This window comes from Salmo salar, chromosome 02 (genome assembly GCF_965601325.2).
Source record: "Salmo salar chromosome 02, fSalSal1, whole genome shotgun sequence".
Taxonomy (NCBI): Eukaryota; Metazoa; Chordata; class Actinopteri; order Salmoniformes; family Salmonidae; genus Salmo; species Salmo salar.
The window spans coordinates 88,680,611-88,752,699 of record NC_138292.1 but is presented as its reverse complement, the minus strand read 5'-3'; the positions used below and the strand labels follow the sequence as shown (position 1 = coordinate 88,752,699).

The window sequence follows — 72,089 nt, the reverse complement described above, 5'->3', positions numbered from 1 at the left end:
TACGTTACAGCCTTATTCTACAATGGATTAAATAAATAAAAATCCTCATCAATCTACACACAATACCCCATAATGACAAAGCAAAAATAGGTTTTTAGAAAAAAAAGTCACATTTTATTAATAACAAAAAACAGAAATACCTTGAAGTTGAGCTCAGGTGCATCCAGTTTCCATTGATAATCGTTGAGATGTTTCTACAACTTGATTGGAGTCCACCTGTGGTAAATTTAAATTGATTGGACATGATTTGGAAAGACACACACCTGTCTGGCTGCCACAGCCTTCTGAAGCGATACGCCATCACATCTAGTTTGTGCTTAGTGGGACTATCATTTGTTTTTCAAGTGGACAATGACCCAACACACCTCCAGGCTGTGTAAGGGCTATTTGACCAAAAAGGAGAGCGATGGAGTGCTGCATCAGATGACCTGGCCTCCACAATCACCCGATCTCAACCCAATTGAGATGAGTTGGACCGCAGAGTGAAGGAAAAGCAGCCAACAATTGCTCAGCATATGTGGGAACTCCTTCAAGACTGTTGGAAAAGCATTCCAGGTGAAGCTGGTTGAGAGAATGCCAAGAGTAACTTTTGGAATTTAGGGGTAGACTAAGAACTAGCTAAGAACTAAATGACTATCGCCCCGTTGCACTCACTTCTGTCATCATGAAGTGCTTTGAGAGACTAGGCAAGGAGCATATTACCTCCACCTACCCGATACCCTAGACCCACTCCTATTTTCTTACCGCCCCAATAGGTCCACTGACGATGCAATCGCCATCGCACTGCCCTCTCTCATCTGGACAAGAGGGACACCTATATAAGAATGCTGTTCATTGACTACAGCTCAGAATTTAAACAGCATAGTACCCTCCAAACTCATCATTAAGCTTGAGACCCTGGGTCTCGACCCCGCCCTGTGCAACTGGGTCCTAGACTTTCTGACCGGCCGCCCCAGGTGGCAAAGGTAGGAAACAATATCTCCACCCCGCTGATCCTCAAAACTGGGGCCCCGCAAGGGTGCGTTCTCAGCCCTCTCCTGTATTCCCTGTTCACCCATGACTGCGTGGCCATGCACGCTTCCAACTGCAGGCAACACTACAGTAGTCGGCTTGATTACCAACAACGACGAGACGGCCTACTGGGAGGAGGTGAGGGCCCTCGGAGTGTGGTGTAAGGAAAATAACATCTCACTCAACGTCAACAAAACAAAGGAGATGATCGTGGACTTCAGGAAACAGCAGAGGGAGCAGCCCCCTATCCAGATCGACGGGATAGTAGTGGAGAAGGTGGAAAGTTTTAAGTTCCTCTGCGTACACATCACAGACAAACTGAAATGGTCCACCCACACAGACTGTGTGGTGAAGAAGGCGCAACAGTGCCTCTTCAACCTCAGGAGGCTGAAGAAATGTGGCTTGTCACCTAAAACACTCACAAACTTCTACAGATGCACAATCGAGAGCATCCTGTCGGGCTGTATCACCGCCTGGTATGGCAACTGCACCGCCCTCAACCGCAAGGCTCTCCAGAGGGTGGTCCGGTCTGCACAACGCATCACCGGGGCAAACTACCTGCCCTCCAGGACACCTACACCACCCGATGTCACAGGAAGGCCAAAAAGATTATCAACGACAACAACCACCTGAGCCACTGCCTGTTCACCCCACTATCATCCAGAAGGCGAGGTCAGTACAGGTGCATCAAAGCGGGGACCGAGAGACTGAAAAACAGCTTCTATCTAGCCTTCCCTGTGGCTCACTTTGTAGAGAGAGCATGGTGTTTGCAATGCCAGCATGGTGTGTGCAACGCCAGGGTTGTGGGTTCGATTCCCACGGGGGGCCAGTACAAAAAAAAAAATGCATGAAATGAAATGTATGCATTCACTACTGTAAGTTGCTCTGGATAAGAGCGTCTGCTAAATGACTAAAAAATAATCTCAAGGCAATCAGACTGTTAAACAGCCATCACTAACATAGAGAGGCTGCTGCCAAAATTGAGTCTGTATCTCTGGCCACTTTAATAAATGGACTTAATAAAAGGTGGCACTTTAAATAACGCCACTTTAATAATGTTCACATATCATACATTACTCATCTTATATGTATTGTGGCAAACCTCTTCAAAGTTAGGAGCATTTGTCACAAATTAAGTGGGAAACTGTCACTAAAGTCAGCCCAGAATGAAAGTTATTTCGAACATGACAGTACCTGTGTGTTTGTTTCGCTGTCCTGGTCCACCCAGGCCACAGGTAAGGTCAAGGATAGCAGGGTTCGGTACACAAATCTGGTTCTCGGTAGGTCCAGATCTAAACGCCAACAGGTAAGTCCAAAACAGTCCAGCTCGTACACGGTAAATCCAGCCAATGTAGATTGTCTCTTTCTCTATGGTTCATAGATCCTTCCCGCCCTCTCTCTCTCTTCCTGGTTTTTCTTGACTCTTTATCTGTGGGTCGGATCCACCTTCTGAGGGTTCCCCTTGCGTCTGGGAATTGTAGTTTTGGCAGTCGGACATTTTGTAATCTGTAGTACTGATCAGGGTGGCCATTTTAGTGATCGGGCAGAGCCCGTTTATTAGTTCTGCCCTCACATATCTGCCATTTATCACTCGACCCCCTTCTTTGCCACAGTATATACTGTATTCTATACCATTTCTGCATCTTGCCTATGACGCACGGCCATTGCTCATCCATATATTTATATGTACATGTTCTTATTCATTACTTACATTTGTATGTATAAGGTAGTTGTTGTGAAATTGTTAGGTTATATTACTCGTTACATATTACTGCATTGTCGGAACTAGAAGCACAAGCATTTCGCTACACTCGCATTAACATCTGCTAACCATGTGTATGTGACCAATAAAATTTTATCTGACCCGGCAAGATTCGTCATATTTCCAGCTCTCGCCCTTTCGATAACCAATCGGCATTGAAAGGGGAAAATGTATTGCTCTGATCCAGTGGAAATGTTATAAAATATCTGATACTTCTTCTTCTTCGCACAAATAGCCGACAGCTGTGTCTGTCCCGAACTCACTGGCACGGGAAACTCTGAGGGATCAGAATATTTTATACAATGTTGCAAGGTTCCTGAACCAGTTGATAGTTGATACAATGTTTCAAGTTTGTTGTAGACAGGCCATGTGCAGCCAATGTGATTTCTAGGATTTTTATTTTTATCAGGATATTTTCTACCTGCAGAATGCAATGTTTTTATATGTTGGCTTTATGTAGGCTATTTTTACATAGTTGGCAATGGCAATAAAAGTTACTTTTAGATTTGTATAATTTTTGTGTAGATTTAGATAGAATGTAGATTAATCACAGACAATGATTTTGAGATAATATTATAAATTAAATGAAACTGGTTCCATGAAAATGTGCGGATGAAAATCCTAACTGGCACGCAGATTGGTAGAAATGGTCAGATAAATTGGCACTCCAAATGGAAAAGATTGCCGACTGCTGGTGGAGTCTATTACTGAAAACTTCAGGAGCATAACGACAGAACTTACGAAGTCCAGCCACGGGAGGAGGAGAGTGAGGTTTCCTTCTAGTCAGGTTATGTTGACGACTGGCTCCCTCTGGTTATGACTTCCAGTCATTTGTGTGTCTTAATTATTTAATCAAACAGCATGCTTAAAGCATCAAATCAAATTTGTTTATAAAGCCCTAATTACATCAGCTGATATCTCAAAGTTCTGTACAGAAACCCAGCCTAAAACCCCAAACAACGCAGGTGTAGAAGCACGGTGGCTAGGAAAAACTCCCTAGAAAGGCCAGACCTAGGAAGAAACCTAGAGAGGAACCAGGCTGTGAGGGGTGGCCAGTCCTCTTCTGGCTGTGCCGGGTGAAGATTATAACAGAACATGGCCAAGATGTTCAAATGTTCACAGGTCAAATAATAATAATCACAGTGGTTTTCGAGGTAGCAACAGGTCAGCATCTAAGGAGTAAATGTCAGTTGGCTTTTCAGAGCAAGTTAGGACAAGTTAAGTACATATAATTGATTTTATAAAAACAAATGGGGCGATTGGTAGAAAGAACAGATGACTCTTGGTTGATCAAGATGTATTTTAGTTGGGGACAGCACTAGAACATGATTTTGGGGCTCCTGAGTGGCACAGCATCTCAGTGCTTGAGGAGTCACTACAGACACCCTGGTTCAAATCCAGGCTGTATCACAACCGGCCGTGATTGGGAGTCCCATAGGGCGGCGCACAATTGGCCCAGCGTCATCCGGGGTAGTCAGTCATTGTAAATAACAATTTGTTCTTAACTGACTTGCCTAGCTAAATAAAGGTAACATTTAAATAAATAAAAAAATTGTGTTTTATGACAAAGCATTTTTAGCAAATCCATCAAGGCACCAACTTTGAGAAGGGTTTAAAACAAAGGTTTCAAACCAATTCATAAATGTAATTGAATCTAGGTATGTCTTGTCTTTAATGTAACGGAATGAAAAAAAATTGGCTGAATATTATACAATGACTTATCAACAGCTCTAATAATTTGACCCCCCACAGGAAATCTACACTGGCAATTCTAGAATATACAATATATCCTACAAACCTGGTTAACATCATGGATGGCCAGTCCTTATATTCATAGTGTATTGAATTCAGGGGGGTAGCCCTGAGCTGAACTCAAACCTGGGTCCAGCGACTGTCAAGTCAACACCTTATAACTGTTATGCCAAGAAGTCTGAAATTCTTGACGAGGTCGCTAGGTGTTGGGTTGCGGTTGCTACAATAGCTTTCTCTATGAATTTGAGAGTGGTTACATTTCTCCTTCCCCCATCTGTTTACCAAACCAAGTCTCTGGTCAATCATTTTGTTGCTGTTTAAAAACTAGGTTGCCCCTTTAAAAACCAACACATCAATCAACCAACCAATCTGCAGTTCAAACATTGTCTTGGTAATAAGATGATGATGATGGGGTTGGAGAAATGTAACTACTTTCAAATTCATAGACAGACCTATGGATGCAAGGACTGACCATCCATGATATCAACATTATAGTTTTAACCATGTTGAGGCTATACAGTGTTGATTTACATTGTTTTTAAACATTGGGAGTAAAAAAAAAGCTTATTTGGGGTTCTGATTTGGTACAACAGTTGAACTAAGTTCATGAGGCATGTGTTATATTATTCAAGAATCAATGGCTATAAATAAATAATTTAAGGTCCAAATATAGATGTAGCAATTGCAGATTTCCCCTTTAACACCAAACATCAGTTCAACAACTGCAGAGTTTGTGCCTCTGTATTTAAGACAGTACTTCAGGGAACGGTTTCTCAAAACCAACTTATGGCTAAGTTCATCGTTGGAGGATGAGTTTGAGAAACCGCGCCCAGAAATCCAGTTTCCTCCTTTTTGGATGTGACAGTCATCTCCCCATCCTCCTCTTCCTTTTCTTTTACAGTAACATCCTCCTCCTCTTCCACTCTGAACGCGTCTTCCTCTTGTTTAACTGAAACATCTTTCTCTTCTTCTTTCACTGTAACAGCTTCACCCTTTACTTGTTTTTGTATTGTGACATCCTCTTCCTCCTCTTTCACGACAACGTTCAGCCACAGACCCTCTTTCTCCGTCCAGCAGTTTAGTGAGCTCGTGGTCGGAGATGTTAGCTAGCTAGGCTAATGCTAACTTAACCAGCCCGCTAGCTGACTAATAACAACACCGTTAATATGAAATTAAATCGGATAACTAACTAGACGACAGAAGTGGGTTTAAAACACAGTGGCTAATATACACTAAAGCGTCTAAAGAGCTTTATTGGTTCGGCTATTTTGTCTTGCAAGCTACCGAGGAGGCAAATTAACTGTTGCTGCTGTTGAAAGAAGCGTTCCGTCCAGTACATTATACGTCACACCAACAGCAATACCTTAAATTCCCAGACTGCCATCTGCTGACTGGAGTGGGTAACGCAGTTCAGTAAAATGTTTATTTTATTGTCAGACAAAAAGTTAAAGGGTAGGAATCATTGATTAGCCCCTCCTAATTATTCATTAGCCCCTCCTAATTAAATCAATATCAGTGAATATATTTTTTTCTGTGATTTCTTTTTTTCGTCAACCGTTCCATCGCATCTTAAACTTCTTGCACAAATCTTTATTTAACTTGCTGTAAATAACAGTAACATGCAAAACATAAACATAACATAACAGCCAGAGGGAATCCAAAGAAATTAGAGAAAAAAAAAAAAAACGATTATATCAAATCAAATACAGACATATATCGAATACATTTTTTTGACATATTGTTTTGTATACGTTTTAAAGATTCTACATACTGTTCCAAATCAGATAAAAAAATTAAGAAAAGGGGCTTTTTCTTCATAAATTTTGATTTATGGATAAAAGATTTTCCTAATAAAATAAAGAGATTTATGACATACTCACGTTCAATTGTGGAATCAGTGTAGTAAAATAATATGTCAAACTTAGTAATATCAATGGTTGTATGCAATTTGCGGCTAAGATATAGTTTTACATCAGTCCAAAACACTTCACTATATAAACAATTACAGAATAAGTGTTCAATAGATTCAGTTTCTAGTTCACAAAAACTGCATTCACTGGTAACTTCAAATATATATTTAGAAATCAAGCTATTACACGGATAGCATCTATGGATTATCTTAAAGGAGATCTCCTTTACTTTATTGGTCACCATAAGTCTGTGTGGAGTGAGCCAAGCACGGCGCCAGGGGATGCTGCTGCACTAGTGACTGTTAGACTTTCTTCAGCAAAGATGGCGGACAGAAATACTAGGAGAGAGGGGTACCCCTACACAGAACTGAACTGGATTAAAGATGGCGGACAGAAATACTAGGAGAGAGGGGTACCCCTACACAGAACTGAACTGGATCAAAGATGGCGGACAGAAATACTAGGAGAGAGGGGTACCCCTACACAGATCTGAACTGTATCAAAGATGGCGGACTGAAATACTAGGAGAGAGGGGTACCCCTACACATAACTGAACTGGATCAAAGATGGCGAACAGAAATACTAGGAGAGAGGGGTACCCCTACACAGAACTGAACTGGATCAAAGATGGAGGACAGAAATACTAGGAGCGAGGGGTACCCCTACACAGAACTGAACTGGATCAAAGATGGCGGACAGAATTACTAGGAGAGAGGGGTACCCCTACACAGAACTGAACTGGATCAAAGATGGCAAACTGAAATACTAGGAGAGAGGGGTACCCCGACACAGAACTGAACTGGATCAAAGATGGTGGACAGAAATACTAGGAGAGACGGGTACCCCTACACAGAACTGAACTGGATCAAAGATGGCGGACAGAAATACTAGGAGAGAGGGGTACCCCTACACAGAACTGAACTGGATTAAAGATGGCGGACAGAAATACTAGGAGAGAGGGGTACCCCTACACAGAACTGAACTGGATCAAAGATGGCGGACAGAAATACTAGGAGAGAGGGGTACCCCTACACAGATCTGAACTGTATCAAAGATGGCGGACTGAAATACTAGGAGAGAGGGGTACCCCTACACATAACTGAACTGGATCAAAGATGGCGAACAGAAATACTAGGAGAGAGGGGTACCCCTACACAGAACTGAACTGGATCAAAGATGGAGGACAGAAATACTAGGAGCGAGGGGTACCCCTACACAGAACTGAACTGGATCAAAGATGGCGGACAGAATTACTAGGAGAGAGGGGTACCCCTACACAGAACTGAACTGGATCAAAGATGGCGAACTGAAATACTAGGAGAGAGGGGTACCCCGACACAGAACTGAACTGGATCAAAGATGGTGGACAGAAATACTAGGAGAGACGGGTACCCCTACACAGAACTGAACTGGATCAAAGATGGCGGACAGAAATACTAGGAGAGAGGGGTACCCCTACACAGAACTGAACTGGATAAAAGATGGCGGACCAAAATGCTAGGATGGAAGCAAATGTAAGGGATTATAACGTCATAACGAATCATGCAAAAAAAATATGTACAGTTGACAGGAATGTTAGTTAATGTAGAGACAAACGATTATGCATTTTTTTATCATAACGTTAATTTACGAAAATCGCGATTTAGCTAACGTTAGCCAGCTAGCTGACTAGCTAACATTAACCAGCTAGCTGACTTGCTAACATTAGCCAGCTAGCTGACTAGCTAACATTAGCCAGCTAGCTGACTAGCTAACATTAACAAGCTTGCTGTCTAGCTAACATTAGCCAGCTAGCTGACTTGCTAAAATTAGCCAGCTAGCTGACTAGCTAACATAAACCAGCTAGCTGACTAGCTAACATTAACCAACTAGCTGACTAGCTAACATTAGCCAGCTAGCTTACTAGCTAACATTAGCCTGCTAGCTGACTAGCTAACAATAGCCAGCTAGCTGACTAGCTAGCATGAACCAGCTAGCTGACTAGCTAACATTAGCCAGCTAGCTGACTAGCTAACATTAGCCAGCTAGCTTTATGGCTGTTGTGACATGAGTATGAAATTGTCATTCAGGTCGTTTTAGGCACTCCTGAAATAACCAGCAAACCAGGCTGTCGTTTTGTGAAACAGTGGATGTATAGAATCTAGCCAGCTAAAGAATTTACTGCAAATTGAATGTACAATTGTGTAAGCTTGCCTTGCTGATATTTGCCATGCAGATAGATGAAATAACGTAGCTAGCTAAACAAATGGAAAATGAAAAGTGGAACGGCGGTGGCTACAAGGCCGGTGACGTCGACCGCCGAACGCCGCCCGAACAAGGAGAGGGACCGACTTCGGCGGAAGTCGTGACAATAGCTCACCAGCTGTGAGGTAAACACAAAAGTATTCAGTGGATACATTATTAAACATGATAAAAGTATTCATTAAGAAAACTTGAAACAATTGAACAAAATTAAATTTGTTCCACTCATTAATTGTATTAAAAGTTTGATATAGTAAGACTACAATATTCAACAAGTTGGCCTACTTACTTAAAACCTCTACTGTTGATTCTAAGACAAAATAGCCAAGTTTTCAGCCACCGTCTGAAAACCTGAGCCATACTACTATATTTTGATAAAGGTTATAATCTATGAAACTATGACATTTAGATAAATCACTCAGCCGTTTGGATTTGATAGTAAGCTATTTTGTCATATGCACAGGTGAGTGTAAACGATGCATTATTAATCCCAATGTGAAATTAAATGATGTTTTATGTTGAACACTAGTAGATCTGACGTCACAAAAACGTTTTGTCAACTACAAATGAACACAACAACATCGAATTGACACGAGATTTGCTATTAAAACGCTGATCTCTGAGGAAGATTGGGTGTAAACGACTCAACTCGGCCTTGTGTCATAACGGTTTCAAATTGCTATAAGACGATATAATAAATATTATAGTGATGGTGGTAGATAAGACAATGGGTTGATAGTTTTAGACCAATTAATAACGGAACAATCCACAGATAAAGTGTTCTTGTAAGTCTCGCCTTCAACAACAAAATCAATGGCCTTTTTCAGAATTTTTTTTTTTTCCCTCCTTGGTCAAGCCCACGGGACAGCCACCATTGCTTTTGTAATTGACAAAGATACTATCGGTTGCAGGATTCATTCTTCTGAAAACATCCATTTTCCAAATTAAATCAATCAACTGTGTTCAAATAATCTGCAACGTTGTGACATTTCTGCCAGTTGTGTAATTTGGATAACCTTGCCTAATGTCAGTCATCAATGAAGCTTTTTGTTGTTGTTTTACTGAAAGGTCAAATGAGAAGTATGGCGTAGTGTAGGTAGGCCTGACGTCTTCCATGATATAGTGATACTTCAAAAAATAAAAATACTCTACAGTATAAAAGCCATTAACAGTAAAACGAAGCACTCTTTCACAAAAAAAGAGGCTTCAACAACCCACAGAAAGACGCCCACGTTTATATATTGTTTTGAAAAACACATGGTGACGTGTAAATACAAACTTATCATTACAATCTTTATCATCTGTGATGCTGATAATATGCAGTATGTTTTCCTGTCATGTCCTGACCAGCAGAGGGCGTAATTGTGTTAGTCTTGGTCAGGATGTGGCAGGGGGTTTGTGTTTGTTAAATGTTGTGTGGGTGATTGGACTCCCAATTGAAGGCAGGTGTGTTGAGTTGCCTTTGATTGGGAGTCCTATATAGGAGTGTGTGTTTTTCTTTGGGGTTGTGGGTAGTTGTCCTTGCACTGCGTTGTATGTGCCTGTAAGACTGTTGCGGTCGTCTTTATTGTTTTCGTCCAGTGGATACTTTACTCCTTTTTTTTAAATTAAAAAACATGAGTATCCACATACCTGCTGTGCCTTGGTCCATTTCTGAAGACAGCTGTGACATTTCCATAGCAGTGGAGCCATATCACCTTATAGTCAGAAGAACATGGTTAAAACTATAATGTTTATCATGGATGGTCAGTCCTTGCATCCATAGGTCCGTCTATGAATTTGAGAGTAGTTACATTTCTCCAGCCCCATCATCTTATAACCAAACTAGTGGTGGAATGACAGATTTGTTATTGTATGAACTGCAGATTGGTTGATAGATGTGTGGCTATTTTATATGGGTAACCTAGGATATAAATAGGAAAAATTGTCAGCCCTGAGACTTGGTTTGGTAAACAGCTGAGGGATGGGGTCTGGAGAAATGTAACCACTCTCACATTCATAGAGAAAGCTATTGTAGCAACCGTAACCCAAAACCTAGCGACCTCGTCAAGAAGTTCAGACATCTTGGCGTTACAGTTATAAGGTGTTGGCTTGACAGTTGCTGGACCCAGGTTTGAGTTCAGCTCAGGACAACCCCCTGAATTCACTACACTATGAATACAAGGACTGGCCATCCATAAGGTCAAAATGATGGTTTTAACCATATGTCGGGGCTATACAGTGCTTGTTTACAAACAGTGGCGTTATACGAGCTTATGTTTTGGTTTCTGGTGGGGTAATACAGTTTAAACATTTGAGGCATTTATAAGTTATATTCTTCAAGAATCAATGGTTATATAGTAAATGGGTCTTTCTATAACTGCCTGTGTAGATTTCCTGTGGGGGTCAAATTGTTAGAGCTGTTGATAAGTCATTAGCTGTGTTAGAATACTCATACTAACCGTACTTTTGTTATGTTAATTGAGTATATAGTATGCTTATTGGTCATAGTATGATATAGTTCGTATGCCAAAAGTTCCCGGATGTCGTACTAAATTCACCAAAATATGACGTAAACACGCAGTACGTTAGGGCCCAGAATGCAGTTCTTCAGGGAATGGGCGTGGCTTCACAGTGTTTTCAGATTTGAAGAAAATGGGGGAAAATATGCAACGAGAGCCGATACAAATTCATTGTTTTAACTAATTATGACAAATGTTAAGAAAATGTTCAGCAATGTAATAAAGTAATGACTTTTCAAATAAGTTACTTTACACGATATTTTGGCTGACAATTTGTTAGCATGTTATTACAGCAGTAGGTTCCGGTATGTTAACTAGCTACCTAACGTTAGTTGGCTACTTATACATCAAACTTGCCAGTATATTAACTATATTCTATCTAACTCACTACCCAACGTTTATTGACTTGATTATTCCCGTCATTCTTAGCTAAACGATATAGTCGTTGTGCTTTCTCAATGGACATTCGGGTGCTTTCATAAATTCACTCTGGCTATCTACTCCGATTTCAGAGCACTCTCGTCTGAGTACCAGAGAGCCGAATAATGAATTTAGTAGCGCTCAACACCCGTTGAATATGTCCCGGTGTCAGTAAACCTAGGCAGAAAAAGTGTCATTTAAATGTTTACTAGCAACACAGTTACAGTCACTCTGGATAACATGAAAACGGCCTAACCAGGGGCGAGTAGGGCGAGTAAAATGGTCAGAGTGGTCTCATTTGTGTCTGGAAGTAGCTAGCAAGCTAAGGTCAGAACGGTCAAATCAACCCAACTCCTCGGCCGGAGCGTCCAGTGGCTCCGAGAGCGAAACGGTCTGAATTTACAAAGGGACAATCTGACAAAGGTCTGAATTTATGAAGCACTCTGGTATTCAAGATTGAATTTAAAAACACACCCGAAGTCCTAAAATGTCTAACTAGTAATGTGTTATGCTAACTAGCTAGCAAGAGTATAAACTTCCGGTAGACAGGAGAAGAGCGCTCAACTGAAAGGATACGGTTCGGTTACAGTTTACTACAATTAACTAATAGTATGTAGTATATACTCATTAAGTATGTAGTTTCAGTATACTACAATTAAGTAATAGTATGTAGTATATATTCATTAAGTATGTAGTTACAGTATACTACAATTAACTAATAGTATGTAGTATATACACATTAAGTATGTAGTTACAGTATACTACAATTAACTAATAGTATGTAGTGTATATACTCATTAAGTATGTAGTATACAGTATGTTAGTATGGGTATTCAAACACAGCTATTCGCCTTTTTTCAATTTATTTTCAATGCCATTACATTAAAGGCGAAACATACCTACATTCAGTAACATTTATGAATTGTTTGAAACCTTTGTTTTAAACCCTTCTCAAAGTTGGTACCTTCCCGGATTTGTAATTTCTTTAAATCATAAAACACTACTTGACTTTCCTTGTATTTATAGCATAGCAGTGTAGTTCCTTAAGGGTCAGTCAACTTTGGTACAACACACTATGAGGAGTCGCGAGTGTTCTACTCCGCTAGCCAGCACCTCTCCAAAACAGGTGTTCTACTCTGAAGGAGGGAAACGAGGTACAAAACAAGGTACCCCGCTGTCATCTAGAAGGTGAGGTCAGGACCGAGAGACTGAAATCAGCTTCTATCTCAAACTACTACATCCAATAGGAGACTGATCATCATGTGAATATTCATTATTCTTTTTAAAATCCTTCCTGTTCTGTCAAGTTGGTTGTTGATCATTGCCAGAAAGCCATTTTCAAGTCTTGCCATAGACTTTCAAGACGATTTAAGTCCAAACTGTAACTAGGCCACTCAGGAACATTCAATGTCATCTTGGTAAGCTCCTCCAGTGTAGATTTGGCCTTGTGATTTAGGTTATTTTCCTGTTCCTACAGTTTTTTTGTATTCAGATCTCTGAAATGCTCTCTAACTACGTAACATTTAGTGTCTCCTTATGTTACGCAGGGAAAACAGTTTTCATGGGCACAGAAATCCTAAATCATTTCAGAGTTTGCTAAATCCAATGATTCTAACAGAGAGTCACCTTAACTTTATTGACAACACCCAAATGGATACTGTCATTAACGCGGTTCATCAATAATTACACATAATACTTAATACTGTAGCTGTTTAGTTACAGTCACATGTTCAACTATCATCAGCTGATCCAGGAAATCATTTTCTGAATGACAGTCACATGACAAACATCACGACATGCAACAACAACCAAAGTGCTTCTTCATTCATTACACAGGTAAAAACAGTTATGCCGTGCTCCACTTTCCAGTATGTCTGTAGTTATTGTGGTTCGGTGAAGTTATGGGTTCTACAGTAGGTCTATGTTATTGTTAAGTGAAGTTATGGACCAATTTGTTAAACACTTAGTGTACAAACCCTCAGTTTCAGGCTGATGGCAAAGCTAGCCAAAGAGCATTTTTGTAGTTGAAGTATTTAAGTATAAAGCAGTTGATTTGCGACAATAACACAAACATATTAACCAGGACATTCAAGCGAGCCTTACAATTATAATAGAAAGTAATGTGAAATGCACTCACAAGCAACCTGTAAATGGAGGCTATTTTTGCTGTCAGCCTATGAGAACCCGGAGTTTTCCCTCACGGTGGTGAATTAGTAAATAGCGACACAGAACTTAATGTGAGTTTCCTTCAGTAGCACTCCCAATCTTGCGCTAATAGTGAGCTGTAATATTCAGAATACATTGTGGAAAACTAAAATCTTAGCTCACCATTTTTGCTCCAGACAGATATACTACATCCATAACTAGCTGTTTCCTCATTAGCAGGGAGGTGTTTCTGCAATCAAATTGTATGTGCATTGCCCTCGTGCTGCAATTTTAGCAAACACAGAAAGGGGCCTATATTGGAGACCAAAAGTCATCTCACACACTGCTTAGGATGTCAACAACTTTAATAACTTATTTCTAGTTACCACTAATGTGAAAACAAGACTAAATATGACTTGTCGCTAACTTGACTGTCTTAATTGTCAAATAATTTAAACAACTTCTTAGGGATATGGGGCAGTATTTTCACGTCTGGATTAAAAGCGTGCCCAAAGTAAACTGCCTGCTACTCAGGCCCAGAAGCTGGTATATGCATATTATTAGGAGATTTGGATAGAAAACACTCTGAAGTTTCTAAAACTGTTTGAATAATGTCTGTGAGTGTAACAGAACTGATTTTGCAGGTAAAACCCCGAGCACAATCCATCCAGGGAAATTATTTTTTGAGGTCAATCTGTTTTCCATTAGATTTCCATGGTATGCCCTTTTTAATAGGAATCTGGTTGCAGTTCCTATGGCTTCCACTAGATGTCAACAGTCTTTAGAAATTGGTTGATGTTTTTCTTTTGAGAAATTAAGAAGTAGCCTTGTTCTTTCCATGTGTCACTCCAGGTGGACTCTAGTCTTTTGGTGCGTGCGACCTGGAACGCGCTTCACTTTTGTTTTCGTCTGGTATTGAACACAGTTTATCCCGTCTTAAATTGTATCTATTATTTACGTTTTACGATACTTAAGTTTGGATTAGGAACGTTGTTTGAAATGTTTGGACCAAGTTTACAGGTAACTTATTAGATACTTTGTAGTCATGTTGGGCGAGTTGGAACCGGTGTATTTTCTGATTCAAACGTGCCAAATAAATTGACATTTTGGGGATATAAAGAAGGAATTTATCAAACAAAAGGACCATTTGTGATGTTTCTGGTACATTTTGGAGTGGCAACAGAAGAAGATCTTCAAAGGTAAGGCATGAATTATATCGTTATTTCTGAGTGTTGTGTCACACCTGGCTGGTTGAAATATGATTTTCATGTGTTTGTATGCGGGGTGCTGTCCTCAGATAATCGCATGGTCTGTTTTCACCGTAAAGCCTTTTTGAAATCGGACACTGGCTTGGTTAACATGAAGTTAAGCTTTATTTTGATGTAGTATACATGTATGTTTTGTGAATTTGAATTATGAGTTTTTCTGTTTTTGAATTTGGCACGCTGCAGTTTCACTGGATGTTGTCAAATCAATCCCGTCACCGGGATCTGAGCGGATCACTAAGAAGTTATCAGATGTCAATTGTTGTAGAACTTCATGGGTATGCTCTGGGCATCACCTTTTACCTCAAATATACAGTGGATTTCTGATGTTTTGGGTTAACCATCTGTCTGACTTTGTTGTTCACACAGGAGAGAGACAGGAATATCGTGGATCCTCTGGGGAGCCTCAACAACATCATGATGCTGACGAGGCAAAGAAGAGTCTCTCCATATCAGAACTCCTCAAGAAACACCAGCAGAGACCCACAGGGAAGAAATCTAACTGCTGCTCTGACTGTGGGATACGTTGCAAATATTCATCAGACCTTAAAATACACCAGAGAATACACACAGGAGAGAAATCTTATAGCTGTGATCAATGTGGGAAGAGTTTTACTACATCTAGCCAGCTGATATTACACCAGAGAACACACACAGGAGATAAATCTTATAGCTGTGATCAGTGTGGGAAGAGTTTTACTCCGCTACAAACCCTGAAATCACACCAGAGAATACACACGGGAGAGAAACCTTATAGCTGTAATCAATGTGGGAAGAGTTTTACTCAGCGAAACGGCCTGATAGTACACCAGAGAACACACACAGGAGAGAAACCTTGTAGCTGTAATCAATGTGGGAAAAGTTTTACTCACCTAACCAACCTGATAGTACATCAGCGGACACACACAGGAGAGAAACCTTATAGCTGTGATCAGTGTGGGAAGAGTTTTGGTACGTTTAGCAAGCTGATTTTACACCAGAGAACACACACAGGAGAGAAATCTTATAGCTGTGATCAGTGTGGGAAGAGTTTTACTTGGCTAAACAGCCTGGTATCACACCAGAGAACACACACAGGAGAGAAATCTTATAGCTGTGATCAATGTGGGAAGAGATACTCTGATTAAACATCAGAAAATACATGAACGAGTTTCATGATATCAATGAAATAATGTCACAATGTAGAATGTTTTTAATATTGTGGAAGTTTTTAACCTCTCTGGGACATGTGGGACGCTAGCTATACTATTATATCCCATTTTAAAGATAATCTTCTCATTAATCCAACCACATTGTCCGATTTCAAAAAGGATTTACGGCAAAAGCATAACATTAGACTATGTTAGGACAGCGCCTAAACAAGAAAAACCACACAGCCATTTTCCAAGCAAGGAGAGGCGTCACAAAAACCAGAAATACAGCTCAAATTAATCACTAACCTTTGACGATCTTCATCAGATGACACTCCCAGGACTCAATGTTACACAATACATGTATGTTTTGTTCGATAAAGTTCATATTTATATCCAAAAACCCCATTTTACATTGGCGTGTGATGTTCAGAAAATGTATTGCCTCCAAAACTCCCGGTGAATCAGCACATCAATTTACAAAAATACTCATCATAAACATTGATAAAATTTACAACAGTTATTGAAAGAATTATAGATACACTTCTCCTTAAAACCTGTTATGGACAGGAGTTCCGATAGCGGGACCCCTAGCCAACAGCCAATGGAAAAGCAGGGCGTGAAATTCAAAACAACAAAAATATCATAATTCAATTTTCTCAAACAATCAACTATTTTACACCATTTTAAAGGTAAGCTTCTCGTTAATCCAACCACATTGTCCGATTTCAAAAAGGCTTTACGGCGAAAGCAAAACATTAGATTATGTTAGGACATCAACTTGACAAGAAAACCACACAGCCATTTTCCAAGCAAGGAGAGGCATCACAAAAACCAGAAATACAGCTCAAATTAATCACTAACCTTTGACGATCTTCATCAGATGACACTACCAGGACTCAATGTTACACAATACATGTATGTTTTGTTCAATAAAGTTTATATCCAAAAACTCCATTTTACATTGGCGCGTGATGTTCAGAAAATGTATTGCCTCCCAAAACTTCCGGTGAATGAGCACATAAATTTACAGAAATACTCATCATAAACGTTGATAAACTTTACAACAGTTAATGAAAGAATTATAGATACACTTCTCCTTAGTGCAACCGCTGTGTCAGATTTCAAAATAGCTTTACGGCGAAGCACATATTTCAATATTCTGAGTACAGAGCTCAGCCATCAAAGCAAGCTATACAGTTACCCGCCAAGTTCTGGAGTCAACAAAACTCAGAAAAAGTATTATAAATCTTCACTTACCTTTGCTGATCTTCGTCAGAATGCACTCCCAGGACTCCCACTTCCACAAGAAATGTTATTTTTGTTCGATATTTATGTCCAAATACCTCCTTTTGTTCGCGCGTTCAAATCACTATCCAAAGGCAAAATGCGCGAGCGCAAAACCAGAGACGAAAAGTCAAAATGTTCCATTACCATTCGTAGACACACGTCAAACGATGTTTACAATCAACCTTAGGGTCTTTTTAACATAAATATTCGATAATATTCAAACCGGACAATAGCGTATTCATTACAGAGGAAAAAGAAGGAGCGGCAGGCCTGCGTGCCTGCGCAGTAAACAACTCCTTGGTCTCAGGCAGTCCGCTGATTGACTGGGCTCTTATTCTCTGCCCAGTAACAGTAGAAGCATGAAACAAGGTTCTAAAGACTGTTGACATCTAGTGGAAGCCTTAGGAAGTGCAATATGACCCCACAGACACTGTAGATTGAATAGGGATTAGAAAGAGAAACTACAACCCTCAGATTTCCCACTTCCTGGTTGGATTTTTTTCAGTTTTTTGCCTGCCATATGAGTTCTGTTATACTCACAGACATCATACAAACAGTTTCAGAAACTTCAGAGTGTTTTCTATCCAAATCTACTAATAATATGCAAATATTTGACTCTGGGCCCGAGTAGCAGGCAGTTTACTCTGGGCACGCTTTTCATCCGAACGTGAAAATACTGCCTCCTATCCAGAACAGGTTATGGGGGAAGGTGTTACAGGCTTTGGTTTTTCCATATGTGTTTTGAGGTTGGACTTTAGCACGTATAGCTCGTTAGCACGTATAGCTCGTTAGCACGTCTAGCTCGTTAGCATGTAGGACGCACTGATTGGTGTCACCTCGTTAGTCAGTATGTGTTACACCTCTGCTGGCTTGTCTATCTCGTTAGTGGGAAGGTGTTTCACCTGAGCTGATCCAGGTTCTATTTAAGAGTGTCTGGCCCAGTGCTCCAGTTGTCTTGATAGATGTGAAGAGTCAACACCTTTAGTTGCGCCACCTTTTTGGTTTGCTTCGCTTCCTGTCTTTAAGTTTGGTGTGGGTATTTCTTTTGTTTGCCTCTTCTTGAGCAGATTTAGTGGGTCTCATGGTGGGTGTCTTTTAGGTCCCAGTTGTTGTTACTAGTCAACTTTCAGTAGACACCCCCATAGTGTCTTTCAGAGCCCCTCCTAAAACCCCACCTGTTTAGTTGTGGTTGTTGTCAGTGACTCTTTGTTTGTTCCCCTCTTCTATTTTAGGGATATTTGCTGGGGAACTTAGCAACAAACAATGGATTAAAACAAGCTTATATTTTGGGTTGGATATTGCATCCAATTCTTAGTATTTTAATCAATGTCTTTTCATCAGAATGCTCATTAGTCTTTCAGTTATTATTCTGTTTGTTTTGTTGTGTACTAAATATTTGTTTATTTGTTTTTTTCCTGTGAAACCATTGTGTTGCATCCATGTCTGAAATGTGTTGTATAAGTAAAGCTTGATTTGATTTGAACATATTGTAAAACAAATGAACCCAATGACTGACCAATCAACAGTCTCTTGCTAAACCAATGAACAAATATGTGCAAAAGCAACACATATATTGGTCCATCTTAGTATAAATTCAGTATATCTTCCACTGCCAAAATAGTGCATGGTATGTACATTTAGTATCACTTTTCAACCAACACAGTGCATTTGTTGAAATCAACAATACGTCAAAGGATTCAACTACTGAAAACTGAAACAAACAAACGGATCAACCAGATCAATCCCACTTTTCCAGCCTGTTGAAGGCGTGGTGGAGTTGTAAACACCACCCCCGGCTCTACCAGGGGCTTGAGGTGGTCTCCCACAGCTCTGCTTATGTCATGTTCTGTGGCCTTGCTGTTCCATTTCTTGACTGCCCCTGCAACACAAAGAAACGCATTAAGTCATATTATATAAAACACTCAAAGTAATGGATATGGAGCATCTATGGCCTCAGTTACACCTGGCACTTAAATGTGACTTCTGTCATCTGATCACTCCAAGCTGCATTAGGTTCAGATCTACCAGGATGGGCCTTTAACATAGTCTGGACGCAGTCAGGCCACTGAATAAAAATTACCAACGTAAAGAGATGGGGTGAATGAGTGGGGAAAGTACATTTTACACATGACTTTCATAATAAATGAAATCAAATGTTATTTGTCACATACGGGTGTTGAGCAGATATTATTGCGGGTGTGGTGAAATGCTTGTGTTCCTAGCTCCAGCAGTCCAGTAATATCTAACAATTTCACAGCAAATACCTAATACACACAAATCTAAGTAATGGAATAAGAATATATAAATATATGGACGAGCAATGTCAGAGTGGCATAGACAGATACAGTAGATAGTATAGAATACAGTATATTCATATGAGATGAGTAATACATAGACTAAGATACAGTAGAGTAGGATAGAATACAGTATATACATATGAGATGAGTAATACATAGACAGATATAGTAGAAAAGGATAGAATACAGTATATACATATGAGATGAGTAATACATAGACAGATACTGTAGAATAGGATAGAATACAGTATATACATATGAGATGAGTAATGCAAAATATGTAAACATTATTAAAGTGACTAGTGTTCCATTTTTAAAGTGGCCAGTGATTCCAAGTCTATGTATATAGGGCAGCAACCTCTAATGTGCTGGTGATGGCTATTTAACAGTATTTAACAGTCTAATGGCCTTGAGATAGAAGCTGTTTTTCAGTCTCTCTGTCCCAGCTTTGATGTACCTGTACTGACCTTGCCTTCTGGATGATAACGGGGTGAACAGGCAGTGGCTCAGGTGGTTGTTGTCCTTGAGGATCTTTTTGGCCTTCCTGTGACTTTGGGTGCTGTAGGTCCTGGAGGGCAGGTAGTTTGCTCCCGGTGATGTCTTGGGCAGACTGCATCACTGGGTTGCAGTTGTGGGCGTTGCAGTTGCTGTACCAGGCGATGATACAGCCTGACAGGATGCTCTCAATTGTGCACCTGTAAAAGTTTGTGAGGGTTTTAGATGCCAAGACACATTTTTTCAGCCTCCTGAGGTTGAAGAGTCGCTGTTGCGCCTTCTACATCACCACGCTGTCTGTGTGGGTGTACCATTTCAATTTGTCGGTGATGTGTACGCCGAGGAACCTGAAGTTTTCCACCTTCTCCACTGCGGTCCCATCGATGTGGATGGGGGGGGGGGGGGGGGGGGGGGGTGCTCCCTCTGCAGTTTCCTTGAAGTCCACGATCATCTCCTTTGTTTTGTTGACGTTGGGCGAGAGGTTATTTTCCTGGCACCACACTCCCAGGGTCCTCACTTCCACCCTGTAGGCTGTCTCATCATTGCTGGTAATCAGGCCTACTACTGTTGTCGTCTGCAAACTTGATGATTGAGGCGTGCGTGGCCACGCAGTCATGGGTGAACAGGAAGTACAGGAGGGGGCTGAGCACCCATGCTTGTGGGTATCAGTGAAGTGGAGGTGTTTTCTCCTATCTTCACCACCTGGGGGCGGCTCGTCAGGAAGTCCAGGACCCAGTTACACGGGGCGGGGTTCAGACCCAGGGCCTCAAGCTTAATGAAGAGCTTGTAGGGTACTATGGTGTTGAATGCTGAGCTATAGTCAATGAACAGCATTCTTACATAGGTATTCCTCTTGCCCAGATGGGATAGGGCAGTGTGCAGTGTGATTGCGTTATCTGTGGATCTATTGAGGCGGTAAGCAAATTGAAGTGGGTCTAGAGTATCAGGTAAGGTAGAGGTGATGTGATCCTTGACTAGTCTCTCAAAGCACTTCATGATGACGGAAGTGAGTGCTACGGGGCGATAGTCATTTAGTTCAGTTACCTTTGCTTTCTGGGCTCCCGAGTGGCGCAAAGGTTTAAGGCACTGCATCTCAGTGCAAGATTCATCACTACAGTCCCTGGTTTGAATCCAGGCTGAATCACATCCGGCTATGATTGGGAGTCACTGCGTTGTCCGGGTTTGGCCTGGGTAGGCCATCATTGTAAATAAAGAATTTGTTCTTAACTGACTAGTGCCTAGTTAAATAAAATATATATATATATTGGGTACAGGAACAATGGTGGACATCTTGAAGCATGTGGGGACAGCAGACTGGGATAGGGAGAGATTGAATATGTCTGTAATATGTCTCATAGCAAAGGGTCGGAATACTTATGTAAATAAGGTATTTCTGTTTTGAATTTGTAATAAATTTCCGATAATTTCTAAAAACTTGCTTTTGCTTTGTCATTATGGGGTATTGTGATGTCATTATGGGGTATTGTGATGTCATTGTGGGGTATTGTGATGTCATTATGGGGTATTGTGATGTCATTATGGGGTATTGTGTGTAGACTGATGAGGAACATTTTCTATTAAATCCATTTTAGAATAAAGCGTAAAAAAAAATGGAAAAAGTAAAGGGTCTGAATACTTTCCGAATGCGCTATAAACTAAAGTTTAAAAAACTGAATTAAATCCATTTAAAATTAACTTTGTCTGAAAATAAAATCTGATCCTCAACTGCGTTTCCCTCCAGTCAGCAGACGGCGATGTGCGTCTTTCAGGCGATGCTGCCAGCGTGACGTATAATCTAGTGGACGGTTCTTCATAAACAGCTCGTCAACCACCTCGGTAGCTTGCTAGCCAACATAGCCGAAAGATTCAAGCTATTTATACACTTTCGGTCTATATTAGCTACTGTGTTTTAGACACACTTCTGTCGTATCTACTTGTTAACCTATTTAATTTAATATAACGTTATTTTTTATTAGTCAGCTATAGTAGCTGGCTGGTTATATTAGCACTAGCCTAGTCGCTAATGATAGCTAGCTAGCTAACATCCCCGAACATGAGCTCCCTAAAACTACTACCCTCCTGTTAAAGAAGTGGAGGTCTGCTGGACGGAGAAAGAAGCTCTGGGACTTAACATTGTCGTGAAAGAGGAGAAGGAAGAGGCGGATGTTACAGTAAAACAAGAAGTAGAGGGTGAGGCTGTTACAGTGAAAGAAGAAGAGAAAGACGTTTCAGTGAAAGAAGAGGAAGACACGTTCAGAGTGAAATAGGAGGAGGATGTAGTTTTTGGAGTGAAGAAGGAAGGGGAGATTACTGTCACATTGAAAGATGAAGAGGAGGAGATAGGAGATCTGAGTAACACCAGTAAGTACCGCCTTCAATTTGTTTTGAGTTGGCTCGTCAATACCTCTTCAACAGAGGGCCCTAGGATGATGACTGTTAAGAAAAAAATCAAATCACATTTATTTGTGGTTAGCAGGTGTTAATGCAAGTGTAGCGAAATGCTTGTGCTTCTAGTTCCGACCATGCAGTAATATCTAACAAGTAATATAACCTAACAATTTCACAACAACTACCATTCGAGACGTGTGGTCCACTTGTCAGTCCAATCTCCTTTGCATTAGCGTAGCCTCTTCTGTAGCTTGTCTACTATGTGTCTGTCTATCCCTGTTCTCTCCCCTCTGCACAGGCCATACAAACGCTCCACACCGCGTGGCCGCTGCCACTCTAACCTGGTGGTCCCAGCGCGCACGACCCACGTGGAGTTCCAGGTCTCCGGCAGCCTCTGGAACTGCCGGTCTGTGGCCAACAAGGCTGAGTTCATCTCAGCCTATGCTACCCTCCAGTCCCTAGACTTCCTGGCGCTGACGGAAACATGGATTACCACAGATAACACTGCTACTCCTACTGCTCTCTCCTCGTCTGACTACGTGTTCTCGCATACCCCTAGAGCATCGAGCCAGCGGGGTGGTGGCACTGGAATCCTCATCTCTCCCAAGTGGACATTCTCTCTTTCTCCCCTGACCCATCTGTCTATCTCCTCATTTGAATTCCATGCTGTCACAGTTACCAGCCCTTTCAAGCTTAACATCCTTATCATTTATCGCCCTCCAGGTTCCCTTGGAGAGTTCATCAATGAGCTTGACGCCTTGATAAGTTCCTTTCCTGAGGATGGCTCACCTCTCACAGTTCTGGGTGACTTTAACCTCCCCACGTCTACCTTTGACTCATTCCTCTCTGCCTCCTTCTTTCCACTCCTCTCCTCTTTTGACCTCACCCTCTCACCTTCCCCCCCTACTCACAAGGCAGGCAATACGCTTGACCTCATCTTTACTAGATGCTGTTCTTCCACTAATCTCATTGCAACTCCCCTCCAAGTCTCCGACCACTACCTTGTATCCTTTTCCCTCTCGCTCTCATCCAACACTTCTCACTCTGCCCCTACTCGGATGGTATTGCGCCGTCCCAACCTTCGCTCTCTCTCTCCCGCTACTCTCTCCTCTTCCATCCTATCATCTCTTCCCTCTGCTCAAACCTTCTCCAACCTATCTCCTGATTCTGCCTCCTCAACCCTCCTCTCCTCCCTTTCTGCATCCTTTGATTTCCTCTGTCCCCTATCCTCCAGGCCTGCTCGGTCCTCCCCTCCTGCTCCGTGGCTCGACGACTCACTGCGAGCTCACAGAACAGGGCTCCGGGCAGCCGAGCGGAAATGGAGGAAAACTCGCCTCCCTGCGGACCTGGCATCCTTTCACTCCCTCCTCTCTACATTTTCCTCTTCTGTCTCTGCTGCTAAAGCCACTTTCTACCACTCTAAACTCCAAGCATCTGCCTCTAACCCTAGGAAGCTCTTTGCTACCTTCTCCTCCCTCCTGAATCCTCCTCCCCCTCCCCCCCCCCCTCCTCCCTCTCTGCGGATGACTTCATCAACCATTTTGAAAAGAAGGTTGACAACATCCGATCCTCGTTTGCTAAGTCAAACGACACCGCTGGTCCTGCTCACACTGCCCTACCCTGTGCTTTGACCTCTTTCTCCCCTCTCTCTCCAGATGAAATCTCGCGTCTTGTGACGGCCAGCCGCCCAACAACCTGCCCACTTGACCCTATCCCCTCCTCTCTTCTCCAGACCATTTCCGGAGACCTTCTCCCCTACCTCACCTCGCTCATCAACTCATCCTTGACCGCTGGCTACGTCCCTTCCGTCTTCAAGAGAGCGAGAGTTGCTCCCCTTCTGAAAAAACCTACACTCGATCCCTCCGATGTCAACAACTACAGACCAGTATCCCTTCTTTCCTTTCTCTCCAAAACTCTTGAACGTGCCGTCCTTGGCCAGCTCTCTTGCTATCTCTCTCAGAATGACCTTCTTGATCCTAATCAGTCAGGTTTCAAGACTGGGCATTCAACTGAGACTGCTCTTCTCTGTGTCACGGAGGCTCTCCGCACTGCTAAAGCTAACTCTCTCTCCTCTGCTCTCATCCTTCTAGACCTATCTGCTGCCTTTGATACCGTGAACCATCAGATCCTCCTCTCCACCCTCTCCGAGCTGGGCATCTCCGGCGCGGCCCACGCTTGGATTGCGTCCTACCTGACAGGTCGCTCCTACCAGGTGGCGTGGCGAGAATCTGTCTCCGCACCACGTGCTCTCACATATCAGTGTGGATGACGGATCACCACCTCAAGCTGAACCTCGGCAAGACGGAGCTGCTCTTCCTCCCGGGGAAGGACTGCCCGTTCCATGATCTCGCCATCACGGTTGACAACTCCCTTGTGTCCTCCTCCCAGAGTGCTAAGAGCCTCGGCGTGACCCTGGACAACACCCTGTCGTTCTCCACTAACATCAAGGCGGTGACCCGATCCTGTAGGTTCATGCTCTACAACATTCGCAGAGTACGACCCTGCCTCACACAGGAAGCGGCGCAGGTCCTAATCCAGGCACTTGTCATCTCCCGTCTGGATTACTGCAACTCGTTGTTGGCTGGGCTCCCTGCTTGTGCCATTAAACCCCTACAACTCATCCAGAACACCGCAGCCCGTCTGGTGTTCAACCTTCCCAAGTTCTCTCACGTCACCCCGCTCCTCCGCTCTCTCCACTGGCTTCCAGTCAAAGCTCGCATCCGCTACAAGACCATGGTGCTTGCCTACGGAGCTGTGAGGGGAACGGCACCTCCGTACCTTCAGGCTCTGATCAGGCCCTACACTCAAACAAGGGCACTGCGTTCATCCACCTCTGGCCTGCTCGCCTCCCTACCTCTGAGGAAGCACAGTTCCCGCTCAGCCCAGTCAAAACTGTTCGCTGCTCTGGCACCCCAATGGTGGAACAAGCTCCCTCACGACGCCAGGACAGCGGAGTCAATCACCACCTTCCGGAGACACCTGAAACCCCACCTCTTTAAGGAATACCTAGGATAGGATAAAGTAATCCTTCTAACCCCCCCCCCGCCCCCTTAAAAGATTTAGATGCACTATTGTAAAGTGGTTGTTCCACTGGATATTATAAGGTGAATGCACCAATTTGTAAGTCGCTCTGGATAAGAGCGTCTGCTAAATGACTTAAATGTAAATGTAAATGTTATACACACAAGTGTAAAGGAATGAATACAAATATGTACATACAAATATATATGTGAGTGATGGCTGAGCGGCATAGGCAAGATGCAGTAGATGGTATAGAGTACATTATATACATATGAGATGAGTAATGTAGGGTATGAAAACATATAAAGCAGCATTGTTTAAAGTGGCTAGTGATACATTTAATTACATCAAGATGGCAAGATGCAGTAGATGGTATAGTGTACAGTATATACATATGACATGAGTAATTTAGGGTAAGTAAACATTATAATATAAAGTGGCTAGTGATAAATTAATTACATACATTTTTCCATTATTAAAGTGGCTGGAGTTGAGTCAGTATGTTGGCAGCAGCCACTCAATGTTAGTGATGGCTGTTTAACAGTCTGATGGCCTTGAGATAGAAGCTGTTTTTCAGTCTCTCGGTCCCAGCTTTGATGCACCTGTACTGACCTCACCTTCTGGATGATAACGGGGTGAACAGGCAGTGGCTCGGGTGGTTATATTGTCCTTGATGATCTTTTTAGCCTTCCTGTGACATCGGGTGGTGTACATTTTACATTTTACATTTTTTTAGGTGTAGGTGTCCTGGAGGGCAGGTAGTTTGCACCCGGTGATGCGTTGTGCAGACCTCACTACCCTCTGGAGAGCCTTCCGGTTATGGGCGGAGCAGCTGCCGTACCAGGCGGTGATACAGCCCGACAGGATGCTCTCGATTGTGCATCTGTAAAAGTTTGAGTGTTTTTGGTGACAAGCCAAATTTCTTCAGCCTCCTGAGGTTGAAGAGGCGCTGCTGCACCTTCTTCACCACGCTGCCTGTGTGGGTGGACCATTTCAGTTTGTCCGTGATGTGTATGCCGAGGAACTTAAAACTCTCCACCCTCTCCACTACTGTCCCGTCAATGTAGATAGGGGGCTGCTCCCTCAGCTGTTTCCTGAAGTCCACGATCATCTCCTTAGTTTTGTTGACATTGAGTGTGAGGTTATTTTCCTGACACCACACTCCGAGGGCCCTCGCCTCCTCCCTGTAGGCCGTCTCGTCGTTGTTGGTAATCAAGCCTACCACTGTAGTGTCGTCTGCAAACTTGATGATTGAGTTGGAGGCGTGCATGGCCACGCAGTTGTGAGTGAACAGGGAGTACAGGAGAGGGCTGAGAACGCACCCTTGTGGGGACCCAGTGTTGAGGATCAACGGGGTGGAGATGTTGTTACTTGAGGTCGACCGATTATGATTTTTCAACACCGATACCGATTATTGGTGGGTCAAAAAAAATCCGCTGCCGATTAATTGGCCGATTTTATTTATTTATTATTTATTTGTAATAATGACAATTACAACAATACTGAATGAACACTTATTTTAACTTAATATAATACATAAATAAAATCAATTTAGGCTCAAATAAATAATGAAACATGTTCATTTTGGTTTAAATAATGCAAAAACAAAGTGTTGGAGAAGAAAGTAAAAGTGCAATATGTGCCATGTAAGAAAGCTAACGTTTAAGTTCCTTGCTCAGAACATGAGAAAGCTGGTGGTTCCTTTTAACATGAGTCTTCAATATTCCCAGGTAAGAAGTTTTAGGTTGTAGTTATTATAGGAATTATAGGACTATTTCTCTCTATACGATTTGTATTTCATATACCTTTGACTATTGGATGTTCTTATAGGCACTTTAGTATTGCCAGTGTAACAGTGTAGCTTCCGTCCCTCTCCTCGCTCCTTCCTGGGCTCGAACCAGGAACACACCGACAACAGCCAGCCTCGAAGCAGCCACCCTCGAAGCACCGACAACAGCCACCCTCGAAGCAATTTCACCTGGTTAATATTGCCTGCTAACCTGGATTTCTTTTAGCTAAATATGCAGGTTTAAAAATATATACTTCTGTGTATTTATTTTCAGAAAGGCATTGATGTTTATGGTTAGCAACGATTGTGCTTTTTTCCCGCAAATGCGCTTTTGTAAAACATCCCCCGTTTGGCGAAGTCGGCTCTCTTTGTTAGGAAGAAATAGTTTTCACAGTTCGCAACGAGCCAGGCTGCCCAACTGCTGCATATACCCCGACTCTGTTTGCAAGAGAAGTGACACATTTTCCCTAGTTAAAATAAATTCATGTTAGCAGGCAATATTAACTAAATATGCAGGTTTAAAAATATATACTTGTGTATTGATTTTAAGAAAGACATTGATGTTTATGCTTATGTTCACGTCGGAGCAAAGACGGTCCTTTTTCGCGAATGCGCACCACATCGATTATATGCAACGCAGGACAGGCTAGATAAACTAGTAATCATCAACCATGTGTAGTTAACTAGTTATTATGATTGATTGATTGTTTTTTATAAGATAAGTTTAATGCTAGCTAGCAACTTAACTTGGCTTCTTACTGCATTCGCGTAACAGGCAGGCTCCTCATGGAGTGCAACGTAAAGCAGGTGGTTAGAGCGTTGGACTAGTTAACGTAAGGTTGCATCCCCAAGCTGACAAGGTAAAAATCTGTCGTTCTGCCCCTGAACAAGGCAGTTAACCCACCGTTCCTAGGCCGTCATTGAAAATAAGAATGTGTTCTTAACTTCTTACATCTAGGCGTTCTGCTAGCGGAACCCCGTTCCGCCAGCGGAACCCCTTGCCAACAGCCAATGGGATCGCATGGCGCGAACTACAAAAACAACTAAAATACCACAATTCAATTTTCTCAAACAATCAACTATTTTACACCATTTTAAAGAGAAGACTCTCGTTAATCTAACCACATTGTCCGATTTCAAAAAGGCTTTACAGCAAAAGCAAAACATTAGATTATGTTAGGAGAGTACATAGACACAAATAATCACACAGCCATTTTCCAAGCAAGGGTATATGTCACAGAAACCGAAAACGCAGCTAAATTATGCACTAACCTTTGACGATCTTCATCAGATGACACTCCTAGGACATTATGTTATACAATACATGTATGTTTTGTTCGATAAAGTTCATATTTATATCCAAAAACAGCATTTTACATTGGCGCTTGATGTTCAGAAAATGTATTTCCCACCAAAAACTGCCGGTGAATTTACAAAAATACTCATCATAAACGTTGACAAAATACATAACAATTATTTTAAGAATTATAGATAGACTACTCCTTTATGCAACCGCTGTTTCAGATTTTAAAATAGCTTTACGGAGAAAGCACATTTTTCAATATTCTGAGTACATAGCTCGCCATCACGGCGAAACCCGCCAACTTCAATAGAATTATTGTATTACCTTTGCTGATCTTCATCAGAATGCACTCCCAGGACTGCTACTTCCACAAGAAATGTGGTTTTTGTTCGAAATAATCAATTTTTATGTCTAAATACCTCCGTTTTGTTCATGCGTTCAGGTCACTATCCAAAGGCTAACGCACGAGCGCAATTCGAGACACAAAAAGTCAAAATGTTCCATTACCATACTTAGAAGCATGTCAAACGCTCTTTAAAATCAATCTTTATGGCATTTTTAAGGTAGAAATGCGATAATATTCAAACCGGACAATAGCGTATTCATTCAAGGAGGAAAAAGAAGGAACAGCGTGCTCTCGTGACCGCGCATATCCAATCCCTTTGTCCACAGGCAGGCCACTCAGTAACTGAGCTCCTATAATCTGCCCAGTGACAGGAGAAGGCTCAATCCACTTTCTGAAGGCTTTAGACAGCCAATGGTAGCCTTAGAAATTGCAACATAACACCACAGATACTGTAGTTTCGAAAGGGACTAGAAAGAAAAACTACAATTCTCAGAGCCTCCACTTCCTGGTTGACTTTTTCTCAGGTTTTTGCCTGCCATATGAGTTCTGTTATATTCACAGACACCATTCAAACAGTTTTAGAAACTTCAGAGTGTTTTCTATCCAAATCTACTAATAATTTGCAAATATTTGACTCTGGGCCCGAGAAGTAGGCCGTTTAATTTGGGTATGTTTTTCATCTGGCCGTGAAAATACTGCCCCCTATAGCGAAGAGTTTGCCTAGTTAACTTGCCTAGTTGAATAAAGGTGTAAAAAGAAAATATTTAAAAAATATTTTTCAAAAACGGCAAATCGGTGGCCAAAAATACAGATTACCGATTGTTATGAAAACTTGAAATCGGCCCTAATTAATCGGCCATTCCGATTAATCAGTCGACCTCTAGTTGTTACCTACCCTCACCACCCAGTTGCACAGGGCGGGGTCGAGACCCAGGGTCTCGAGCTTAATGACGAGTTTGGAGGGTACTATTGTGTTAAATGCTGAGCTGTAATCGATGAACAGCATTCTTACATAGGTATTCCTCTTGTCCAGATGGGTTAGGGCAGTGTGCAGTGTGATGGTGATTGCGTCGACTGTGGACCTATTGGGTCGGTAAGCAAATTGGTGTGGGTCTAGGGTGTCAGGTAGGGTGGAGGTGATATGGTCCTTGACTAGTCTCTCAAAACACTTCATGATGACGGAAGTGAGTGCTACAGTAGTCATTTAGCTCAGTTACCTTAGCTTTCCTGGGAACAGGAACAATGGTGGCCCTCTTGAAGCATGTGGGGACAGCAGACTGGGAAAGGGAGAGATTGAATACGTCCATAAACACACCAGCCAGCTGGTCTGCGCATGCCCTGAGGAGTGGCCGGGAATTTCGTCTGGGCCTGCAGCCTTGCGAGGGTTAACACGTTTAAATGTTTTACTCACGTTGGCTACGGTGAAGGAGAGCCCGCAGGTTTTGGTTGCAAGCCGTGTCAGTGACACTGTATTGTCCTCAAAGTGAGCAAAAAAATTGTTTAGTCTGTCTGGGAGCAAGGCATCTTGATCCGCGACGGGGCTGGTTTTCCTTTTGTAGTCCATGATTGACTGTAGACCCTGCCACATACCTCTCGTGTCTGAGCCGTTGAATTGCTACTCCACTTTGTCTCTATATTGACGCTTAGCTTGTTTGATTGCCTTGCGGAGGGAATAGCTACACTGTTTGTATTCGGTCATTTTCCGGTCACCTTGCCCAGATTAGAAGCAGTGGTTCGCACTTTCAGTTTTGCGCGAATGCTGCCATCAATCCACGGTTTCTGGTTTGGGAATGTTTGATAGACGCTGTGGGTACGACATCGCCGATGCACTTCTTAATGAACTCGCACACCGAATCAGCGTATTCGTCATTGTTGTTGTTTCGCAGCAATGCGGAACATATCCCCAGTCCACGTGAACGAAGCAGTCTTGAAGCGTGGAATCCGATTGGTTGGACCAGCGTTGAACAGACCTGAGGGCGGAAGCTTCCTGTTTTAGTTTCTGTCTATAGGCTGGAAGCAACAAAATGGAGTCGTGGTAAGCTTTTCCGAAGGGAGGGCGGGGGAGGGCCTTATATGCGTCGCGGAAGTTAGAATAACAGTGGTCTAGGGTTTTACCTGCCCTGGTAGCACAGTCGATATGCTGATAGAATTTGGGGAGCCTTGTTTTCAGATTAGCCTTGTTAACCCGTTGGGGATAGGGGTCAGTATTTGCACGGCCGGATAAAAAAACGTACCCGATTTAATCTGGTTACTACTCCTGCCCAGTAACTAGAATATGCATATAATTGTTTGATTTGGATAGAAAACACCCTAAGGTTTCTAAAACTGTTTGAATGGTGTCTGTGAGTATAACAGAACTCATTTGGCAGGCCAAAACCTGAGAAGATTCCAAACAGGAAGCGCTCTCTCTGACTATTTCTTGGCCTTCTTGATCATCTCTAACCAAAACAGGGGATCTCTGGCATAACGTGACATTTTATAACGCTCCCATAGGCTCTCAGAAGGCGCCAGAACGATGAATGGTGACTTTGCAGGCCATGGCTGAAAAACAGTAGCGCATTTGGATAGTGGTCGATCTGAGAACAATGAGACTGAGGCGCGTGCACGAGCCGACGCCATGTTTTTATTTTTTGGTCTTTGAACGAAAACAGGGTTTCCCGGTCGGAATATTATCGCTTTTTTACGAGAAAAATCGCATAAAAATTGATTTTAAACAGCGTTTGACATGCTTCGAAGTACGGTAATGGAATACTTTGATTTTTTTTGTCACGAAACTCATCGGGCGCGTCACCCTTCTTTACCCTTCGGATAGTGTCTTGAACGCACGAACAAAACGCCGCTATTTGGATATAACTATGGATTATTTGGAACGAAACCAACATTTGTTATTGAAGTAGAAGTCCTGGGAGTGCATTCTGACGAAGAACAGCAAAGGTAATCCAATTTTTCTAATAGTAAATCTGAGTTTGGTGAGGGCTAAACTTGGTGGGTGTCAAAATAGCTAGCCTGTGATGGCCGGGCTATCTACTCAGAATATTGCAGAATGTGCTTTCACCGAAAAGCTATTTTAAAATCGGACATAGCGATTGCATAAAGGAGTTCTGTATCTATAATTCTTAAAATAATTGTTATATTTTTTGTGAACGTTTATCGTGAGTAATTTAGTAAATTCACCAGAAGTGTTCGGTGGGAATGCTAGTCACATGCTAGTCACATGCTAATGTAAAAAGCTGGTTTTTGATATAAATATGAACTTGATTGAACAAAACATGCATGTATTGTATAACATAATGTCCTAGGAGTGTCATCTGATGAAGATCATCAAAGGTTAGTGCTGCATTTAGCTGTGGTTTTGGGTTTTGTGACATTATATGCTAGCTTGAAAAATGGGTGTCTGATTATTTCTGGCTGGGTACTCTGCTGACATAATCTAATGTTTTGCTTTCGTTGTAAAGCCTTTATGAAATCGGACAGTGTGGTTAGATTAACGAGAGTCTTGTCTTTAAAATGGTGTAGTCATATGTTTGAGAAATTGATGTAATAGCATTTCTAAGGTATTTGAATATCGCGCCACGGGATTCCACTGGCTGTTGAGTAGGAGCGTCCCACCTAGCCCATAGAGGTTAAAATCCCCGGCTACAATAATTGCAGCCTCAGGATATGTGGTTTACAGTTTACATAGAGTCCAATGAAGTTCTTTCAGGGTCGTCGATGTGTCGGCTTGGGGGGGGGATATACATGGCTGTGATTATGATCGAAGAGAATTCTCTTGGTAGATAATGCGGTCGGCATTTGATTGTGAGGAATTCTAAATCAGGTCAACAAAAGGATTTGAGTTCCTGTGTGTTGTTATGATCACACCCCGTCTCATTAATCATAAGGAATACACCCCCGCACTTCTTCTTACCAGAGAGATGCTTGTTTCTATCATCAGGATGCGTGGAGAAACCAGGTGGCTGTACCGACTCAGATAGCGTGTTTCGAGTGAGCCATGTTTCCGTGAAGCAGAGAACGTTACAGTCTCGGATGTCTCTCTGGAATGCTACCCTTGCTCGGATTTCGTCTACCTTGTTATCAAGAGACTGGACATTGGCGAGTAGTATGCTCGGGAGCAGTGAGCGATGTGCCCGTCCTCGGAGTCTGACCAGAAGACCGCTCCGTCTGCCTCTTCTTCTACAACGTCGTTGTTTTGGTTCGCCGGCTGGGATCCTAGAGTCAGACGACGTAGAGAGCAAGCTACCCCTTGTTTTCTCCGTGCCGTTTCCAAAAAGTGACTTAACATATATATTTGAGAAGGGTCTATATGCTGACCGCAGACTGGGGGGCACGGCATGTAGTGATTTTAATGTAGTGATGTTTTACTACACACCATGCCCCCCAATAGTGCCATGTGAGAGTTGGGTTAGCTACACCAAAGATTATGGATATACTGACAAGATGTCTCTCTGCCCTAACAAGGGGAATCTGTCCACAAAGCGGCACTGTGTGTTGTCTCGCTCCCGCCTATCCTTTCTTTGGATTGGTGGATTCATGTTATTATTGTAATCTATTGTTTATATTCTATGAGAGTTGTTATCGTCAACCGCCTGTATTCAATGGAGAGAGATGCTAAGCTACTAGCTTGAATATGCATAGCGATCTGGAGACAACTCCTATAGTGTTTTTATCAAAGTTGTCGGCATGTCACGTGTCCAAATAACAACTTAATCATTACGAAACTTCTGTTGGATCAAGTAAACCTCACGTAGCAAATAAGCCATTCATTTTGTTGTTGACCAAATTCAACACTCTCCACATTGGGTTGATAATTTATCCACTTGTATACAACCTACTGTAGCCTACTGACATGACCTAGAGAGATACAACCTACTGTAACCTACTGGCATGACCTAGAGAGTTACAACCTACTGTAGCCTCCTTGCATGACCTAGAGAGTTACAACCTACTGTAGCCTCCTGGCATGACCTAGAGAGATACAACCTACTGTAGCCTACTGGCATGACCTAGAGAGTTACAACCTACTGTAGCCTCCTGGCATGACCTAGAGAGTTACAACCTACTGTAGCCTCCTGGCATGACCTAGAGAGATACAACCTACTGTAGCCTACTGGCATGACCTACAGCGATACAACCACTGGTATGCAAGCATTTCTAACCTTTTTTTCTCACTTCTATGGGGTATTAAGATGACATTATGAGGTATTGTCTGAAGATTGATAATTTAAAAAAAATGTAAACCATTTTAGAATAAGGCTGTAATGAAACAAAATGTGTAAAAAGGGAAGGGGTCTGAATGCATGTATGTTGTATGTCCCAGATAAAAAAAATAGTATTTTCTTTCTACCAATTGATTGGTTGAAATGTTATGACGTGTATATATTTACAACGAAAGCAAAACATTAGATTATGTCAGCAGAGTACCAAGCCAGAAATAATCAGACACCCATTTTTCAAGCCAGCATATAATGTCACCAAAACCCAGAAGATAGCTAAATGCAGCACTCACCTTTGATGATCTTCATCAGATGACAACCCTAGGACATTATGTTATACAATACATGCATGTTTTGTTCAATCAAGTTCATATTTATATCAAAAACCAGCTTTTTACATTAGCATGTGACGTTCAGAACTAGCATACCCCCCGCAAACTTCCGGGGAATTCGCTAACATTTTACTAAATTACTCACGATAAACGTTCACAAAAAGCATAACAATTATTTTAAGAATTATAGATACAGACCTCCTCTATGCACTCGATATGTCCGATTTTAAAATAGCTTTTTGGTGAAAGCACATTTGGCAATATTCTAAGTACATAGCCCAGGCATCACGGGCTCGCTATTTAGACACCCGGCAAGTTTAGCACTCACCATAATCATATTTACTATTATAAAAGTTTGATTACCTTTTGTTGTCTTCGTCAGAATGCACACCCAGGACTGCTACTTCAATAACAAATGTTGGTTTGGTCCAAAATAATCCATCGTTATATCCGAATAGCGGCATTTTGTTCGTGCGTTCCAGACACTATCCGAAATAGTAAAGAAGTGTCGCGCGCATGGCGCAATTCGTGACAATAAAATTCTAAGTATTCCATTACCGTACTTCGAAGCATGTCAACCGCTGTTTAAAATCAATTTTTACGACATTTTTCTCGTAGAAAAGCGATAATATTCCGACAGGGAATCTCCTTTTCGGCAAACAGAGGAAAAAATCCCAAAGGCGGGGGCGGTCGGGGTCACGCGCATAAGCCAGTGTCCCTTGATCGGCCACTTGAGAAAGGCGATAATGTGTTTCAGCCTGGGGCTGGAATGACGACATTCTGTTTTTTCCCGGGCTCTGAGCGCCTATGGACGACGTGGGAAGTGTCACGTTAGAGCAGAGATCCTTAGTAAATGATAGAGATGGAAAAGAAGTTCAAGAAATGGTCAGACAGGCCACTTCCTGTAAAGGAATCTCTCAGGTTTTGACCTGCCATTTGAGTTCTGTTATACTCACAGACACCATTCAAACAGTTTTAGAAAATTTAGGGTGTTTTCTATCCATATGTAATAAGTATATGCATATTCTAGTTACTGGGTAGGAGTGGTAACCAGATTAAATCGGGTATGTTTTTTATCCAGCCGTGTCAATACTGCCCCCTATCCTAAACAGGTTAATAAAATCAACTGTATGTGCAGAACTTGAATTGAACTGATACTTCAAGCGTTTGATTAAATAATTAACACACACAAATGACTTGAGGAAGCCAGAGATCAATATAACCAGAAGAAAATAACCAATTCCCGACCTGCTGCTGGCCTTCGTAAATTCTGACATTATGCAGCTGAAGTTTCTGGTAAAATTGGCAAACTTTTTCAATTTCCATTTAGAGTGCCAATTTATCTTGCCATTTCTACTGATCTGCATGCCAGTTATGAACGAGTTACAACACCTGTTTGGCCCCGCCACTTCCTGGGTCGGTGAAGAGCGGTATTAAATTTAAGGAATAAATCTGAGTCTCACGCTCATCACCTGTGGAAGGCGGGGCTTCCAGCGAGGCGTATCTAGTTTCCCTCCTTCAGGGAACAGTAATTATAGTCATAATGTGTGGATTTAATAGTATGTTGTGCCTAGTTTCCCTCCTCCAGGGAACAGTAGTTATAGTCATAACGTTAACCTCTCTAGGGTCGGCGGGACGAAATCGTCCCACCTACTCAACAGCCAGTTGAATCCCGTGGCGCGTTATTCAAATACCTTAGAAATGCTATTACTTCAATTTCTCAAACATATGACTATTTTACACCATTTTAAAGACAAGACTCTCGTTAATCTAACCACACTGTCCGATTTCAAAAAGGCTTTACAACGAAAGCAAAACATTAGATTATGTCAGCAGAGTACCCAGCCAGAAATAATCAGACACCCATTTTTCAAGCTAGCATATAATGTCACATAAACCCAAACCACAGCTAAATGCAGCACTAACCTTTGATCTTCATCAGATGACAACCCTAGGACATTATGTTATACAATACATGCATGTTTTGTTCAATCAAGTTCATATTTATATCAAAAACCAGCTTTTTACATTTGCATGTGACGTTAAGAACTAGCATACCCCCCGCAAACTTCCGGTGAATTTACTAAATTACTCACGATAAACGTTCACAAAAAACATAATTATTTTAAGAATTATAGATACAGAACTCCTCTATGCACTCGCTATGTCCGATTTTAAAATAGCTTTTCGGTGAAAGCACATTTTGCAATATTCTCAGTAGATAGCCCGGCATCACAGGGCTAGCTATTTAGACACCCACCAAGTTTAGCACTCACCAAAATCATATTTACTATAAGAAAAATGTTATTACCTTTGCTGTCTTCGTCAGAATGCACTCCCAGGACTTCTACTTCAATAACAAATATTGGTTTGGTTCAAAATAATCCATAGTTATGTTCAAATATCCTCTGTTTTGTTCGTGCGTTCAAGACACTATCCGAATGGTAAAGAAGGGTGACGCGCACTACGCATTTCGTGACAAAAAAATTCTAAATATTCCAATACCGTACTTCGAAGCATGTCAACCGCTGTTTAAAATCAATTTTTATGCCATTTTTCTCGTAAAAAAGCGATAATATTCCGACCTGGAATCTGTGTTTAGGTTCAAAGACGAAAGAAAATAAAAACTTGGGGTCGACTCGTGCACGCGCCTCAGCCCATTGTCCTCTGATAGAGCACTTGCCAAAAGCGCTAATGTGTTTTAGCCTGGGGCGCGAATTACATCATTCAGCTTTTTCCCACCTTCTGAGAGCCTATGGGAGCCGTAGGAAGTGTCACGTTACAGCAAAGATCCTCAGTCTTCAATAAACAGAGTCAAGAAGCTCAAGGAATGGTCAGAGAGGGCACTTCCTGTACAGAATCTTCTCAGGTTTTTGCCTGCCATATGAGTTCTGTTACACTCACAGACACCATTCAAACAGTTTTAGAAACTTTAGGGTGTTTTCTATCCAAAGCCAATAATTATATGCATATTCTAGTTTCTGGGCAGTAGTAATAACCAGATTAAATCGGGTACGTTTTTTTATCCAGCTGTGTAAATACTGCCCCCTACCCCCAACAGGTTAAGCTTGTCATATGATGAACTTCAACTTAAATACTGGATCTTGCTGTGGGACAGTTTTTTTGTATTCTGAAATGCACTCGAACTACGTAACATTTAGTGTCTCCTTTTGTTATGCGGGGAAAACAGTTTTCATGGGCACAGAAATCCTAAATCATTTCAGAGTTTGCTAAATCCAATGGTTCTGAGTCACCTTAAGTTAATTGACAACACCCAAATAAATACTATCATTAACGCGGTTCTTCAATAATTACACATAATTCTTAATACTGTAGCAATTTAGTTACAGTCACATGTTCAACTATCATCAGCTGATCCAGGAAATCATTTTCTGAATGACAGTCACATGACAAACATCACGACATGCAACAAAAACCAAAGTGCTTCTTCATTCATTACTCTGGTAAAGACAGTTATGCCGTGCTCCACGTTGGATCCAACATCCCTAACAAATTGATGTTTATAAAGTGTTATTGTCTGGTTGATTTCCAGTAGGGTCTCGTTAGTCTGTTTGGACACAGAGATACTTAGCTCATAATGTGTAGAGAACTGTTCCTTGATGGATAGGCTATTGTACAACACACAGAGCTATTTTCCTTTATTCAGGACATTTAGAATGGCAACACATTACAGAGTAGCCTAGTGGGATTATTGACAAAATTATCTGGTGATCAGGTTATGAAATGTCATGACAAAGACATTTTAGTTTCCATGTTTCACCCAAAAAATGAAATTATATATAATCCTAGGTCTATGTTGTTGTTAGGTGAAGTTATGGGTCCTACAGTAGGTCTATGTTATGGTTTGGTGAAGTTATGGGCCAATTTGTTAAACACTTAGTGTACAAACCCTCATTGTCAGGCTGATGGAAAAGCTAGCCAAGGAGCATTTTACTGGTTGAAGTGTTTTTTAAAGTATAAAGCAGTTGATTTGCGTCAATAACACAAACATATTAACCAGGACATTCAAGCGAGCCTTACAATTATAATCCAAAAGTAGTGTGAAATGCACTCATATGCAACCTGGAAATGGAGGCTATTTTTGCTGTCAGCCTATGAGAACTCCCCTGAGTTTTCCCCCACGGTGGTGAATTAGTGAATAGACACAGAGCTTAATGTGAGTTTCCTTGAGTAGCACTCCTGATCTTGCGCTGTAATATTCAAAATACATTGTGAAAAACTAAACATTTTGCCCACCATTTTTGCTCCAGGCAGATATACTACATCCATAACTAGTGGTTTCCTCATTACCAGATATACTACATCCATAAATAGTGGTTTCCTCATTACCAGATATACTACATCCATAACTAGTGGTTTCCTCATTAGTAGGGAGGTGTTTCTGCAACCAAATTGTGTGTGCTTTGCCCTCGTGCCGCAATTTTAGCAAACACAGAAAGGGGCCCATATTGGAGACCAAAAGTCGTCTTGCACACTGCTTAGGATTTCAACAACTTTAATAACTTATTTCTAGTTACCGCTAATGTGAAAACAAGACAAAATATGATTGTTACTAACTTGACTGTCTTAATGGTCAAATAATTGTTGTACAACTTCATGGGTATGATCTGGGCATCACCTTTTACATCAAATAAACTGTGAATTTCTGCTGTTGTGGGCCTTTAACCATCTGTCTGACATTGTTGTTCACACAGGAGAGAGACGGGACTATCTTGGATCCTCTGGGGAGCCTCAACAACATCATGAAAAGGCAGAGAGTCTCTTCAGATCAGAACACCTCAAGAAACACCAGCAGAGACCCACAGGGAAGAAATCTTACTGCAAATCTTCATCGGAACTTAAAATACACCAGCGAGTACACACAGGAGAGAAAGCTCACCACTGTTTTGATTGTGGGAAGAGTTACTCAAGATCAGATGCACTTAAAGTACACCTGAGAATTCACACGGGAGAGAAACCTTTTGGCTGTGATCAATGTGGGAAGAGTTTCACTCAACCAAACAGCCTGATAGTACACCAGCGCACACACACAGGAGAGAAACCTTATGGCTGTGATCAATGTGGGAAGAAATTTACTGTGTCAAACTCCTTGATAGTGCACCAGAGAATACACACAGGAGAGAAATCTTATAGCTGTAGCCAATGTGGGAAAAGTTTTTCTCAACCAAACAGCCTGAAAGTACACCAGCTGACACACACAGGAAAGAAACCTTGTGGCTGTGATCAATGTGGTAAGAAATTTACTGTGTATAACTCCTTGATAGTGCACCAGAGAATACACACCGGAAAGAATCTTCAGCATTGTTCAGATTGTGGGAAAAGCTTTTCAACATCATGGTCATTGAAGGTGCACCATAGAACACACACAGGAGAGAAACCTTATGGCTGTGATCAATGTGGGAAGAAATTTACTATGTCAAACTCCTTGATCGTGCACCAGAGAATACACACAGGAGAGAAATCTTATAGCTGTAGTCAATGTGGGAAGAGTTTTACTCAACCAGACAGCCTGATAGTACACCAGTGGACACACACAGGAGAGAAATCTTATGGCTGTGATAAATGTGGGAGGAAGTTTACTGTGTCAAGCTCCTTGATAGTGCACCAGAGAATACACACAGGAGAGAAACCTTTTAGCTGTTATCAATGTGGGAAGAGTTGTACTACATCTAGCCATCTAATTGTACACCAGAGAACACACACAGGAGAGAAACCTTATAGCTGTGATCAATGTGGGAAGAGTTTTGGTACATCTGGCTGTCTGAAGACACACCATCGAACACACACAGGAGAGAAAACTTATAGCTGTAGTAAATGTGGGAAGAGTTTTACTCACTTCAGCAGCCTGATAGTACACCAGCGGACACACACAGGAGAGAAATCTTTTAGCTGTAATCAATGTGGGAAGAGTTTTAGTACATCTGGCTATCTGACTATACACCAGAGAACACAAACAGGTGGACAAACTTTGTAGCTATGATCAATGTGACAAGAGATTCTCCTATAAAAGACATCTGATCAAACATCAGGAAATACATACATGAAGGAATTGTTTCATGATATCAATGAAATATCCCACCTAGCAAAATGTAATTGAAAATATGTTGAAAATAAGACCAATATACATTCGGTTGAAAGTTGAGATGTTTTTCTGGTCGTATTTTTTTTAAATGACTTGAAAACAACTTAATTTCAACGTACTTGCAGCCTATACACATGGACACAGTATAATAAATTGGTCTATAATCAATTTTATTAACAATCCTACATCACTCCAGCATTTTTTTTACAACATCCAAGTGTTAATTGTCTTTATTCCACTACTGAAGAAGCAGGTCTCAAATCACCTCATATTTCAAACATTCAGCCTGACAAAATATACATGTTTTATTATTCCATGCCTCACCATTAAGTTAATTATTGCCAATACATATTAACAAAGGGGTGTACATTTGGTTTTGATATTTCATGTTTACAATTCATGTAACATTTAGTAATCAATGATTTATGCAACCAACTGACAATTTTTGGGTACAATTAAATTGACATTGTCGCCCTGCTTTTAGAAAATCAGAGTTCATTCTCAGATGTGCCAACCCAAATGTACTAGAGCATGACATTGGGGACTGGGCCCCGATCCAACAACATGCCTCTCGAGTGAACCCTGAAAAGAGAGAGAAACTCCGCGGTGAGGTGGAAAGTTACTATGGATATTGCAGGAGTTTCCTCTTGAAATCAGACATGTCTGTGGTAAGGACAACTTGGTTTCTGATTGTCTCAAAGGTGGGCAGTCAAAAAGTTTTGCGTTTAGCCAGTGAGTTGCCATGGATCACAATTTATTTAGACTGCACTTTCTTCCGTATTGGAGATGAGTTTTGTTTGAGCTCGTTCCAAGGGGACGAGAGTTCTAGAAGCTAGTGAGTTTTATGAAGATATAAAAAAATATTGTTTTTAATTGTTGACAGCCAGTAGACACCATGTTTATATTGGTGAAGGTGAAGCATTGTAGTTGATTATAATGTGAAATGGAAGTTATTTTCTGTTGGTGGTAAGCATTCTCTTAAGGTGTTACAGTCTTTGGTTTTTCCATTTATGTTTTGAGGTTTGGATTTTAGCACGTATTGCTCGTTAGCACGTCTAGCTCGTTAGCACGTAGGGCGCACTGATTGGTGTCACCTCTTTAGTCAGTATGTGTTACACCTGTGCTGGCTTGTCCATCTCGTTAGTGGGAAGGTGTTTCACCTGAGCTGGTCCAGGTTCTATTTAAGAGTGTCTGGCCCAGTGCTCCAGTTATCTTGATACATGTGGAGAGTCAACACCTTTAGTTGCTCCACCTTTTTGGTTTGTGTCCTGTCTTTAAGTTTGGTGTGGGTTTTTCTTTTGTTTGCCTCTTCTTGGGCAGATTTAGTGGGTCTCATGGTGGGTGTCTTTTAGGTCCCAGTTGTTGTTACTAGTCAACTTTCAGTGGACACTGAGAGCAAAATTGCAAGATTATGTTATAATACTTTTATTGCATCAAATGGTTGTTTTATGCAACAGAATAGAGGGTTCTTAGAACTATTATGTCTGTGTTCTACTGAGGATGGGCCTCTGGGAGAAAACACTGACAGGAGATTTACAATGACTTTTGGGTGATAAAACCTAAAGAGACCGCATTCCAGAGCATGAGTTAATGTTTCTGTTCTATATGGTACCAGGGAGAGATGAACCCAGGGCCAGACCCTGGTCTCTACACAGAGTACTGTTTTTACAGCAGATACTGTAGGCTGAGAATTATAAGTATCTTTCACACAAATCTTAACCTTGTGACCCGTTCTATACATCTGTTTGTCATGTAGGTTAAAAGGGGTTTATCTTGGCTGTAAAAGACCTTTGTACTTTTGTGTCTGGGCTCTCAACGTATCATCTGGGGGTGATTCGTCGACCAGCCATCATTATCGTAGAGCACTCAATTGATTCACTCTATAGTTGTGCGTTGTATTGACCTGCTCCCTTATGTGAATAAAGATTTATTTTAAGAATAACTCTGACTTGTGTGATAAGTTTGTCTCATTTGATATTAAAGAAACTAACAACATTTGGCGATGGGAATATGAATCTTGACTTGGTGACCGCTCCTGTCGACCTGGGTAAATTGAGCACGAGGGATCCCTCAATCTTGGGAGACGACACTTCGGGAACAACGCAGATGGCCCCACCTTTGATCTGAGTGGATACCACATCTTGAACGTAGTTTTAAGAGGCTCTGAGGCTGAGTCAGCTATCTGTGTGAACTGGATGAAAACTAGTATCTGTGTTTACTAGTTAAGACAATTTATGATATAGTATAAGATACTAAGGTGCACCTGTAATTGTTTTAAACCTGTACCCCATTTTAGAAGTATTGAAATATGTAAATGTATGAGTTGCATTATCATAGGAACTAACCATGAGATGGAAATATTCCTGCAAGTTAAAATATTGTTGAAAAACAACTAATTGATTAGGTATGTTTGGGAAAAGCATTGTGTGACTGTGATATGAGAGTTGTGTGACTGAGTCTTAATCTGATGTTTGGATAGTAACACGGAGATCTATAGTTCCTCCTAGAGATCTGTAGTTCCTCACAGAGATCTGTAGTTCCTCACAGAGATCTGTAGTTCCTCACAGAGATCTGTAGTTCCTCACAGAGATCTGTAGTTCCTCACAGAGATCTATAGTTCCTCTCAGAGATCTGTAGTTCCTCACAGAGATCTATAGTTCCTCTCAGAGATCTGTAGTTCCTCACAGAGATCTATAGTTCCTCACAGAGATCTGGACTGCCAAAATAGCAGGATAATGTCCTCACCCCTCGCCTCTCTACATATGCTAGTCCTTATTCTCTTTTTGTCTATATCCATTCCATGGACTTGATTAATTTCTGAGAAGATAATTTGCACACATTTGTATGCTAATAGATTTCAGTTTGTATTAACTGCTATGTAGGTTAAATGTACACTTCAAATGCAGCTGTCCTACAACATATCTGTACCTTCTTCTTGATCCCAATTGCATTGTCCATGTTCTGTCCTATAAGAATTTCAAAGGAAGAGAAAATGTGTCAAATAACAGTCTTACAAGCATTAAACATATATATATATATATATTGAAAGATAAATGGCATCAACATACAATTGAATGTAAAATAGAAGAACATATTGGAGAAAGCACTAGCCAATACAGTACTGCCATACAGTAACAGTACTGCCATACAGGCCTAATATGACGTTTCAAGATATCTTTGTAGACAAATTGTTCAATATTTTATCAGGCTGACTTGAAAGATTATACACAACATTTTGCTGCGTGGCAATACTGTGTTGGGATTCTGAAGGGCATTTATACAAAAGAGGTAGTCTAGACACTGTATTAATACCATTATGCATTTGAATCCCTACAGCTACCATCTAAGATATTAATTTGCCTCCACAAGGGGGCGTACATGTAACGATTCCAAAATGGGATAGTATTGTACATGTAACGTTTCCAAAATGGGATAGTATTGTACATGTAACGTTTCCAAAATAGGATAGTATTGTACATGTAACGTTTCCAAAATGAGATAGTATTGTCCATGTAACGTTTCCAAAATGGGATAGTATTGTATCAAATCAAATCAAATGTATTTATATAGCCCTTCTTACATCAGCTGATATCTCAAAGTGCTGTACAGAAACCCAGCCTAAAACCCCAAACAGCAAGCAATGCAGTTGTAGAAGCACGGTGGCTAGAAAAAACTCCCTAGAAAGGCCAAAACCTAGGAAGAAACCTAGAGAGGAACCAGGCTATGAGGGGTGGCCAGTCCTCTTCTGGCTGTGCCGGGTGGAGATTATAACAGCACATGGCCTAGATGTTCAAATGTTCATAAATGACCAGCATGGTCAAATAATAATAATCATAGTAGTTGTCGAGGGTGCAACAAGTCAGTAACACAAGAGTAAGTGTCAGTTGGCTTTTTCATAGCCGATCTTTGAGAGTATCTCTACCGCTCCTGCTGTCTCTAGAGAGTTGAAAACAGCAGGTCTGGGACAGGTAGCACGTCCGGTGAATAGGTCAGGGTTCCAGCAGGTCTGGGACAGCAGGTCTGGGACAGGTAGCACGTCCGGTGAACAGGTCAGGGTTCCATAGCTGCAGGCAGAACAGTTGGAACTGGAGCAGCCGCACGGCCAGGTGAACTGGGGACAGCAAGGAGTCATCAAGCCAGGTAGTCCTGAGGCATGGTCCTAGGGCTCAGGTCCTCCGAGAGAGAGAAAGAAAGAAAGAGAAAGAGAGAATTAGAGAGAGCATATTTAAATTCACACAGGACACCAGAAAAGACAAGAGAAATACTCCAGATGTGACAGACTGATCCTAGCCCCCCGACACATAAACTACTGCAGCATAAATACTGGAGGCTGAGACAGGAGGGGTCAGGAGACACTGTGGCCCCATCCGATGAAACCCCCGGACAGGGCCAAACAGGTAGGATATAACCCCATCCACTTTGCCAAAGCACAGCCTCCACACCACTGGAGGGATATCACCAACCACCAACATACCATCCCGGGACAAGGCCGAGTATAGCCCACAAAGATCTCCGCCACGGCACAGCCCAAGAGGGGGTGCCAACCCAGACAGGAAGACCACGTCAGTGACTCAACCCACTCAAGTGACGCACCCCTCCCAGAGACGGCATGGAAGAACACCAGTAAGCCAGTGACTCAGCCCCCGTAATAGAGGTAGAGGCAGAGAATCCCAGTGGATAGTATTGTACATGTAATGTTTCCAAAAATGGGATAGTATTGTACATGTAACGTTTCCAAAATGGGATAGTACTGTACATGTAACATTTCCAAAATGGGATAGTATTGTACATGTAACGTTTCCAAAATGGGATAGTATTGTACATGTAACGTTATGCCCCCTTGTGCGTTAATAGTATTGCATGCTGTAGCAGGCTATATAAAGAGGAAGACCTCCATTGACGATCAGTTCGTTGTAACATCTCGTCTGGACAGGTCACCGTCCTTAGTTAGTTAGTTAACGAAGCTAACGTTAGCTAGTTCATTATCACGAAAGTGAGAACTGCTCTAGATTGGAAACTTACATTAATGAGAGTGTAAAGCCATATTGGCTTTATGGAAACGATATACAATATATGGGAAAGAATATAGTTGAGGAAATAATCCAAACCTAGTTGTGCCTAGTTAGGACATAACGTTAGCTAGTTAGCTAACGGTACTGTACTATAGCTCATACAACGCCGACGGTCAAACCCGGCTTTCTAATGTTTACGTTAATTAACTATAGTAACGTTATGGAAGATATTCACAGAAAACCATCATTGTCTTCGTTATTCATCATTAGTATGTTATATTATATAAATTATTTCGATACATATTCAGAGCCAAACATAAACCCAACTTAACCTTTTTAACTGTTGTCGCATCCAATCTTGTCACCATCATTTTCAGTTGTAATTGCGAAGTTCCCGGAAGAAGTCCAGCAACAACGGAGGTTCCTCGATGAACCCACCTTCTAACAAGTTCTTTGAAGAACCTTTTGGGGCTGTTTTTCATTGACCAAGAACCCTACGGTTCTTAGGGGATCTGAGAACAACTCCAGTTGAACCCTTCATTTTTAGAGTGTAGTCGGCTCTATTTACTCTCAAATTCAAACATGATGATTAGCATCAACGATCAAGTCAGCTGCTCCAATACAGTATGAGGTGAGACGGTGAACTGACGTTGAACTGGTCAGTCAGCTGCTGCTGCTCCAATACAGTATGAGGTGAGACGGTGAACTGATGTTGAACTGGGCAGTCAGCTGCTGCTGCTCCAATACAGTATGAGGTGAGACGGTGAACTGATGTTGAACTGGGCAGTCAGCTGCTGCTGCTCCAATACAGTATGAGGTGAGACGGTGAACTGATGTTGAACTGGGCAGTCAGCTGCTACTGCTCCAATACAGTATGAGGTGAGACGGTGAACTGATGTTGAACTGGGCAGTCAGTCATTCATTCTGTACTATGAGTCTATCAAATAAAATAAAATGTTATCTTACTGTGAAATGCTTATTTACAAGCCCCTAACCAACAATGCAGTTTAAAAAAAGTACAAATAAGAATAAGAAATAAAAGGAACAAGTAATTAAAGAGCAGAAGTTAAATAACAATAGCTAGACTATATACAGGGGGTACCGGTACAGTGTCAATGTGCGGGGGCACTGGTTAGTCGAGGTAATTGAGGTAATATGTACATGTAGGTAGAGTTATTAAAGTGACTATGCATAGATGATAACAGAGAGCGGGGGGGGGGGGGGGGGGGCTTCCTCTGACACTGCCTGGTATAGAGGTCCTGGATGGCAGGAAGCTTGGCCCAAGTGATGTACTGGGCTGTACGCACTACCCTCTGTAGTGCCTTGCGGTCGGAGGCAGAGCAGTTGCCATACCAGGCAGGGATGCAACCAGTCAGGATGCTCTCGATGGTGAAGCTGTAGAACCTTTTGAGGATCTGAGGACCCATGCTAAATCTTTTCAGTCTCCTGAGGGGGAATAGGTTTTGTCATGCCCTCTTCACGACTGTCTTGGTGTGCTTGGACCATGAAAGTTTGTTGGTGATGTGGACACTAAGGACCTTGAAGCTCTCAACCTGCTCCACTACAGCCCCATCGATGAGAATGGGGGCGTGCTCGGTCTTCCTTTTCCTGAAGTCCACAATCATCTCCTTTGTCTTGATCACTTTGAGGGAGAGGTTGTTTTCCTGGCACGACACGGCCAGGTCTCTGACCTCCTCCCTATAGGCTGTCTCCTCGTTGTTGGTGATCAGGCTTACCACTGTTGTGGCATCGGCAAACTTAATGATGGTGTTGGAGTCGTGCCTGGCCGTGCAGTCATGAGTGGTGTGTCATAATGATAAAGTTAATTCAAAGGAATTAGTGAAACTGTAAAAAAAAATATATGACATTAAATATATTACTCTATTGTTATCATATAGAAACATCATGGAATATTGTACATCATATTAAATATATTACTCTATTGTTATCATATAGAAACATCATGGAATATTGTACATCATATTAAATATATTACTGTATTGTTATCATATAGAAACATCATGGAATATTGTACATTATATGAGCATCAACATACATTATTGTTTCATTCAATTTCACATAATGAGGATATTTAATATTTATTTAACATTTAATATTTTCAAGAAGTCATAACCCATCACCTGCTATGTAAAAGAGACAGAAGAATGCACAATGGTCAATGCTATCTGGGATCCTTGGGACATCCCTACCCTAAACCCTGACCTTAACTCCTACCTTAACCATTTTAAATGTCAACTTCAATGGGCTAGGGACGTCTCAAGGATGTATCTCTACCTGAAAATGTATGATCTAAGTGATTGATAGTTGGTATTCAGCAGTCATAAAGCCTTATTTACTTTAATGAACTACTAAAATAGTGTTTTTGTCAGACAGCATAGACAACAGCTCTACACTTTATTGACTGACTGATCCATTCATCCTTCCATCCGTCCTCAGCCTTCCTCTCCTCTGAAGACCCAGTGGGGGTGGAGCTCAGTCAGAGAGCTGTTGAGGGATTGGTTAGGAAGAACACTTCTACAGCCAGAGAGGTGAGAGGTCACACATGGTTTAGATGGTAAATATTTATGTCCCCTTAGCGGTTCATCACGTCAGCAAAAGGGAATATCTTCCATCATCTATGTTTATTTACATTAGTGCAAATTGTCCACTGATATTGGTGTAATTTCTCAACCGTTTTGGCTGTATAAAAGTTCATTTCCCCTCAGGCACACACATTTGTTCTTTGATATTATGAAGGTCATTTGTGAAGAATGTATACTGCTCAAAAAAATAAAGGGACCATCCGCCACCTCATCAGGAGCATGCCCAGGCGTTGTAGGGAGGTCATACAGGCACGTGGAGGCCACACACACTACTGAGCCTCATTTTGACCTTTTTTAAGGACATTACATCAAAGTTGGATCAGCCTGTAGTGTGGTTTTCCGCTTTATTTTTGAGTGTGACTCCAAGTCCAGACCTCCATGGGTTGATAAATTGGATTTCCATTGATTATTTTTGTGTGATTTTGTTGTCAGCACATTCAACTATGTAAAGAAAAAAGTATTTAATAAGATTATTTCATTCATTCAGATCTAGGATGTGTTATTTTAGTGTTCCCTTTATTTTTTTGAGCAGTGTACTTTTCCTCACTCATTCACCCCATCTCTTTACATTGCTTATGGATATTCGGTGGCCTGATTGCATCCCGACTATACCAAAGGCCCATCCTGGTAGACCTGAACCTAATGCAGCTTGGAGTGATCAGATGACAGAAGTCACATTTAGGTGCCAGGTGTAATTGAGGCCATAGATGCTCCATATACATTACCTTGAGTGTTTTATATAATATGACTAAATGTGTTTCTGTGTTGCAGGGGCAGTCAAGAAATGGAACGGCAAGGCCACAGAACATGACATAATCAGAGCTGTGGGAGACCACCTCAAGCCCCTGGTAGAGCCGGGGGTGGTGTTTACCACTCCACCATGCCTTCAGCAGACTGGAAACGTGGGATTGATCCATTTGTTTGTTTCAGTAGTTGAATCCTTTGATATATTGTTGATTTCAACATTTTTAATTTTCAACAAATGAACTGGGTTGGTTGAAAAGTGATACTAAACTTACATACCATGCACTATTTTGACATAGTGGAAGATATACTGTTTTTCATACTTAGATGGACCAAGATATGTTTTGCGTTTGCATCTATTTGTTCATTGGTTTGACAAGAGTCTTGGTCAGTCATTGGGTTCATTTGTTTTACAATATGTTGAAATCAAATCAAGCTTTATTTATACAGCACATTTCAGACATGGATGCAACACAATGGCTTCACAGGAAAAAACAAATAAACAATGAAAATAAACAAATATTTACCACAACAAACATAAGAGGATAAAAAACAGATTAACAACTGAAAGACTAATGTGCATCCTAAGGAAATTCCATTGATTAAAATATGAACAATTGGATGCAACATCCAACCCAAAATAAGCTTGTTTTACTACATTGTTTGTTGTTACATTCCCCAGCAAGAAAACCAGAAATGTCACATAAACAGAAGAGGAACTAACAAAGAGTCACTGACAACAACCACAAAAAAACAAGTGGGGTTTTAGGAGGGTCTCTGAAAGACACTATGGGGGTGTCCACTGAAAGTTAATTAGTAACAACAACTGGGACCTAAAAGACACCCACCATGAGACCCACTAAATCTGCCCAAGAAGAGGCAAACAAAAGAAAAACCCACACCAAACTTAAAGACAGGAAGCAAACCAAAAAGGTGGAGCAACTAAAGGTGTTGACTCTCCACATGTTGACTCTCCACATGAACCTGGACCAGCTCAGGTGAAACACCTTCCCACTAACGAGACGGACAAGCCAGCACAGGTGTAACACATACTGACTAACGAGGTGACACCAATCAGTGCATCTCTTAAATAATTATGAATAGATCCACAAAAACAACACTTGTTACAGAATATTTTACGTGCTAACGAGCTATACGTGCTAACGAGCTATACGTGCAGAAGTCCAGGCTCAAAACATAAATGCAAAAACCAAAGCCCGTAACACCTTCCCCCTTAAGACAACAAATAAACTCAGCAAAAAAATAAACATCCTCTCACTGTCAACTGTGTGTATTTTCAGCAAACTTAACATGTGTATGAACATAACAAGATTCAACAACTGAGAGACAAACTGAACAAGTTCCACAGACATGTGATTAACAGAAATTGAATAATGTGTCCCTGAACAAAGGAGGGGTCAAAATCAAGTCACAGTCAGTATCTGGTGTGGCCACCAGCTGCATTAAGTACTGCAGTGCATATCCTCTTAATGGACTTCACCAGATTTGCCAGTTCTTGCTGTGAGATGTTACTGTTACTGATGTAAGCTGTTAGTGTCTTAAGGACCGTTCCACAGGTGCAAGTTCATTAATTGTTTATGGTTCATTGAACAGTGTTTAAACCCTTTACAATGAAGATCTCAAATCAATTGAACAAACATGTAGGGTTCCACATTGTGACATAATTAAAATACTCCTACAACAATGTTAAAAACATGCCATATTGTGACATTACATTAATATCATGAATCAACCTTCATCTATGTATTTTCTGATGTTTAATCAGATATCTTTTATCTGAGAATCTCTTGTCACATTGATTACAGCTATGAGATTTCTCTTCTTGTGTGTTCTCTGGTGTGATACCATGCTGTTTAGCCAATTAAAACTCTTCCCACATTGACTACAGCTATAAGGCTTCTCTCCTGTGTGTGTTCTCTGGTGTGTCATCAGACAGCCAGATGTAACAAAACTCTTCCCACATTGAGTACAGCTATATGGTTTCTCTCCTGTGTGTGATCTCTGGTGTACCACAAGGCTGCTTGACTGATTAAAACTCTTCCCACATTGATTACAGCTATATGATTTCTCTCCTGTGTGTGTTCTCTGGTGTTTAGATTGCTAGATGTAAAAAAACACTTCCCACATTGATTACAGCTATAAGGTCGCTCTCCTGTGTGCATTCTCTGGTGCACCTTCAAGGTGTGTGATGTTGAAAAGCTTTTCCCACAAACTGAACAATGGTGAAGCTTCTCTCCCGTGTGTGTTCTCTGGTGCACTATCAAGGAGCTTGACACAGTAAAACTCTTCCCACATTGATCACAGCCATAAGATTTCTCTCCTGTGTGTGTTCTCTGGTGTGATTTCAGGGTTTTTAGCTGAGATAAACTCTTCAAACATTGATCACAGCCAAAAGATTTCTCTCCTGTGTGAATTCTATGATGTATTTTAAGGTCTATTGTAGAGTTGAATCTTCTCCCACAGTCAGAGCACCAGTGAGATTTCCCTCCAGTGTGAATTCTCAGGTGTACTTTTAGTGAATTTGATCTTGAGAAACATTTCCCACAGTCAGAGCAGCAGTAAGGTTTCTCTCCTGTGGGTCTCTCAAAGATGGCGGACAGAAATACTAGGAGAGAGGGGTACCCCTACACAGAACTGAACTGGATCAAAGATGGAGGACAGAAATACTAGGAGAGAGGGGTACCCCTACACAGAACTGAACTGGATCAAAGATAGCAGATAGAAATACTAGGATGGAAGCAAATGTAAGGGATGATAACGTCATAATGAATCATGCAAAAACATGTACAGTTGACAGGAATGTTAGTTAATGTAGAGACAAACGATTATGCTTTTTTTAATCGTAAAGTTCATTTACGAAAATTGCAATTTAGCCAGCTAGCTGACTAGCTAACATTAACCAGCTAGCTGGGCTAGCTTTATGGTTGTTGTGACATGAGTATGAAATTGTACTTCTGGTTGTTTTAGGGAATCCAGAAACAACCAGCAAACCAGGCTGTCGTTTTGTGAAACAGTGGATGTATAGAATCTAGCTAGCTGAAGAATTTACTGCAAATTAAATGTACAATTGTGTAAGCTTGCCTTGCTGATATTTGCCATGCAGATAGATTAAATAACCTAGCTAGCTATGTTCTTGCTTATTGTGCAGTGGATGATTAAAATAATAACAATTTTAAAAACAGTACATTAAGACTAAGTCGTATATACATGTAGTTATTACCATGCATGAGATTCCCACATTGTAGCCTGTACATTTAATATATTCACTGATCGTGTACTCTACCTTGCCAAATAAAGGTGCAGTTTAGGTATGAATGTATTTGACATTATTTTTCAGTCATATCCAATACCAGGAGTATCAAATTCCAGTCTTTGAATGACACTGTGTCTGCATGTATGTATTACAATTATACACTTCAACAGTGTTTACCAATCTTGGTCCTGGGACATCAATGGTTACACATTGTAACTAATAGACTAGAAACAGGATTTAACTAGTTAATTCATATATACAGAAATATAATGTTAAAAAACAGAACAGTACACTTCCTATGCATCATGTAAATACTCTAACACTGGTTCATCTCAACATCTAATGTCCTTCATCTGCAATGATCTGATAAACACAGGATAGGTGGAGTATTTCATCACATTACACTTCATTTCAACCAGTAGAGAATGTGAAACGCTTTATTGAAAAGCTCATTATCCAAGTGTTATAAATACAAGTTCAATCTGTACTTCAATGCATATCTGTTGTGCATTATAAAAACAGAGGAAGAAAGAGGAGGTGGTGAGAGAGGTGTAAAAGAAGTAAGAACATAGGAGCAGGGAAGGCATCCTCTCTCACATCAAAACATACCTGCAGACGAGAGACAGATGGAGAGAGAGAACATGTTTAAGCCTTGTGTTTTTAGTTTTTATTCTGACATTGTTAGTCATCAATCAGGAGGTGAAATGCAAAACTGACCTTGGATCAATAACTCTGGGACTACTGCATCTCTATCTGTATTTCAATGTAAAACATCTCTTTAATAATACTTCCTGTTGACCTGACCAAGTGACCTCTCACCTCTGATTATGCTGTGCCCTCTATGTAGCCAGTTCAGATGCAGGAGGGGTTCACCGACACAGCTGATATAACCTAGAGGATTTAGGGAGAAGGGGAGAGAGGGATGAAGTGAAGGAGAGAGACTGTTATTGAGAAAATAAGGTAGTTAAAGCGACAGTGTTCAACAGGAATCTGTGTGTGGCCTCACCTGGTGTCCACACCACACTAAGTGGCTGCAGAGTACTTTATGCTGAAAAACATGGACGGACACATGGGGACAAACAATATAACGTAGTTATAGAAATAATGAAGTGTCTTACTATTCTCCATGGTTCTCTTGCCTATTCTTTGAAGGTGGAAGGAGCCACAGTTATACACCTGAACCTGCACAACACAATCCATCAATGAGATTGATTCATGAGTGTGTAGGTGTGGGTTATAGGGTGTCTAATTGTTCTACATTTTTTCAATATGGGTGATTTAAAATAGCCTGTTTTGTTTTTGTACAGACATCACACCCTTACCTAAACAGCACCCTCACCTGAGAAGTAGAAATCAAAGGGAGAAAAACTGTGAATTGAATAACTGCAGTTGACATAGCTCAGTAAATGGAAGAATACTCTTATTGCAATGTGAATGGCTCTTAAAAGAGCCTTTGGTTGTGCATAGTGTAGTCTATGGTGTTGCCAGGTAACAGCACCCTCTTAGAAGAAGTAGGAGGTGAAGATCTCCTGCAGACGGATTGCCTCTCTTGCTGCGTTGTTGGACCCCATCCTTGAAACATCCTGCAGAGCAGCACACTCCTCCTCTGGCACACGGCGGCGAGCTGCAGATCCCCTCCTGGTCCTCGTGTCCATCCTCATTAAGTTACACAGGACACAGGTAGCCTTCACACACCTGAATTCCTCCAGGAGGCAGTCCCAGATGACCCTGGTCACCCAACCCTGCAGTGCCCTACACGGTAACTGTAGGCAATCGTTTTGAAGGAATCTCCAGTTACAAGGTATCTGTAGGAATATGGAAGACAATGTAATTATTAGACTGTTACATCACCAGGTCATTGTGGATTACTAAAGTATAATATCCCTGATAACAAATCATGACAACATTGGATTGATAAATGCATGGGCACACATATGTACATGTGTAGCATGTGACAATAACAGGATCATATCAAGGATGGCATCACAAATGAATACATAAATACCACTTGAAGCTTGATGATGAGTTTGTATCAGCTGTGCAGTGCTAAGGAAAAAACAAAAATGTGCCCCTCTTTGAGTCCCCAGGACTGAGAACCACTGCTCTTCATTGGGACCTCTTCATATGTAGACTGGCTTTCATAGCGCTCTTTATCTGAGGACAGAAAACCTCACAAAAAACAGACTTCATTATAGTCAAATTACACCACACTGAATATTATGTTACTATTATCTCCATCCTCACTTCTAGGGACAGGAACAACACAAAAGTAACTGCCCTATCCAGAATAGCCTCCTCTCTCACTGACAGTTGGGGCTGCTAACCTTTCACCCTCCTCCATGGCTGTTAGCTAGCAAGCTACCTAGAAATGCATTTGGAGTTTGTTTTTTACAGTGATAAATACATCAAGATAGATAGCTAATATGAAGTTAGGTAGCTGCTGATATTTAATTCACTTAGCTAGCTATCTATACAGAATGTGAAGTTGGTTAGATAGCTATCTCATTTAGCAGCTCATTTGAGTTAGCCTTCAATGTAGCTAGTTAGCTAATAATACATCGTTTTTTTTAAATTTTCAAAATCTATTTACTTACTTACTTACTTGAATAGGTTCTCCCAGTGTCAAGGGGTGGCTCAAGGAAGCAGGAGAGGCAGAGTCAAGTGCAGGAGACAGAAAATCCAATCAGAATATCATCGATGTACACCACTACACCCTGACCGAGCAGGTCCCGGAGAATCTCGTACACAAAGGATTGGAAGACTGCGGGAGCATTCCTTAACCCATACGGCATGACGAGGTACTCATAATGGCCAGATGTGGTACTAAATGCAGTTTTCCCACTCGTCCCCTCCTCGGATACGCACCAAATTATACGCACTCCTGAGATCCAATTTCGTGAAGAAGCGCGCCCCGTGAAATGACTCCACCGCCGTGGCGATGAGAGGTAGTGGGTAACTGAAACCCACTGTGATAGAATATAGACCTCTATAGTCAATGCACGGGCGCACACCTCCCTCCTTCTTCTTCACAAAAAAGAAGCTCGAGGAGACGGGTGAGTTGGATGGCCGAATGTATCCCTGCCTCAAAGACTCAGTGACATATGTTTCCATAGACACTGTCTCCTCCTGAGACAGGGGATACACGTGACTACGGGGAAGTGCAGCGCCCACCTGGAGGTTTATCGCACAGTCTCGTCGTCGATGAGGTGGTAATTGGGTCGCCTTCACTTTACTGAAGGCGATAGCCAAATCGGCATACTCTGAGTGAATGTGCACGGTAGAGACTTGGTCTGGACTCTCCACCGTAGTCGCACCGACGGAAACTCCTATGCATCTGCCCGAGCACTCCTTTAACCACCCCTTAAGAGCCCTCTGTCTCCACAAAATCTGAGGGTTGTGAGTGGCTAGCCAGGGGATTCCTAGAACCACTGGAAACGCCGGGGAATCAATGAGGAAGAGACTGATACTCTCCTCATGACCCCCCCGCATTAAAATGACCAGTGGCACAGTGACCTCCCTGACCCTAGTGGTCGACTGTCTAAGGCGTGCACGGGGAAGGGCTGGTCCAACTGGACCAGGGGAATCCCTAACTTAGCAGCGACCCCACGGTCCATAATAACTCCCTGCCGCGCCTGAATCGACTAGCGCCTTAACCTGGGAGTGAGGAGAAAAACAAGGAAAGGACACTAACGCATACATGTGACTGACAGGCGGCTCTGGGTGAGGCTGGTGCAGACTCAGCTGAGATGTCAAAGGAGTGCTCTGCCTGCCTTCTGGACTCCCGGGTGAGCTTCTCCAGCACCGGTCCACAGTGTGCCCTCTGCGACCACAGGAGGTGCAGGAGCGGGCGGCCAGCAGATTGTCCAGTCGGATGGACAGGTCAATCAGCTGGTCCAGGGTGATGGTTGTGTCCCGACAGGCTAACTCCCTGCGGATGTCCTCCCTCAGACTACACCAGTAGTGATCTATAAGGGCCCTCTCATTCCACCCCGCTCCCGTGGCCAGGGTCCGGAACTCTAGAGCAAAGTCCTGCGCGCTCCTCGTCTCCTGTCTCAGGTGAAATAGCCGCTCACCTGCCGCTTTGCCCTCCGGGGGGATGATTGAACACTGCCCGGAAACGGCGGGTGAACTCCGGGTAGTTGTCCCTGGCTGAGTCCGAACTGTCCCACACGGCGTTGGCCCATACCAGGGCTCTACCCGTGAGAAACGAGACGAGGACACTGACACTCTCCTCCCCTGAGGGAGGGGGACGAACGGTCGCCAGGTATAACTCCAACTGGAGGAGGAAGCCCTTACACCCAGCGGCCGTCCCATTGTACTCCCTGGGGGGGGGGGGGGAGTTTCACCCCACTGGTACTGGGTGCTGGTTGGGGCGCAGGCTGTTGAACTGCCGCGTTAGTGGGGCCGAGAGCGCTTCGGTCCCAACTCTCCATGCGCGCCAACACCTGGTCTATGGCGGTGCCCAGACAGTGGAGCAGGGTGGAGTGTTGGGCAACTCTTTCCTCCATGGGCAGGGCTGGCGCTGAAGCTCCTGCTGACTCCATGTGATGGGTGCGTAATTCTGTCAAGGGGTGGCTCAAGGAAGCAGGAGAGGCAGAGTCAAGCACAGGAGACAGAAAATCCGTGAACACACTTTTAATAAGTATTCACAAAGTCCAAACACGCTAGGGCAGGGCGCAATAAAAACACACGCTCCAAAACCCCCAGCTGAATACTAAGCGGGGACGTAGCCCACAAAACCTCTGCGGTAAACAAAACACAAGCAGAGGTAAAACACTCGCTCCTCTAACTACCACAGTCCTAACATAGAACAATTACGCACAAAACACAACCCTACCTAGCTAGACTAAATACCCCCCCTCCCCACTAATAACTAAAACAAACAGGTGCGTGCCTAACCTAGACCTAACCAACAGAAAGTGAAACAGAGGATCGATGGCAGCTAGTAGGCCGGCGACGACGACCACCGAGCGTCGCCCGGGCGAGGAGGGGCGCCACCATTCGTCAAAGTCATGACACCCAGCCATGTGGACAACTGGAAACAGGGCAGCAAAGTTTGTCACCAGAGCGTTTTAGAGGATATTACTATTGAACTATGTACCCATTTAATAACCAGACCTTCATACAAACTTGCTCTGCTGAATTCTTGACGGAGTCACAATGGGCGGCCTAAGCGGCATCTAGTCCATCTGCTGACTGGACGCAGTTCAGTAAAATGTACATTTTATTTTCAGACAACAAGTTAAAGTGTAGGAAGCATGAGTTTTTACTCACCAGTGTAACAATACAGTGTGGTTAAAGACGTAGTAACTGAGTTGTAGCCATGATCTGGTTACCTATGAGTACAAACAGTTGTTTTTGTTTTAAATTTACAAAATTAAAATTACATTTTAAATGTTTTCTTCACTCAAGTATGACAATTGGGTACTTTTTCCACCACTGTATTTTTCTAACGATCCCTTGCGTCATGCAGCCGTTCCTCTGGTTAACCCCACTGTCTGAAACGCTCATCCAGGCAGTAGGCTTGTTTGTCATAGTCACTCTGTGTACTACAAATCTTGTGTATGCGACTTTATTGGCTGATGGGGAGGATCTCTTTTAGGGGTGTAGGGTGGAAGCTGACTCCCCGTAAGAGAGAATTCCTGTCAGTCGGCTTCCTGTATAGGTCTGTGCTTAAGCCACCCTTCCCCTCTTAATCAAAATGTCCAGATAACTTGCTTCATGTGCATCAAAGGTGAGGGTGAATTTCAGATGTTTACTGCTTGTATTGATGAAGGAGTGGAATCGATGATGTTCCTCTGCTGTCCTCTGGAATAGAAGGAACACGTCATCAATGAAGACTTTTCAGAGCCTGATGAGGTGCTAGAATGAATTGTTAGGGCTGACAATCACATTCTTCTCTAACAACCCCACGTACAGATTGGCATAATTAGATGCTATTTTTTAAACTGTAATGACCATAATGCACTGCGTGTCTACTTGTCTTGTCTGTTTCTTTTACACCTGCTATGTAAAAGAGACAGAATAATGCACAATGGTCAATGCTACTTGGGACCCTAAATCATATTCAGCAGTCATAAAGCCTTATTTACTTTAATGAACTACTAAAATTGTGATTTTTGTCAGAGAGCAGCTCTACGCTTTATGGACTGACTGATCCATTTATCCTTCCATCCCTCCTCAGCCTTCCTCTCGTCTGAAGACCCAGTGAGGGTGGAACTCAGTCAGAGAGCTGTTGAGGGACTGGTTAGGAAGAACACTTCTACAGCGAGAGAGGTGAGAGGTCACACATGGTGTAGATGGTAAATATTTATGTCTAGAAAAAAGAAACGCACACCTTTAAAGGCGAGGTGCTGGCTAGCGGAGTAGAACACTAGAAAATAAAGGAAAGCCGCACACTCTAAGAGCTCAGATGCAAAAATTTAATAACCAACGTTTCGACAGCAAAGCTGTCTTCATCAGGGTATCATCAAACACTGCGAGATGAGTCATTTATATAGTGTCAAGAGACACACAGGTGTTTGTAATCATGGCCAAGTATGGCCTAATATCATTGGTTAACTCAAATATTTAAAAAAAATGGCATACAAAGAACATACAAAAAGACAAACAAATGGATAGCATACGATCATAGCATTTGTAGTCTAAAATGTATCTAACAAACAATTACAATGGCAAAATCACAATAATCACAAGAATGGCTTCAGATCAAAGTCTACGTTGAGACCGAAGGAGCAAATGTCTTTTTTTTTTGGAAGCAAACCATCCGATTTCGTCTCTGCGTTATATTGGCATAGAACATGTCACCCTCCCGAGGAGAGGGGGTGACCTTGATAATTTATTGTTGAAACGAGAGGCTGCCTGGATCTTTAACTTAAAGACCCTTGCTCCCTTCGGTCTCAACATAGACTTTGATCTGAAGCCATTCTTGTGATTATTGTGATTTTGCCATTGTAATTGTTTGTTAGATACATTTTAGACTACAAATACTATGATCGTATGCTATCCATTTGTTTGTCTTTTTGTATGTTCTTTGTATGCCATTTTTTTTTAAATATTTGAGTTAACCAATGATATTAGGCCATACTTGGCCATGATTACAAACACCTGTGTGTCTCTTGACACTATATAAATGACTCATCTCGCAGTGTTTGATGATACCCTGATGAAGACAGCTTCGCTGTCGAAACGTTGGTTATTAAATTTTTGAATCTGAGCTCTTAGAGTGTGCGGCTTTCCTTTATTTTCAAATATTTATGTCCCCTTAGTGGTTCATCACGTCAGCAAAAGGGAATATGTTCCATCATCTATGTTTATTTACATTAGTGCAAATTGTCCACTGATATTGGTGTAATTTCTCACCCCTTTTGGCTGTATGAAAGTTAATTTCCCCTCAGACACACACATTTGTTCTTTGTTATTATGAAGGTCATTTGTGTCAAATGTATTTTCCCCCACATCTCTTTACATTGCTTATGCATATTCGGTGGCCTGACTCAAATTCCGAAGACAATGCCCATCCTGGCAGATATAAACCTAATGCAGCACATTGTGACTTTTGTGCATCCAGACCTAATGCAGCTTGGAGTGATCAGATGACAGAAGTCACATTTAGGTGCCAGGTGTAACTGAGGCCATACATGCTTCACATCCATTACTTTTAGTGTTTTAAATAATATAACTAAATGTGTTTAAGTGTTGCAGGGGCAGTCAAGAAATGGAACAGCAAGGCCACAGAACATGACATAAGCAGAGCTGTGGGAGACCAGGTAGAGACGGGGGTGGTGTTTACCACTCCACCACACCTTCAACAGGCTTGAAAAGTGGGATTGATCTGTTTGATCCATTTGTTTGTTTCAGTAGTTGAATCCTTTGACATGGGATTGATACTGATTTTCACACTAAGAGGGACCAAGAGTCTTTCGATTGGTCGGCCATTGGGTTCATATATATATCTACCTCACTATCTTTAAGCATCAGCTGTCAGAGCAGCTTACCGATCATTGCACCTGTACACAGCCCATCTGTAAATAGCCACACCCAACTACCTCATCCCCGTATTGTTATTTATTTTTGCTCCTTTGCATCCCAGTATCTCTACTTGCACATTCATCTTTTGCACATCTATCACTCCAGTGTTTAATTGCTAAATTGTAATTATTTAACCACTATGGCCTTACCTCCTTACTCCATTTGCACACACTGTATATAGATTTCTGTTGTGTTATTGACTGTACTTTTGCTTATCCCATGTGTTGTTTGTGTCGCACTGCTTTATCTTTACCTTGGCCAGATAAATTATAACTTGTTCTCAACTGGCCTACCTGGTTAAATAAGAAAAACATTTTGTTGTTGAAATCAAATCAAGCTTTATTTATACAGCACATTTCAGACATGAATGCAACACAATGGCTTCACAGGAAAAAAACAAATAAAAGACAATGAAAATAAACATATATTTAGTACACAATAAAGAGAAGACTAACAACTGAAAGACTAAAGAGCACCCTAAGGAAATTCCATTGATTAAAATATTAAATCGGATGCAATATCCAACCCAAAATATAACCTTGATTTTTAGGAGGGGCTCTGAAAGACACTGGGGGTGTCCACTGAAAGTTGACTAGTAACAACAACAAAGACACCCACCATGAGACCCTCTAAATCTGCCCAAGAAGAGACAAACAAAAGAAATACCCACACCAAATTTAAAGACAGGAAGTAAACCAAAAAGGTGGAGCAACTAAAGGTGTTGACTCTCCACATCTATCAAGACAACAGGAGCACTGGGCCAGACACTCTTAAATAGAACCTGGACCAGCTCAGGTGAAACACCTTCCCACTAACGAGATGGACAAGCCAGCACAGGTGTAACACATACTGACTAACGAGGTGACACCAATCAGTGCGTCCTACGTGCTAACGAGCTAGACGTGCTAACGAGCTATATGTGCTAAAATCCAAACCTCAAAACATAAATGGAAAAACCAAAGACTGTAACACAACAAATATATCCTATATTTTTGTTGGACGAGTTTGCTCACCACCAACAGAAAACAACTTCCATTTCACATTATAATCAACTACAATGCTTCACCTTCTACAATATAAACATGGTTTAATGGCTGTCAACAAGAAAAAACAAGAAAAAACATTTCTAAATATATATATATTTTCTACAATCTTATTTTTTGAAGAACTCACTAGCTTCTAGAACTCTCGTCCCCTTGGAACGAGCCCAAACAAAACTAATCTCCAATACGGAAAATCGTGCAGTCAAAATAAATTGCGATCCATGGCAACGCACTGGCTAAAACCAAAACACAAATCTTTTTGACTGCCCACCCTTGAGACAATCAGCAACCAAGTTGTCCTTACCACAGACATGTCTGATTTCAAGAGGAAACTCCTGCAATATCCGTAGTAACTTTCCACCTCACTGTGGAGCTTCTCTCTCTTTTCAGGGTTCACTAGATAGGCATGTTGTTGGATCGGGCCCAGTCCCCAATGTCATGCTCTAGTACATTTGGGTTGGAACATCTGAGAATGAACCCTGATATTCTAAAAGCAGGGCAACAATGTCAATATAATTGTACCCAACAATTGTCAGTTGGTTACATCAATAATTATCATTACTAAATGTTACATGAAATGTAAATATGAAATATTTGGTTGCATAGTCTTATTTTCAACGTCTTTTCAATTACATTTTGCTAGGTGGGATAGCCCCAATGTCAAAACACAGTTTTAACATGTCCAAATCAATAACCAATATGCAGATGTGATATATTGATATATATGTGATATATTGATATATATGTGATATATTGATATATATGTGATATATTGAAAACCTAAACATAAAATGTGCTAAGTACACAAACATCTGCCACAATAATCATATTATTGTATTTTTTTAAACAAGCAGCTTATAAACTGCACAAGCACCAGAAACGCTGTTGCTTTGATAAGTAGCAATAAATCACTGATATCGATTAGGGGGGAAATCAGGTTGTACGTGATGTTGAAACTAACAACAAAAAAAAACACATGGAAATGGGAGATATATTTTACCTCACTGATTAGAGGACAACCTGCAGAAGACAGTCAGCTACATTTTGGAGTGATGCATTTAAATGAAGGGGTTGCTGAACAAAGGAACACTTATTTGTCATAACTCATCGATATCATGTTGAAATCATTTGTGCGAGAGGCGGGAGAGAGGAGAGAGATGAGGTTGCACATCCTGTTAAAACTAACAGCTAACAAACCACACGGAATCTGGGAATAATGTGTACATCCCTGCTTAGAGGACAATTTGTAGAAAACAGCTAGCTACATTTTGAAGTGTTGCATTGTGATTCCAGTGCGTCACCAACGTGGTAAGTATAACACAACTCTTTTTTTGTTAGTCACTTTTTGTAAAATCACATAAATAGTAACTCTTCCAATTCAGAGCCTGGATTTTCCCCCTGAGGCTAATATCCATATCATGTTGAAATCAATAGAACAGGGGACAAACGTTTAGGGTTCTACATTGTGACATCATTAAAATACTCCTTCTACAATGTTAAAACATTCTACATTGTGACATTAATTCATTGATATCATGAAAAAACTCCTTCATGTATCAGATTCCTACGAGTGTTCTCTTGTGTACAGTCAGCTGCACAGATCGACCAAAACTCTTCCCACATTGATCACAGCTATAAGATTTCTCTCCTGTGTGTGTTCTCTTGTGTAAAACTCATCCCACATTGAGTACAGCTATAGGGTTTCTCTCCTGTGTGTATTATCTGGTGTCGAGTCAGAATGTTACATGTAATGACTGATTAAAACTCTTCCCACATTGATCACAGCTATACGGTTTCTCTCCTGTGTGTATTCTATTGTGCACTGTCAGACCACTAGATTGACCAAAACTCATCCCACATTGAGCACAGCAAGGATTATCTCGTGTGTGTTCTCTGGTGTATAGTCAGATAGCTAGCTCTAGTAAAACTCTTCCCACATTGATCACAGCTAGGAGATTTCTCTCCTGTGTGTGTTCTCTGGTGTGATACTAGGCTGTTTAGCCAAGCAAATCTTGTCCCACATTGACTACAACTATATTGTTTCTCTCCTGTGTGTGTTCTCTGGTGTATAGTGAGATAGCTAGAAGTAGAAAAACTCTTCCCACATTGAGTACAGCTAAAAGGTTTCTCTCCTGTGTGTGTTCTCTGATGTGATATCAGGCTTCTTGACTGGGTAAAACTCTTCCCACATTGGGTACAGCTATATGGTTTCTCTCCTGTGTGTGTTCTCTGGTGTCTCTTCAGACCACTAGAACGAACAAAACTCTTCCCACATTGAGTACAGCTAAAAGGTTTCTCTCCTGTGTGTGTTCTCTGATGTGATATCAGGCTAGCTGACAGGGTAAAACTCCTTCCACATTGATTACAGCTAAAAGGTTTCTCTCCTGTGTGTGTTCTCTGATGTGATATCAGGCTTCTTGACTGGGTAAAACGCTTCCCACATTGGGTACAGCTATACGGTTTCTCTCCTGTGTGTGTTCTATGGTGTGCCTTCAGACGGCTAGAACGAACAAAACCCTTCCCACATTGAGTACAGCTATATGGTTTCTCTTGTTTCTCTCCTGTGTGTGTTCTCTGATGTGATATCAGGCTTCTTAACTGGGTAAAACTCTTCCCACATGGGGTACAGCTATACGGTTTCTCTCCTGTGTGTGTTCTCTGGTGTCTCTTCAGACCGCTAGAACAAACAAAACTCTTCCCACATTGAGTACAGCCAAAAGGTTTCTCTTCAGTGTGAATTCTTTGATGTATTTTAAGTTTTACTGAGGAGTTTAATATTTTCCCACAATCAGAGCAGCAGTGAGATTTCTTCCCTGTCGGTCTCTGCAGGTGTTTCTTGAGGAGTTCTGATCTGGAGAAACTATTCTCTGCCTCGTCAGCATCATGATATTGTTGAAGCTCCCCAGAGGATCCACGATAGTCCCGTCTCTCTCCTGTGTGAACAACAAAGTCATACAGATGGTTAAATGTCCACAACAGCAGAAATCCACTGTTTATTTGAGGTAAAAAGGGGTGACCAAATCAAATCAAATTTATTTGTCACATACACATGGTCAGCAGATGTTAACCTGTTGTGGTATAAGGGGCAGTATTTTCACAGCCGGATGAAAAATTTTTCCCGATTTAAACTGGTTACTACTCTTGGCCAAAAACGAGAATATGCATATTATTAGTAGATTTGAATAGAAAACACTCTGAAGTTTCTAAAGCTGTTTGAATGGTGTCTGTGAGTATAACAGAACTCATATGGCAGGCAAAAACCTGAGAAAATTCCAAGCAGGAAGTGGCCTGTCTGAGAACTGTAGTTCTACTTTTGAATCCCTAGAGAAACTACAAATACTTATGAGTTATGTTGCACTTCCTAAGGCTTCCATTGGCTCTCTAAAGCCTTCAGAAAGCGGATTGAGGCGTCTCATGTCTCTGGGCAGAGTATAGTAGGTCAGATTGTCAGTGGACTGCCTGGTGACTAAGAGATTGGATATGCGCGTTCACGTGAGAACGCTGTTTTTTATTTTCCTCTTTGAATGAATACACTATTGTCCGGTTGGAATATTATCGCTACTTTACGAGAAAAATACCATAAAAATGGCTTCTAAGTACGGTAATGGAACATTTTGAATTTTTTTGTCTCGAAATGCGCTCCCGCGTTACCCTTTGGATAGTGATCTGAACGCACAAACAAAACGGAGGTTTTTGGACATAACTATGGATTATTTGGAACAAAAACAACATTTCTTGTGGAAGTAGTAGTCCTGGGAGTGCATTCTGACAAAGATCAGCAAAGGTAATACAATTTTTCTAATACTAATTCTGAGTTTAGTGTGCCCGAAGTTGCCGGGTGTCTGAATAGCTAGCCGTGATGGCTGAGCTATGTACTCAGAATATTGCAAAATGTGCTTTCCCCGAAAAGCTATTTTAAAATCTGACATAGCGATTGCATAAAGAAGTTGTGTATCTATAATTCTTAAAATAATTGTTATGTATTTTGTCAACGTTTATGAAGAGTATTTTTGTAAATTCACCGGAAGTTTGTGGTGGAAAATACATTTTCTGAACATCACGCGCCAATGTAAAAAGCTGTTTTTGGATATAAATATTAACTTGATTGAAGAAAACATACATGTATTGTATAACATAATGTCCTAGGAGTGTCATCTGATGAAGACCGTCAAAGGTTAGTGCATCATTTAGCTGTGTTTACGGTTTCTGTTACATATATGCTTGGAAAATGGCTGTGTGATTATTTGTGTCTATGTACTCTCCTAGCCTAATCTAATATGTGGTTAGATTAACGAGAGTCTTATCTTTAAAATGGAGTAAAATAGTTTATTGTTTGAGAAAATTGAATTGTGGTATTTTAGTAGTTTTGGGATTTCGCGCAATGCAATCCCATTGGCTGTTGGCTAGGTGTCCCGCTGGCGGAAAGGGGTTCCGCTAGCGGAACGTCTAGATGTAACAGGTTAATGCGAGTGCAGCGAAATGCTTGTGCTTCTACTTCCAACCATGCAGTAATATCTAACAAGCAATATAACCTAACAATTTCACAACAACTACCTTATACACACAATTGTAAAGGAATTAATACAAATATGTACATAAAAATATATGAATGAGTGATGCCCGAAACGGTATAGGCAAGATGCAGCAGATGGTATAGAGTACAGTATATACATATGAGATGAGTAATGTAGGGTATGAAAACATTATATAAAGTGGCATTGTTTAAAGTGGCTAATGATACATTTAATTACATCAAGATGGCAAGAAGCAGTAGATGGTATAGCGTACAGTATATACATATGAGATGAGTAATGTAGGGTATGTAAGCAATAGATGAAGTGGCTAGTGATAAATTCATTACATCAATTTTTCCATTATTAAAGTGGCTGGAGTTGAGTCAGTATGTTGGCAGCAGCCACTCAATGTTAGTGATGGCTGTTAAACAATCTGATGGCCTTGAGATAGAAGCTGTTTTTCAGTCTCTTGGTCACCGCTTTGATGCACCTGTACTGACCTCGCCTTCTGGATGATAGCAGGGTGAACAGGCAATGGCTCGGGTGGTTGTTGTCCTTGATGATCTTTTTGGCCTTCCTGTGACATCGGGTGGTGTAGGTGTCCTGGAGGGCAGGTAGTTTGCACCCGGTGATGTGTTGTGCAGACCTCACTACCCTCTGGAGAGCCTTCCGGTTATGGGCGGAGCAGCTGCCGTACCAGGCGGTGATACAGCCCGACAGGATGCTCTCGATTGTGCATCTGTAAAAGTTTGTGAGTGTTTTTAGTGACACGCCAAAATTCTTCAGCCTCCTGAGGTTGAAGAGGCACTGCTGTGCCTTCTTCACCACGCTGTCTGTGTGGGTGGACCATTTCAGTTTGTCCGTGATGTTTACTCCGAGGAACTTAAAAAAACTTTCCACCCCCTCCACTACTGTCCCGTCAATGTAGATAGGGGGCTGCTCCCTCAAGTCCACGATTATCTCCTTTGTTTGTTGACATTGAGTGTGAGGTTATTTTCCTGACACCACACTCCGAGGGCCCTCACCTCCTCCCTGTAGGCCGTCTCGTCGTTGTTGGTAATCAAGCCTACCACTGTAGTGTCGTCTGCAAACTTCATGATTGAGTTGGATGCGTGCATGGCCACTCAGTCGTGGGTGAACAGGGAGTGGAGTACAGGAGAGGGCTGAGAACGCACCCTTGTGGGAACCCAGTGTTGAGGATCAGCGGGGTGGAGACGTTGTTACCTACCCTCACCACCTGGGGGCGGCCCGTCAGGAAGTCCAGGACCCAGTTGCACAGGGCGGGGTCGAGACCCAGGGTCTCGCGCTTAACTTCTTACATCTAGATGTTCTGCTAGCGGAACGCCGCTCCAATATCCAATGATAGGGCGTGGCGCGAATTACAAACTCCTCAAAAATCCCAAAACTTCCAATTTTTCAAACATATGACTATTTTACACCATTTTAAAGACAAGACTCTCCTTTATCTAACCACATTGTCCGATTTCAAAAAGGCTTTACAACAAAAGCAAAACATTAGATTATGTCAGGAGAGTACCCTGCCAGAAATAATCACACACCCATTTTTCAAGCTAGCATATAATGTCACAAAAACCAAAACCACAGCTAAATGCAGCACTAACCTTTGATGATCTTCATCAGATGACACTCCTAGGACATTATGTTATACAATACATGCATGTTTTGTTCAATCAAGTTCATATTTATATCAAAAACCAGCTTTTTACATTTGCATGTGACGTTAAGAACTAGCATACCCCCCGCAAACTTCCGGTGAATTTACTAAATTACTCACGATAAACGTTCACAAAAAACATAATTATTTTAGGAATTATAGATACAGAACTCCTTTATGCAATCGCGGTGTCCGATTTTAAAATAGCTTTTCGGTGAAAGCACATTTTGCAATATTCTGAGTAGATAGCCCGGCCACCATGGCTAGCTATTTTGACACCCACCAAGTTTGGCACTCACCAAACTCAGATTTACTATAAGAAAAATTGGATTACCTTTGCTGTTTTTCGTCAGAATGCACTCCCAGGACTTCTACTTCAACACCCAATGTTGTTTTGGTTCCAAATAATCCATAGTTATATCCAAATAGCTGCGTTCTGTTCTTGCGTTCAAGACACTATCCGAAGGGTGACGCGCCGGCGCATATCGTGACGAAAAATTTCAAAATATTCCATTACCGTACTTCGAAGCATGTCAAACGCTGTATAAAATCAATTTTTATGGGATTTTTCTCGTAAAATAGCGATAATATTCCGCCCGGGAGACGTATCCATTCAAAGACTGAAAGAAGTAAAATGGAGTCGTCACATGCACGCGCGTGCCCGTGTCATTGTTCTCAGCCTGACCACTTTCCAAATCCCCTACTGTTTTTCGCACAGGGACTGCAGAGTCATCATTCCCCGTTCTGGTGCCTTCTGAGAGCCTATGGGAGTCTTAGAAAAGATCACGTTACAACAGAGATCCTCTATTTTCCATAAAGAGGCTATAGAAGGCCAAGAAATGGTCAGAGAGGGCACTTCCTGTATGGAATCTTCTCAGGTTTTGGCCTGCCATATGAGTTCTGTTATACTCACAGACACCATTCAAACAGTTTTAGAAACTTTAGGGTGTTTTCTATCCAAATAAAAATAATTATATGCATATTCTAGTTTCTGGGCAGGAGTAATAACCAGATTAAATCGGGTAGGTTTTTATCCGGCCGTGAAAATACTGCCCCCTATCCTAAACAGGTTAATGACGAGTTTGGAGGGTACTATGGTGTTTAATGCTGAGCTGTAATTAATGAACAGCATTCTTACATAGGTATTCCTCTTGTCCAGATGGGTTAGGGCAGTGTGCAGTGTGATGGCGATTGCATCGTCTGTGGACCTATTGGGGTGGTAAGCAAATTGGAGTGGGTCTAGGGTGTCAGGTAGGGTGGAGGTGATATGGTCCTTGACTAGTCTCTCAAAGCAGTTCATGATGACGGAAGTGAGTGCTACAGGGCGGTAGTCATTTAGCTCAGTTAGCTTTCTTGGGAACAGGAACAATGGTGGCCCTCTTGAAGCATGTGGGAACAGCAGACTGAGATAGGGATTGATTGAATATGTCCGTAAAAACACCAGCCAGTTGGTCTGCGCATACTCTGAGGACACGGCCGGGGACAGCCTTGCGAGGGTTAACACATTTAAATGTTTTACTCACCTGGGCTACAGTGAAGGAGAGCCCGCAGGTTTTGGTAGCGGGCCGTGTCAGTGACACTGTATTGTCCTCAAAGCGAGCAAAAAAATGGTTTAGTCTGTCTGGGAGCAAGGCATAATGGTCCGCGACGGGGCTGTTTTTTCTTTTGTAGTCCGTGATTGACTGTAGACCCTGCCACATACCACTCGTGTCTGAGCCGTTGAATTGCGACTCCACTTTGTCTCTATACTGACGCTTAGCTAGTTTGATTGCCTTGCGGAGGGAATAGCTACACTGTTTGTATTCGGTCATGTTTCCGGTCACCTTGCCCTGATTAAAAGCAGTGGTTCGCACTTTCTGTTTTGCGCGAATGCTGCCATCAATCCACGGTTTCTGGTTGGGGAATGTTTTGATAGACGCTGTGGGTACGACATCACCGATGCACTTGCTAATAAACTCGCTCACCGAATCAGCGTATTCGTCAATGTTGTTGTTCGCCGCAATGCGGAACATATCCCAGTCCACGTGATCGAAGCAATCTTGAAGCGTGGAATCCGATGGGTCGGACCAGCGTTGAACAGACCTGAGTGCAGGTGCTTCCTGTTTTAGTTTTTGTCTATAGGCTGGGAGCAACAAAATGGAGTCGTGGTCAGCTTTTCCGAAGGGAGGGCAGGGAGGGCCTTCTATGCATCGCGGAAGTTAGAATAACAGTGGTCTAGGGTTTTGCCCTCCCTGGTAGCACAGTCGATATGCTGATAGAATTTGGGGAGCCTTATTTTCAGATTAGCCTTGTTAAAATCCCCAGCTACAATGAATGCAACCTCAGGATATGTGGTTTCCAGTTTACATAGAGTCGAATGAAGTTCTTTGAGGGCCGTCGATGTGTCTGCTTGGGGGGAATATACACAACTGTGAGTATGATCAAAGAGAATTCTCTTGGTAGATAATGCGCTCGGCATTTGATTGTGAGGAATTCTAAGTCAGGTGAACAAAAGGACTTGAGTTCCTGTATGTTGTTATGATCACACCACATCTCGTTAATCATAAGGCATACACCCCCACCCTTCTTCTTACCAGAGAGATGCTTGTTTCTGTCGGCGCGATGCGTGAAGAAACCAGGTGGCTGTACCGACTCAGATAACGTGTCTCGAGTGAGCCACGTTTCCGTGAAACAAAGAACGTTACAGTCTCAGATGTCTCTCTGGAATGCTACCCTTGCTCGGATTTCGTCTACCTTGTTGTCAAGAGACTGGACATTGGCGAGTAGTATGCTCGGGAGCGGGGCGCGATGTGCCCGTCTACGGAGCCTGACCAGAAGACCGCTCCGTCTGCCCCTTCTGCGGCGTAGTTGTTTTGGATTGCCAGCTGGGATCCGATCCATTGTCCTGGGTGGTGGTCCAAACAGAGGATGCGCTTCGGGAAAGTCGTATTCCTGGTCGTAATGTTGGTGAGTTGACGTTGCTCCTATATCCAATAGTTCCTCCCGACTGTATGTAATAAAACCTAAGATTTCCTGGGGTAACAATGTAAGAAATAACACATAAAAAACAAAATACTGCATAGTTTCCTAGGAACGCGAAGCAAGGCGGCCATCTCTGTCGGCGCTGGAAGAGAGAGTACCCATGAAGTTATACAACAATTGACATCTGTTAAATGATTTGGCAAGACTATCTTAAGACAGTCATGTTGTTGAAACTCTAAGCAGTGTGCCAGACGCCTTTTGGCCTCCAATATAGGCCCCTTTCTGTGATTGCTAAAATTGCAGCGATGCACACGCAATTTGGTTGTAGAAACTCCTCCATTCTAATGAGGAAACCGATAGTTATGGATGTAGTATATCTGGTAATGAGGAAACCACTAGTTATGGATGTAGTATATCTGGTAATGAGGAAACAGCTAGTTATGGATGTAGTATATCTGGTAATGAGGAAACAGCTAGTTATGGATGTAGTATATCTGGTAATGAGGAAACCGCTAGTTATGGATGTAGTATATCTGGTAATGAGGAAACCACTAGTTATGGATGTAGTATATCTGGTAATGAGGAAACCACTAGTAATGGATGTAGTATATCTGGTAATAGGAAACCACTAGTTATGGATGTAGTGTATCTGGTAATGAGGAAACCACTAGTTATGGATGTAGTATATCTGGTAATGAGGAAACCACTAGTAATAGATGTAGTATATCTGGTAATAGGAAACCACTAGTTATGGATGTAGTGTATCTGGTAATGCGGAAACCACTAGTTATGGATGTAGTATATCTGGTAATGAGGAAACCGATAGTTATGGATGTAGTATATCTGCCTGGAGCAAAAATGGTGAGCAAAGATTATTGTTTTTCACAATGTATTCTGAATATTACAGCGCAAGATCAGGAGTGCTACTCAAGGAAACTCACATTAAGCTCTGTGTCTATTCACTAACTCACCACCGTGGGGGAAAACTCATAGGCTGACAGCAAAAATAGCCTCCATTTACTGGTTGCATATGAGTGCATTTCACACTACTTGTGGATTATAATTGTAAGGCTCGTTTGAATGTCCTGATTAATATGTTTGTGTTATTGTCGCAAATCATCTGCTTTACACTTAAAAAACACTTCAACCAGTAAAATGCTCTTTGGCTAGCTTTGTCATCAGCCTGACAATGAGGGTTTGTCCACTAAGTGTTTAACAAATTGGCCCATAACTTCACCTAACAATAACATAGACCTACTGTAGGAACCATAACTTCACCTAACAACAACATAGACCTAGGACTATAAATCATTTAATATTTCAGGTGAAACATGGAAATTAAAATATCTTTGTCATGACATTTCATAACCTGATCACCAGATAATTTTGTGAATAATCCCACTAGGCTACTCTGTAATGTGTTTTCATTGTAAATGTCCTAAATAAAGGAAAATAGTTACGTGGTTTGTACAATAGCCTATCCATCAAGGAACAGATCTCTACACATTATGAGCTAAG

General features: G+C 41.7%; 2 protein-coding genes across 2 annotated transcripts in view; one reads left to right on the top strand and one right to left on the bottom strand.

Annotated features, from left to right (window-relative positions):
* Positions 1 to 33,187: 33,187 nt before the first annotated feature.
* Positions 33,188 to 40,606, top strand: LOC106600521 (uncharacterized). Its single transcript, XM_082969613.1, has 2 exons — positions 33,188 to 33,280; positions 39,383 to 40,606. Exons 1-2 carry the CDS (start codon positions 33,188 to 33,190, stop codon positions 40,604 to 40,606), a joined length of 1,317 nt encoding a protein of 438 aa, XP_082825739.1.
* A 19,983-nt stretch (positions 40,607 to 60,589) lies between these two features.
* LOC106591754 (uncharacterized) overlaps positions 60,590 to 72,089 on the bottom strand; it is a 13,210-nt gene continuing 1,710 nt past the window's right edge. Inside the window, exon 2 of the mRNA XM_082968928.1 lies at positions 60,590 to 64,354. Coding sequence (XP_082825054.1) covers positions 63,297 to 64,354 — 1,058 coding nt within the window. The 3' untranslated portion in view covers positions 60,590 to 63,296. The remainder of the gene's footprint in view (positions 64,355 to 72,089) is intronic.

Excerpts from the sequence above, each read along its gene's own strand:
- LOC106600521 (XM_082969613.1), top strand. The coding sequence starts at position 33,188 with ATGTGCCCGTCCTCGGAGTCTGACCAGAAGACCGCTCCGTCTGCCTCT. Across the intron at positions 33,281-39,382 it reads TCGCCGGCTGGGATCCTAGA|GCAGAGAGTCTCTTCAGATC; the intron begins GTCAGACGACGT and ends CATCATGAAAAG.